This window comes from Cupressus sempervirens, chromosome 11 (assembly GCF_028749045.1).
Source record: "Cupressus sempervirens isolate cs-2001-9-10 chromosome 11, ASM2874904v1, whole genome shotgun sequence".
Taxonomy (NCBI): domain Eukaryota; kingdom Viridiplantae; phylum Streptophyta; class Pinopsida; order Cupressales; family Cupressaceae; genus Cupressus; species Cupressus sempervirens.
Genome location: NC_143128.1, coordinates 812,648,970 through 812,721,058, shown reverse-complemented (window position 1 = coordinate 812,721,058; position 72,089 = coordinate 812,648,970). Strand labels below are relative to the sequence as shown.

General features: G+C 34.5%; 2 protein-coding genes across 2 annotated transcripts; both read right to left on the bottom strand.

The window, feature by feature from the left end:
- Positions 1-37,529: 37,529 nt before the first annotated feature.
- Positions 37,530-39,378, bottom strand: LOC149532042 (putative fatty acyl-CoA reductase 4). Its single transcript, XM_089808417.1, has 4 exons — positions 39,278-39,378; positions 38,162-38,243; positions 37,775-38,044; positions 37,530-37,661 (listed from the first exon to the last, which is right to left on the bottom strand). The coding sequence occupies exons 1-4, from the start codon at positions 39,376-39,378 to the stop codon at positions 37,530-37,532; spliced, it is 585 nt and encodes a 194-aa protein (XP_089664543.1).
- Positions 39,379-42,308: 2,930 nt separating this feature from the next.
- On the bottom strand, positions 42,309-46,471 carry LOC149532041 (putative fatty acyl-CoA reductase 4). The gene is made up of 10 exons (XM_089810925.1): positions 46,302-46,471; positions 46,082-46,185; positions 45,295-45,497; positions 45,068-45,168; positions 44,453-44,654; positions 44,194-44,355; positions 43,989-44,070; positions 43,602-43,871; positions 43,363-43,490; positions 42,309-42,655 (listed from the first exon to the last, which is right to left on the bottom strand). Exons 1-10 carry the CDS (start codon positions 46,375-46,377, stop codon positions 42,505-42,507), a joined length of 1,479 nt encoding a protein of 492 aa, XP_089667051.1. The 5' UTR covers positions 46,378-46,471; the 3' UTR covers positions 42,309-42,504.
- Positions 46,472-72,089: the final 25,618 nt, after the last annotated feature.

Genomic DNA, 72,089 nt, shown 5'->3' with positions numbered 1-72,089 from the left:
GCCATTTTATTTTATAAAATTTTTGTATGCTAAATATATCTTTGGTCACAAATTTAACTATTAGAGAATGATACCAAACTAAGACATAAGCAGAGGCACTCCTTACGATTAGATCCCTACATTGTGTCCCATATTTTCCACATTGAACTCCATTGTTGAAAATATGAGGAAGCTTATAGTGCAACATAATGTTGTACCCTATTGGTGTGAGGCTATGCATGTTCAGTATGATGATGGGCTCGATTGCGATAGGGTTTAGGCCATAAATATATCTAAAAATGATATATGTAGCCTTTCTGTGAATCCAAAACCTATATTAAAAGTGGACTAGCCTAAAAAGACCAAGTTTTTAAAATCAATTGGTACACAAATGATGCAATATGTGACAACTTATGGGATCACTGGTGGATGATTTTTTATGGACCAAGGTCATAACAATCTCGAGGTCCCATTTTATTTTATAAAAAATTAGCATGCTAAATTTGTGCTTAATTAGTCACAAATTTAACTATTGGAGTATGAGACTGAACTAGGGCATAAGTAGAGGCTCCCTTCAGGATAGGCCATGGGCACACTAAGTAAAATCCCACACTTATGTTACCCTAATGACATTTCAGTCCTCCTCTAGTGCAATATCTTGATGTTATTACAAAGACCAACTCATAATCTATTAGTGTTAGATTGTGGTGACTGATCAAGAAAGTACTATACATACTTCATAATTATTGGGGTTCGAAGCATCAGCTCAATTTTTTTTTTGGGTACTATTCGCCATTTGTAGATTCGCCACTAAAGTTATGGCTAATTGTGGCCAACATGTTATAACCTTAAAGCAGTTTAATACTTGTATAAAAGGGTTTAGGGTTGGGTATTTTTCATTATGTTGTGATGCGAAATTGCTTCTTGCGACGGTATTGAGCTGTAAGGGATTATAGATTGTAATCAAGTTGTAATCACTAGATTGTAATAATATTGGACTTGTTGTTTGGTGGACGTAGCCCAGGGATTGGGTGAAACAGGTTAAATCTTGGTGCATTGTGTTCATTTCTGTGTGATCTATTATTTTCTATTATTGGTTATATTTGCATGTAGTTTTTATTTCTGTCTGTGGTTTATCCTAACAAGTGGTATCAGAGCAAGGTTGTCTTTCAGTTATCCTTTGTAAGAAAGTCTCACTATTAAGTGGGAGTCTCATGATTGAATGGGAGCGATGGCAGATGAGGGTAAGTTGAGGGTTGACAGGTTTAATGGGTAGAACTTCCAATTATGGAAGATGTAAATGGAAGACTAACTATATCAGAAGGATTTATGGAAGCCATTGGAAGGAAAAGCCAAGAATCAGGGAACTATGTCAAAGGGTGAATGGGATCTTTTGGATAGAAAGGTACTCGAAAGCATTCGGTTATGCTTGGCACCATCGGTGGCATTTAATATTACAAAAGCAAAGACGATAGAAGATTTGATGAAAACCCTAGTGACGCTGTATGAAAAGCCCTCCACTTCAAACAAGGTATTTCTCATGAAGTATTTATTTAATATGAAAATGGTAGAAGGTGGATTTGTTGCAGATCATTTAAATGATTTTAATACTATTACTATTTAGTTATCTTCTGTGGGTATCAATTTTGATGAAGAAATTAGGGCTCTCTTGATTTTGTGTTCTTTGCCTGAAAGCTGGAATGGCTTGGTAATGACGGTGAGTAATTCTGTTCCTAGATCTAGTACCCTAAAATATGATGATGTGATCGGTGTTTTTTTGAGTGAGGAAACTTGTAGGAAATCCTCAGGTGGATCTACATTAAGAAGTGCTTTGAATGCACAAAGTAGGGGTAGAACAACTGAGAGAGGAAATAACTTTGAAAATCATGGGAAATCAAGAGAAAAGTCAAAGGGGAGGAGGTCTCAATCGAGAGGACCAAATGATTGCTGGTACTGTGGGAAACCAGGGCACAAAAAGAAAGATTGTTGGAATCAAAAGAAAAATGAAGGAGATAAATCACATGGAGACAAGGAGGAAAATGTGGTAAGTAAAAAATCCAAAGAAGATGCTTTGCTTCTATCTTTAGAAAGTGTAGATGATTCATGGGTTCTAGATTCTGGTGCTTCATTTCATGCTACACCTCATAGAGGTTATTTCATTGATTATGTCCAAGGAGATTTTGGGCTTGTTTATTTGGGGGATAATGAACCCTGTCAAATTGTTGGAAAGGGAAAAATTAAGATTAAGTTGCAGAATGGGAATAATTGGCTACTACATGAGATAAGACATGTTCCAAGGCTAAGTAGGAATTTAATTTCAGCGGGGCAACTCGGTGATGAGGGTTGTGTAGTTACTTTTAATAATAAAAATTGGAAGGTTTCAAAATGTTCCCTTGTAGTAGCAAAAGGTGTGAAAGTAGGCACCTTATATCTTTGTACAGGTCATATTCTTCCTTCTACTTTGATTGTTTCGGAGAAAAATGAATGTTCAGAAACAATTGTTGTAGTTGAGCAGGGAGAACAAATAGTTGTTGTAGATTCTGATACAATGCTATGGCACAATAGACTTGGGCACATGACTGAGAAAGGTATGAAAGTACTTCATTTAAAGAAAGTTTTACCAAGTCTGAAATGTGTTAATATGGATTTTTGTGAAAGTTGTGTGTATGGAAAACAAGACAGAGTGAGTTTTGTAAAGACTAGGAAGGAACACAAAAAGGAGAAATTAGAGCTTGTGCATATAGACGTATGGGGACCAGCTCAGGTATCTTCCCTTGGTGGCTCTCATTATTATGTTACATTTATTGATGATGCAACTAGAAAAGTATGGGTTTATTTCCTTAGATAGAAATATGATGTATTTCAAACTTTTAAGAAATGGAAATGCTTGGTTGAAAATGAGACTGGTAAGAAATTAAAATGTCTTAGATCTGATAATGGTGGTGAGTATTGTAGTCATGAATTTGAATATTATTGCTCCACTAATGGTATTCGTAGACAGAAAACTATTTCAAGGACTCCATAGGAAAATGGAGTGGCTGAATGCATGAACATGACTATAATGGAGTGCGCAAGGAGCATGAGGTTGCATGTTGGGTTGCCCTTACACATGTGGGTGAAGGCTATCAATACTATAGTGTATTTGATTAATAGAGGTCCCTCTACTCCTTTGGGCTGTGGTATTCCAGAGGAGGCATGGACTGGTAAGAAGGTGAGTTATTCTTCTCTCAAGACCTTTAGTTGTGAAGCTTTTTCTCACATAGAATTTGAAAATAGAACCAAGCTAGAAGCAAAATCAAAGAAATTTTTCTTTGTTGGATATGGCATTAATGAATTTGGTTATAGGCTTTGAGATTTTGAAAATCATATAATTGTTAGAAGTCAGGATGTCATATTCAATGAGAAAGTGTTGTACAAAGATCTATTGCAGCAACATGAGAAGAAAGAAGATGATTATGTAGTGCTAGATGATACTCCAAAAGCTAATGTTCCAGCCATTCCTCATGATGTGCAACAACTGTAACAACAAATAACACACACACAAGTGAATGTTAGATGGTCAATGAGGCAAATTAGACCTCCACAAAGATTTTCTCCCTCTTTGTATTCTATTTTACTTACTGATGCTGGTGAACTTGAAAATTATGATGAAGCTGTGCAGGTGGATACTAAGATTCAGTGGGAGTCTGCAATGAAAGATGAAATGGACTCTTTGCTGAAGAATAAGACATGGGATTTGTGCAAGTTGCCTATAGGTAAAAAGGCTTTACAGAATAAGTGGGTTTACAGGTTGAAAGAAGAGGAAGGAGGTAAGAAAAGATTTAAGGCCAAGTTAGTTGCAAAAGGATTTTCACAGCAAAAGGGAATTGATTTTGATGAGATATTTTCTCCTATTGTTAAAATGACTTCTATCCGTACTGTTTTAAGTCTTGTGGCTACTGAAGATTTGCATTTCGAATAGTTGGATGTTAAAATAGCCTTTCTTCATGGTGATTTGGATGAAGAAATATTTATGGCTTAGCCATGGGGATTTGAGGTCAAAGGTAAGGAGAACATAGTGTGCAAATTGAAGAAAAGTTTATGTGGCTTGAGGGTCAATGCATTGACTTGTGGTGCCAAAAAGGTGACAAGTAGTTTTTTTTTTTCCTATTTTAAATAGCACGCATGCACTATAGCGCGTACGCACTATGACCAAAATAAAAAAAGTGTATATGATGGGCTCTAGACCCGTAGCCCACCATTTTCATCAATATTTTCTTCTACTCCTATAGCAAGCAACATGTACGCGAGTTGGAAACATAGCATTTTCACCACCATTTGCCAAAATGCCTCCTTGTCGTCGAAATCCAAGACCAAAAGCGCACCCACGACAACATTGTAAGTGATACAAACATAACTTTGCATTGTTTGATATGTTTTTCATATTGTTTTGTAAGTTTTTTATATTGTTTTGTAGGGTTTTTACAAATTTCATTTAGATTTGTTTATTTATTTGGATTTCAATTGATTTTTTATTAGGAAATGTCCATAATCAACTGAAAAATCCACAAGAACATCAAAACCCTCAAGAACCTCAAAACCAAAACCCTCCTCAAGAAGAAAACAAATTCCACAACTCGAACCAATCGCAAGACCTCCGCCAGGCACACAAGAAAATATAATAAATGAAATAGTGAGAGGCAAAATTGAATTAGAAAGACTCATTGCTTGGTTGAAAGAATCTAGACAAACCAATCCAATGAGGGCTCAATTGGCATCATCCCTTAAATCCATTAACACCCAAATAGCCTCAGTTAGTGGTCAGTTAGATATTTGGCGGGTTAAGAGGGATGAACAAAAAAGATTTTATGCAAATAAATTGTCATATGAAGATGTTAAAAAAAAAGAAATACAAAAAGGTAGTATATGTGCATTATTTAGAAAACCTGATGAACAAAATACTGTTATAGAGGGTACTAAATGATTCCCCATCTATTGGTGCATACACGATGCTATTAGAAATAATTTTTGGGAAAGATGGTGGATGGTATTTGATGACCCTCCTTGCAACAATCACGAGGTCCCCATGTATTTTTTGAAGAAATTATATTGTGAGTTTGTCCTTGGGGAGATCCCCAATCATTTTGATATATTAGACTCCCAGGGTAGAGGTGGGGGGTCATCATTTGAGAGTCCGGGAGCACGTCATGATCCTAATGTAGTTAGAGCACCTGTGGTCAAGCCATATCATGAGCATGTGACTATTCCTTTAGTTGTGAAGGAAAATGTAGAGGCCAACACTTTAGGAACCATTAATGCTTTGAAATAGACCCTCATCCATTCCATGAGCCCATTAGTTGAGGGGGAGCCTTCTGTGCATCGTGGTCACATGTGCACTTCATGTGGATCCCTATGCACATTTGGCACTCATGTTGGAGATGGTGCAGATGATGGGCTTGTCACTGATCAGTTCTTGAACGACACATTTGGCATTGACACACAGGTAAATTACAATTATAATTTACTATTTTGATCACATTTCATATGTATAGTGAATGATTAATTAATTAGCATCTATTGACATTGTTCAAAATTTAGGGTCAGAGTGTTGCTGGCCTAGCAGTGATCCTCCAAGCACATTTTTTGTCCCTTCCATGAGTCCTGAGGTATGTATCAATTTAATCATTTTAATTAATACATATATTTATTATGTAATCATATTAAGGATTGACAAAAAAAATTATGCATGTGCATCAGTTCTCCATAGGACCCTCAACCTTTACTATAGACTCAAAGCATAGACATCATACAAGCTTCACATAGGTACAATTATTTCATGTTAATTTAATTCATTTGATTATATTTATTTTATGTTTCATGTTAGATGTAACGTGTATTTTATGACATGCAGCTCATGATGTCGGACACACCTCCTCATCTGCGATAGTCTATTGATAGTGGAGTGGCTGCAGCTGTGGCTAGCTCACAGCCACTGACAGAGGTATGAAAGAATTTTCTTTGTTTTAGTTGTTGTTTATAATAGTTAATCTCAAAATTTCTAATGTTAACCTTTGTTTATATATTAATATAGCTTTTATGATTTTTACACAAGTAGTATGTATGTTAGGCCTACTGATACTCTTTTAATTATGGATCGAAACCTTGTTTTTGTTTTACTAAGTGGTAAGGGGTAGTTTTGTTTAATGGTTATCTACTGATAGTAGGTCAATTTTTTGTTAAAGGGTCAGCCCCCTAGTTTTGGCTACTTTTAATTCAAAAACTAGGAGTGAAGGTAGAAGTGATAGTGAAAGAATTAGATAAAGAAGAACTAGGAGCACATATTGAAGTTAGAAGTAGAGAAGTAGGAAAATCAAATAAAGGTATGAGGACTAAGAGTAGGAGATAATGAAATTAAAAGTAAAGATAGGAATAGAAAATTAGTTGTATTCCAAGTTGATTGCAACTAGGAGTAGGACCTACAAGATGGAAGTTATATGTTTTCTATAAATAATAGTCAAGTTTAAAGATATAATTGGTGATTAGATATACTCACCTTGGTCTAGTAGAGTCATAAGTGCAGGAGAATTTGTGTTTTAAACTAATATTATTCATAGGCCAAAGTCAAATGTTGAACTTGATAATAGAACTAGGCATATCCTTAGGATTCAAAGAAACTATAGTTTTTGGAATCAACATCATCAACTCTCCTTCACCATTTCTTTGGGATGAATGGAACTAACATAACAAAATTCTACATTCTTTTATTCTCATCCTCCTCATCCTCTGATACAAAATAAACTTGGATAAGATAACTTACTAGAATTTTGGATTCATGGCCCTTCTCTCTTCTTTTCATACTCTTATAGCTATGCTAGTGGGATAAATCATTGAGTATTTTCTTATCTTTTATTTTTTCTCTTTCTTTTCTCAAGTGACCACTTGAGCTTTTGCTATAGCTTTTTCAACACGATGCTTGAGATTGAGACATTTTCTTGAGTGAGGTCTCTTCAACTAGTTGACTTGGAATCTTAGTAAGCTTTAGGATTTTGTTGTTCTTTTATGTATATTTGAAAATGAATGTAATAGTTAATATTCTTGGTTTGGGAGCTTTTTTCCTTCAGCTTGGTGATATTTAATCTCCTTGTAGTTTTCCCAAAATCTTTACCTCTTTCTCTTTTTTTTCTTCTACTTTATTGTGTGCATGAGGTGGACACATGCTTCCAATAAAGTGGGGACTACATGTATCATTTGAAGATGTAAGAACACTTATTTGGTATTAATTTTAGCCCCATTTTAATATACATTATGGGTTCCTACATTGATTTCACACTCTCCTAACACTCATTGGACCTTCAAATTATTATTTAAGTCCTATATTGATTCATTTTCTTTAAAAACTCAAGGTTACCTTTATCTATAAGTGTGCTTCTCTATTTCAACTTCAATCAACTAATTCCTTTCATTTATTGGACGTTATCTTACCATTTATGACATGTATTTTCTCTCTAAACCCAAAAATAAGTTGTTAGATCAAATTTCACATGCTCTAAATATCTTGGACTCACAATCAAAACTTGGGTTGGAATTGGTGGGTATAAGATGACTTTGGTGATATTTACTTGGGTACAATATTTTTGTTGGTGATATGTGTATTTATAAGTGATTATATTTATTGAATTGTTGTAGGGTCTTGTCACGCCTAATCATCCACGAGCATTTGAGGTGAACTTACAGAGTGACTATTTGTTGGCGGTAAGAAAATAATTGATTTTGTGTGTACATATATTTGATTTCAACGTATAATAAATATTGATTCATATCTACTTTCTTTGTATCAGTGGAGAAGAGCCTCAACAAGAGGTCGAGTGAGCGTGTCAAGAGGGCCCATCATCTCCACCGTCTCGCTCCACACGACGACAAAGGACGTCGAGAGACTTGTTTCCTTCCCCTCATGGGAAGGAAAAGATGTAGTTGATCTAGATATGTATATATATAGGCATCAATGGACATATTTGATACACATTTGATGTATATGACATTCTATATTTGATGTATGACATTATTTGACTTATGACATTATTGGTTAATATATGATATGTTTGTTCATATATGACATATGATATGATATGTTTGTTCATCTATGACATTAAATTAGATATGTTTGTGTATGAAATTAAATTAGATATGTGCATGTATGAAATTAAATTCAATACCTAATCTATTAAAAACTTTGATAGAATATTGATTAACAATAAACTTTATCATTTTTTAAGCATAAGTTAATCATTTGCAATATGTCATCGTCATATAATTTATGATCTTGTTCATGTTTAAAGTTTTCCTTCTCTATCATTTGTTTATCAAGTTTAATTCAATAACTAATTAGTTTGAATTTTTGATACAATATTGATTGGCAATAGACTTTATCAGGCAATATTCGTGGACCTCCTAGCAATTGGTCACCTAAATGAGAACCTTGAGATTTATTAGGAACTCCATTAAAGAAATCAGTAGTTTGAAATTACTCTATCCAACAAAATAGTGGTCTACAAATATTAGAGAGATAGACTTAATATTTACCAAGTGGCCATCCAATGCCAAGTGTTGTGGATGTATCTCCATTCAAAGTTCAATCACATGTTAAATAATAGACATTTTAGGAGTAAGAATAAGTTATCTAACCTTATTAAAATTCTTTTTTATGAGTTCCAAGTAAGGTATCAAGAGTGCTTGAAATTCAAGACTTTGTCTTCTCATCTTGTCCATGTCTTTACTTAAATCAACTTTGATTAACTAAGGTACCTTAGTTAACTTAGAAACACTATTCTTTAAATCCTCATCAATATTTTTCAACTTTCTTTAAAATATATTGTGTCAAATGTAGTACATCACATAACTATTGGAGTAGGTGGATTATCTCCTTAAGAATATTTTCTAGCTCGGTTGTAATACCACCAAGTTCAACTTGTTGAGCAGTAATGGACTCATTTAGTTTCTCCATAATCTTCTTCTCTATTCTTTTCTCTTCTAATTGTATCAAATTTTCATTAACATCAACATCAGGTGCATTTACCTATTTTACAAGTAAACTTAATTGATCAATCATTGGAGGTTTGTCATTGGCTAGTGCATCTAGAACAATTTGTAATAAGATTTCCTTTACATCTTATAATACTTGTTTGTACTTCACTTCGTATCTTTCTCTTTTGCATTTTACCCCTTCACAATTTTCCATAATTTATCATAGCATCAGAATCCAATTTTGTATGATCATAGATTGAAAGTATGATAGCTTCATCTAATATTACCTAATCTCTTCTACTCTTTTTCATCTTTTTCTTGTCTTGTAATGTGATTGATCTTGTACTTGGTGATATAATTGGTTGTACTAAAGCCATCTCCTCCTTAGATTTCTTATTTTTCTCATCAATTAAAGGTTTGTCTTACTTTACCCAATTTTTGTTGTGCAAATATTAGGCTATTTAGCTAGTGTCCCTATAACAACATTTGAAACAACAATTTTGTTTAGTTTTGGCTATGTGTATACAACAGTGTTCATTATTATTTAAGAGAATAGTGATAGTTACTAATCCATGTAACCCCAATAATGTTTCCTTTTATTCATTATAGTCCTATAATAGTTGATAATTTCTATAAGGATTTAACTAATTCTAACTTGGTTGTGCATAAGGTGCCTATTAGTAAGTCATATTTTGCGAATAAGGACTCTAAGAAGAATTTTGATCTTTTGCAAAGCTATTCTCCACATCAAACTCCCATGCCTGATTCAATTCAAGTGTCTACTTGTAAGAGACAACAAAGAAAACCTAATGCTTAAAAGATTAAGTAGAAAATTAACCTTGGTATTCAAGCTACTCTAGATAAAAATTTGATAGATCACAAAAGGAAAAGGAGTGCAAAAGGAACTCCTTAGAAGAATGAGGGACCTTTCATGAAATATCAAACAAAAGATCTACTCTCTAATCTAACTTGATGCGGGTGGTGCTGATGTAATTTTGCTTCAAAATTATTTTTTGTCTCAATAATCATATTCTTCTATTTTTGCAAAGTAGACTAAGTGGAACTCATTTCATGTTCATGTTGCACGTGCTTCGGGTGGTTCATGTATTCTTTGGAACCATAAATCTTGCACTGCTATATATTCAATCTTTTCCTAACTAGTGGCAAATAGTTGTTACTAATTTTGGTATGTCATTCATAGTGCTCAATATATATGGCCCTACTTCTACATGTGATGATAAGACAAAACTTTTGGATTCCTATTCTTAGGCTATTTCTAGCATTGAAGGTGATAAATTTATTGTGCCTGGGGATTTCAATGGCATTCTATCTCGGGATGAGAAAATTGAAGGTATATTCCCCCTTTGATTGTTTCTAAATAGAAGGGGGTTTATTTTTGGAAGAGAAACTACGGATGGTGCATTAGTTTTTCATGAAGTATTGCATTCCATTAAAAAAAACTACCTTCCCTCATGTGTCATTAACCTGACTATGATGAAAGCTTATGATAGGCTTCATAGGGATTTCTTGCACAAAGTTATGATAAAATTTGGTTTCGTTAAAAAATGATGTAAATGGAATATGTCTTTTTTAGAGGGTGCAAGATTTTTTGTAATTATCAATGGTTCAATTGGTGATCATTTTCATGCAACAAAAGACATTCGACAAGTCATTAGAGAGATAGACTTAATAGTGGTCTACAAATATTTTTTTAATAGGTTGAGGATAGGGTTTACCTGGCCACCTGAAGTGAACAAAGAAGACAGTTCGATCCCATGATGAAAGGTGAGAGAGATTTGGCAGTTGGCAACTTTGTACTAGCCAACATTGCAAGTTTCAACATCACCCGAGATGGCGTTGTAAAATGAAAAAAAAAATGTGATCTCCAAAAAGAGAGAGAGGTTATTGTAGGTCTCTGCAATATGGTCTTGTAGGAACTAGAATTGCATCCATACCTCACACGAGCTCTGAGATATGCCCCGTCAAAGATCACAGTCCTGTGGGATTTAGTAACCCTTGGGGACATTTCGGTTCGGCATGCCCAAGAATGTTTGAGCACTGAAGGGGACATGATGAGGTTGAGGATAGAGTTTACCCAGCCACACAAGGCTAATGGAGCATACAGTTCGATCCCATGACGAAAGGTGAGAGAGATTTGGTAGTTGGCAACTTTGTACTAGCCAACACTGCAAGTTTTAGCATCACCCAAGATGGCATTGTAAAATAAAAATAGAATGTGATCTCTAAAAAGAGAGATAGGTTCTTGTAGGTCTTTGCAACATGGTCCTATAGGAACTAGAATTGCGTCCATACCTCACACGAGGTCCGAGATATGCCCCATCAAAGATTGCAGCCCTGTGGGATTTAGTGACCCTTGGGGACATTTTGGTTCAACGTGCCCGAGAATGTTCGAGCGCTAAAGGGGACATGATGAGGTTGAGGATAGGGTTTAACCAACCATCCAGAGCTAACAGAGTAGATAGTTCAATCCCACGATGAAAGGTGAGAGAGATTTGGCAGTTGGCAACTTTGTACTAGCCAACGCTGCAAGTTTTAGCATCACCCAAGATGGCGTTGTAAAATGAAAATGAAATGTGATCTCCAAAAAGAGAGAGAGATTATTGTAGGTCTTTGCAACATGATCTTGTAGGAACTAGAATCACATCCATACCTCACACGAGCTTCGAGATATGCCTCATCAAAGATCACAACCCTGTGGGATTTAGTGACCCTTGGGGACATTTCGGTTCGGTGTGCCCGAGAATGTTTGAGCAGTGAAGGGGATATGACGAGGTTGAGGATAGGGTTTACCCAGCCACCCAGAGCTAACAAAACAAATAGTTTGATCCCACAATGAAAGGTGAGAGAGATTTGGCAGTTGGCAACTTTGTACTAGCCAACACTGCAAGTTTTAGCATCACCCGAGATGGCGTTGTAAAATGAAAACAAAATGTGATCTCCAAAAAGTGAGAGAGATTATTGTAGGTATCTACAACATGGTATTTTAGGAACTAGAATTGCATCCATACCTGACACGAGCTCTGAGATATGCCCCGTCAAAGATCGTAGCCTTGTGGGATTTAGTAACCCTTAGGGACATTCTGGTTCGACATGCCCGAGAATGTTTGAGCATTGAAGGGGACATGACAAGGTTGAGGATAGGGTTTACCTGGCCACCCAAAGCTAACAGAGTAGACAGTTTGATCCCACGATGAAAGGTGAGAGAGATTTGACAATCGACAACTTTGTACTAGCCAACACTACAAGTTTCAGCATCACCCAAGATGGCGTTGTAAAATGAAAAAGAAATTTGATCTCCAAAAAGTGAGAGAGGTTATTGTAGGTCTCTACAACACGATCCTGTAGGAACTATAATCACATCCATATATACCTCACACAAGCTCTGAGATATGCCCCATCAAAGATCGCAACCCCGTGGGATTTAGTGACCCTTGGGGACATTCTAGTTCAGCGTGCCCGAGAATGTTTGAGCGCTGAAGGGGACATGATGAGGTTGAGGATAGGGTTTAACCAGCCACCTGGAGCTAACAGAGTAGACAGTTTGATCCCATGATGAAAGATGAGAGAGATTTGGCAATTGGCAACTTTGTACTAGCCAACACTGCAAGTTTCAGCATCACCCGAGATGGCATTGTAAAATAAAGATCTCCAAAAAGAAAGAGAGGTTATTGTAGGTCTCTTTAAAATGGTCTTGTAGGAACTAGAATCACATCCATACCTCACACGAGCTTTGAGATATGCCTCATCAATGATCGCAGCACTGTGGGATTTAGTGACCCTTGGGGACATTTTGGTTCGGCGTGCCCGAGAATGTTCGAGCACAGAAGGGGACATGAAAAGGTTGAGGATAGGGTTTAACCAGCCACCCAGAGCTAATAGAGTAGAAAGTTCAATCCCACGACGAAAGGTGAGAGAGATTTGGCAGTTGGCAACTTTGTACTAGCCAACACTGCAAGTTTTAGCATCACCCGAGATGGCATTGTAAAATGAAAATAAAATGTGATCTCCAAAAAGTGAGAGAGGTTATTGTAGGTCTCTACAAAATGGTCTTGTAGGAACTAGAATCACATCCGTACCTCACACGAGCTCCGAGATATGCCCCGTCAAAGATTGCAGCCCTGTGGGATTTAGTGACCCTTGGGGACATTCCGGTTCGGCGTGCCCGAGAATGTTCGAGCACTGAAGGGGACATGATGAGGTTGAGGATAGGGTTTACCCAGCCACTCGAAGCTAACAGAGAAAACAGTTCGATCCCACGACCTTTTTTCCACTAAGTTGTAAATTTGAGCAACTTTTACAACTTTCAACAATGCAACTTTGCACAAAAAGTGCAATTTTTTCATTTTTCACTTGATTCCAATTCTATGACTTAGAAAAGGTTTGGAAAAAGTAAAACCTCAAAGGAATATAGGAATATAGAAATTTTATGGTTATTTCCTAAAAGTTGTTAAATTGTTACAAAAGTTGCTAATGCAACTTTGCCATTTTTGCATTGACAACATTTGGGTGAATTATGCATTTTGGCTTGGAGGGTATGGAAATTGAAAGGTGTTGATGGGAACATGCTAGATAGGGTAGAAAAAACATATTAAAGCCTAAAAACATGTTAGAGTTGACTGTTTGTAGGATTTGCCCATCAAGACCTAGAAGGGTCACTTGACACATTGTTACAAATTTGCTCATTTTGGGTTGTTACTTGGGTCCATCACTCTATCCTCTGCATCAGGATTGATCCTAGGTTAGGGGTAGATAAAAACACCTATAAAGGTATTAAATAATTTAATAAGGCTATCGAAGCCTCTAAAAGATGTAAAAGGCACTAAAAGTGCAATATTTTGTAAAATTGCCAACATTGGCAATATAAGCCAAAATGGGCTTAATCAAGTCATGTAAAGGGTCCAAAGGGAGGTTTCATTTGGTTTTAAGAGTCTAAATGAGTTTAAAACCTCATTCCCACATGTGGGAGACAAGTTTGGGTAGTTGAAATTGATTGCTCCAAAGGTGGATTTAGTGTTTTCTCTAAACAAGAGTTTCATTTTACATTGGAAGTCGTCTAATATAACCAAAGTGAAGGTGTTTGAACCATTTTGGGATTCTAGAGACATTGTAAAGTAAGATTTCTAGAAAGCCATAGGGTAAAGGGGCTAGAAAGGAGGGTTTTGTAAAAACCATTGTAAAGTTGATCATGAGACCAAAAAAATAAAAGAATCCTTGCATTTGAGTCATCTCTTAAGACTGTTTTGGGTCATCGGAGTTCTAAAAGTCAAGGGATTGTGAGTTGCTTTGTAAATGGCCTTAAATTAGGCCTAGTTGGCAGACTGAAATAGCCAATTTTGAGTCTTTATAATAGTTGGTATGTACTAGGTGCATGGTGCATGGTAATCTAGCCTTCTAGTGTTGTCAGTTTTGATTGTTCTAGAAAATCAGTTTTAGTTTGGTATTGGAAATAGTTTGGAGTTGGAGGACAAATGATCTTGAATAAGGTTCTAGCCTCAACTACTACAACTCACTCCAGGCTTTCTCCTAGCCTCTTAGGGTATTTCTCCTATACCCTATTCCAAGGGAATCTTCTCTTTATTCCCTTATTACACTAATCCTCACCAATCAACTCAAAACTCTATTTCACCATGGGGTCTCCTTAGTGCTCTCATTGCATTGTTCTTCACAACTAGCTTCCAAGAGTGCATTATTGGCTATATTCTATGCTCCTTTCAAACACTTATTTTCTGATTTCATTGCCTAGCCAAGTATGCAAACTCGTCTAGGGCCTCATGGAAAAAAAAAAAAAAAACCTCTGGAAAACAAGACCAAAATACATATTTACATTGTTTATACAATATATTACTTGATTCCAAAAGGCCATCATGGTTCCACCATTGGAATTCAAGTTATAGAGGTTTCTTTGCTGATTGCTTTGTACAGACCAGCGAATTGACAACTTTAAAAAGATTTTTCAAACTAGTAAAGAAACTGATAAAAAAAACTCCTAATGTTTACCAAAGCATCTAAATTCCATACACTATCAAACGAAATGAAAAAAACAACGCTATCAATCCATTAAAGGTGTGGATGAAGGGTGAAATCAGAAAATTATCATCAAAATGCTTAGTTTGCTCTTCATTCCAATGCCAAAATTCATACAAAAGCATGTGCCAACCCTAAAAATGACTTGGATTGGTCTTAAATACCTATTACCCATGTGAATCAATAGATCTCATAGGTTTCCAACTGATTCTTGAAGCCCTTATAAAGATTTAGCACTTTTTGTTAATGTTGTCAAGCAACTTTGAAAACTTGCAAAGTTGCCAAGTGCAACTTTTGCACTATTGTGCATTTAATGGCTTCATGACCTCAAACATGGTTAAATGAACCTATTTCCATGTAATTAAAAATTTTAACATTTTTTCCATCTTTCGCATCCTCCTGGGGTCTTGGTTAATGTTTGACCATTCTAGGCTCTAACAAGCAATTTAAGCAATTTTGCCAACATAGAAGCAACTTGGGAACTCAAACACAACAAAAACTTATTTACAAACAAAACTCACACACTTGGGGATTTATCACATAGCCCTTATTCATGTGGTCTGACCAAGACCACTACAAGAAAAAAATGATTTAGGAAACTTGGCATATTTCCTAGGTGCTCTTGCACCGACAAAGCTCAAAGCCAATGGGTAGAAGTCAATAGTAGGAAGAAGAAGTTCTCAACTACTAGCCCCTTTTTAACATGGTTACTAAGAGAAAGCACAAACCTAATGTGGAGGGTAAGAATTATTGTTTGGGTAGGAAGAATAATAAAGAAATAAGAGAATTGGCAAGTAAAGTTGATATAGTAAATGAGAGATAATTCACCATCTAGGAGAGTTGTAACAAAAGTTATAAAGGAATATCATATCATAGAATATTAGAGGATTGAATGCTCCTCATAAGAAGGATATTTTGTGGAATGTAATTTGGTAGCATAAATAGGATTTGATTTTGGTGCAAGAAACTAAGATGACTAGAGATAAAGGAGAAATGCTTTCTTTCTTCAAAATGAAAATTGTTGGTTTGTGAGTGATATTTTCCTTTATAATATGACATGTAAGGTGAAGTAACCTTTTTTTGAATTTGGAAGTGGTTGGAGAAGGCACTTTGAGAAAGCCCTAGTTTTGAGGGCATAAGATTGAGGGTTTGGTAGTTAGCCTATCGAATGCCCATGGCTAGGTAGATGGGTGTGAAAATATGTTGTTTTAGATCATGATAGAATATTACCATAGCCCGTATAGGGCCTTGGGTTAGAAATATTAAGAGTTTCTTTGTAAGTGAAGGGTAATTAGGCCTATTTTGTTGAATCCATAGTGTTGGATCAAATAGTTGGTCCAAAGGAACTAAAAATGAGATTGCTATATGTTGTCATACTCTAATAGTAGTATTTGTAACTATAATTTACTTGTATGGGGTTTGGGAGAAATCGGTGAAAATAAGGAATTACTTGATTCATAGCGATACTAAGATCAAGCCTAGATAATGTCCAGGTAAGGGGTTTTGAATAAACCTATTAAAGATATGCATTTAGACTATTGGAAAAACCTAATTGAGATATTTGAATACCTTAGAAAGACTTGGGACAAGCCAATAAATTTGGTAACCCAATTTGAACATTGGGAGGGACCCTTGTGGAGAAGGGTAGGTATTTAGTTTAATGGTTTGAATCTATTCTTGAAAAAAGTCATTTGTTGAATGTTTATTACTTCTTGGGGACCTAGTTTGACTCCTCAAATCATTGGTATCAAATCTAGTAGATCTATTCAGGGGTGCAAAATTAGTTACTTGTGTTGTAGATTGTTATATTGAGAAGATGCCTCCAAAAAAAAAATATAGAAGGAGATACAAGAGCTGATATAAGCTACTAAAATAATGGATAGAGAGTTGAGGAAAAAAAGAGACTAAGATTCAATAAGGTAAAGAGAACTGAGACAAGTAAGCAAGTAAAATGCAACCATCTTGGAAATCTCAGAAGCTTTGGAAAGGATTCCTATGAGGGATGTGCATGAAGAACAAGAAAGTGATGCTTAAGCACTTGAGAATCCACATGGAGAGGATGGAGGGGACTTAGATCTTGAAGAAATATGGATGATAAGGTTGTTGAAGATATTTAAATGTGGTAGAAGAAAGACAATAATTGATTTCCATATCTATCATGGCAAGATAGATAGTGAAGAGGTTTTGGGGTTGATAGATTCCCAAGAGAACTATTATAATTACGGAGATATAAGTGAAGTAAAATAAGGTAAAGTTATACAAAACATAGCTAAGGGGGACAACATTGACATGGTGGAGTAGTGTAATGGAAAAGAGGTTTTGTAAGGGTGGAACAAACATGACCAAATGGTGAAGGATGTGCCTCTTCCATCAAATAATACAATCCAAAAATAGAGGATAAGGAATAACTTGAAAGAAAAGGAGATGGGTTTGATGACCTACATAGAGGAATTTCACAAGTTGAGCATAAGAGGTGGATTAGAGCATAAAGATGAAAATGTTGCAAGGTATAGATTAATGGGCTCATATAAAACTTGCAAAATGGGATTACCTTGATTTTTCCTAAGATGCTTAGAGATAGTTTCCAATTGGCTATAAGTGCATAAGATATGGTCAATAGGAAGAAAGAGAGACAAGAAGGTGGTAGAGGAAATGCAAATAGAGGAAGGGGAAGAAAAACCAATAATATAGGAATAGGACAAGGAAGAAATGATAAGGGTAATGAACCTTTTTTTCTTATCAAAGAGGAGGCTATAGAGTTGGAGGAAGATTTTTTTTAGGTAGAGGAACATGGATGTTTATAGGAAGGGTAGGGAACACATCAATTAAGTGTCAATTAAATGATCAAGGTGAAAGTAAGATTAAGAAGAGGGTCAAGAAGTTAGAGCACATAGCTCGGTTCAGATCCTTATGTTTAACTAATTTTAGAGACTAAAGGATAAATGTTGATTTTTATAAGGGGAAAACAAAAAAAGTGAAACCAAAGCTATTAATTTTTAGAGCACAATATAAGAGTCAAGATAAGTTGTGAATGAAAAGAATTCATCTAGGTTCCAATGATAGTTTAGTTTCATATGAAATGGTGAACAATTTATATTTGGAATGGTCACCACACAATAGGCCGTATAGAGCATCACATGTAAGTAGTGATGATTTTCTTAAAAGATAGATGACTATGAGGTGACTATCCTGAATTGAATGACATCGGTAGGAATTGATTGGAATCTAGTTCTATATGATTGTGCTCTAATTTAAACAAATGGAATTTCTGAGCATTGTAAATCTATTTCAAGTTATTAGAACGTGACTTCCTAGAAGTATGTACTTATAACTATTTTAAACTATGTCAAACTCTTCATGAAAGCTATGACCAAAATGCATCACCATTGTGTTGAATCTTCTAATATACACCTCCATTAAAATATGTTTGCTAGTGTAAACCTATGAGGAATTGTTGGTCCCAATTTAGTTGTGTGTCAATATTAGGAATGTGACCAATTAATGCTACAAACTGTTAGGAATAAGGTGTCTCAACCTTGTATAATTCCTATTCTTATTATTGTTTGTTTTGTAAAATGTATTTCTTGCAAAAAATGTTGATGTGTTGACATCTTCAATTGTGTGTAAGGAGATCATGACTAAAATGGTTATGACGGATTCTTATGACACGTAAGAGCTATGTTAGGAAGATTCAATGACAGGTGAAGACATGTGGCAACTAAGATATTTGAGTACTGTACACTCTACCCTAATAGTGGGGTTTGGGGCATCGCCCCAAAATTTTTTTTGGGATTCCTATTTTCTCAAAGAATGGTAAAATCCTAATACGGTTTACCTATGGGAGTAGCCCTAAAGTGAAGTGCATGTTATAAGCATTTTTAGGGTTGCAAAGAGATGTGATGCTAAAAAGGTATATTGTTGGTACTGCGAGTAGCTACTAGAGTCTTCTGTTGTTGATGTTGAACTTGCATTGCAAGTGTATTGTAACCTCGTGTTGAAGATAATACATTGTGCAGGTTCTGAAGGGGTGGGGTTGTTTTACCGAAAGGTTTTTCTCCACCGGCAAATCTTTGTATTATGTGTTTCTTTATCTGTCTATTTTCTATATGCATGGTTGGCCGCAATATTGTTGTTTACATGATATTGAATCTGTAAGTGTAGAATATTTTACTAGGATTTGCATCATACTTTCCTTATGAGATTAGTGTAGGAAGCTATTTTCGCACCTGAGTTTCCTTACACAAACCTTAGTATTGACATAATTTAACCATATTGCGGGTTGAATTCAATTGGGTTTGGAAATAAGTTATTATTAACATGTGTATGAACTACAGAGAAATTCTAAATATAGTAGATAATAGCCTTCCATGTTTGATATTGAGGGATAATGTATGCACATGCTATAACAAAACTAGAGGATCATATTATATGCAGATTGAAATTTCTATTTGTCATTCAAAGCATAGTAAAAAATTTATTCTAGGAAGTCTATGCTAAAAACTATAGTGTAAAAACAACCATTACTTCATAAATCACTTCAACTCAATCATTACATTGTACAAACAACCTCATTGAATATGTCACTTGAACAACCTATTTTCCTTCTTACTTTTTGATGATTGTGATCCTCTGTAATTCTAGGCATAAGATGATTAGCATACAATGGTACTTGAACAAAGAACACTAATAAATATTGAGGATGTGAATTGATAATACCATTTCGCAGATGATTTTGGCATCTCACCCTTTATCACTTGTGCATCAACTTTATTAGCCCTCTTCTTTGGTGACCTACAAATGAAGAATTAGCATAGTAAAAAATCTAAGATAAGATTAAAAAAATGGGTCCTATTAAAGAATCTAATATAAATTCAAATAATGTATCTAGATTCTAAACAAATAAAAACTAAATCTCATCACTTACACATCATAACAATACGGTCCACCTTAGTCATGTGATAGTCTTGGGGAAGAGGTTGTAACATTGTATTTGGATCCAATTGATCACTTTTTATCTCTCTCCCTCTCTCCCTATTCAATCTAATGAGCCAACTGGATCTGCTTGACATTTTAATGTCTTAAGTATTGCCTCATGGTCTGACTCGCAAACTTTCCAAAGAATCTTATTATGTGGTTTTCCACCATATTTTATCAAGTGGACATTTGATGTGACAACAAGGTTTGAATAATGAAGAATCTTCCTCTCTGTTTGCCAATCCTTGAATAACCACAAGTTAGGATTCTTCATAGGATATCGTCTAAGCCACGTGCCTGTTACAACCACCACACTGACATGGTACTCTAAACCTTCACCATCTATAACTGAGTGATCCAATTTTTGTTTGGCTTCAACACAATGACACAAATAATAATTTGTCCCTTCTTCATTGTCTTCAGGTGCAATAACAACAAAAACATGGCCTGTAGTGACAAATGTACAAAATGCGGTCATTAATTCAGAAAATACTTGGGTAAAAGTTATAAAGTTACATATTGAAATTACAAAGATATATATTACCAGGTTGCACTAGATATGACAAGTGGTCAAAGTCAATAGACGAATCCATCTCTACCATTTCTAGTGCTTGTGGGGGATGATAGGTGTCAATTGGATCCAACACCCGTATATCCCATTTGTCCACCCATTCAGTTGACTCACAATCATCCCAATTTTCTTCTGTACATGATGGACAATAGCATGCCATTTTTCGTGTGTGGATACTCCATGAACCTGCATCAGAGCTTCTAAAAGAGTGTAACTCACTAGATCCTGTTAGTGTGCAACAATCCTAATATAGTGCAATGTTAGTATTATCTATCAACAAAAAAAATCTACGAACTGTAGACTCACCTTCCTTACCTGGACCCATTGTAGCGTTACACCATTAGACGATGGATTTTGCATCTATCAATTTTGCTCCATCTTTGTACTTTAGTTCTTCACGAGCCAAGGCTCTTTTAATGCATGCACCTACACCATCGTGCTCTCCCTTACCATGACCAGCCTCTGTGAAATTTCACATATATTGAATTCTACACAACTTGTGCATCTTGCTCAACCAATAGAACATTCATGCATTCTTGAATTGAGATGCACAATTGTTTGACCAAATAATGTGTTGACGATATGATATGCCCCTGTTAGCCAAATCTTCATAAAATAATTGAAAACAACCATGTACGAACTCCATAGAATGTGATCGATCATCACTGATGTAAAAATGGTACTCCCTCAAAATCTTCCTATCATCTTCTGTACTTGTAGGTGAATGCATGAATGTTATGTGAACAAATATGGAAACTTGTTGAGATGTATAATACTTTGCTTACACCTCATTTTGTGGTTTTAGTGTGTAGTTCTCTGCAAAATATACAACCAAAATAATGGTATCCAATGGAAACATATGCTTTCACAACTTGAATTGCAAATCCAACCATCGAGCTCTATGGGTATGCCTTGCATACTCGTAAATAATATTTTCACGAAAAATCTTCATGAACTCATACACTAGAATCTTTTCAATGACTAGATCACATGTTTTACCATGTTTCCCATCTTTTAGAGCATATGTCACTGTCTTGATTTTTTTGTAATCTACTATTTCATTTCCAATTGCATGCGTACTATCCATATGTTGACAAGTTGATAAAAGTTGCAAAGAATCACAAAATAAACACGTACCATCCAAACATGATGTCTTGTAAAATTGTTGGCTATCCCCTATTTCACATAAAATGTTGGATATGAATTCTCTTGAAGATCTTGGTGGCTCTTTTATGTCACAATCCTGCAAAACAAACTGAGAATGCAAAACCATGCATATATGCCTAAAAACATCAAAATGGTTAGAAAATTCAATATGTATCCTACAATAAGAAGTTGTGCATGTGTGATTTATCTTCACATAAAAAGGTTTACCCATCTCAAAAAATCTTTGACTTATTCGAATTTGAGGATACATACCAATAAATTTTACAAAAAATTGTGTTTGAGTTGAGTCCAAAAAATGTTTCGCATGTGGCTCACGATTTCGGCTACCAATCCTCCTTCTTACAACATCTCTTTGATTAGGAGAAACACGTGTATTATTTTTCCTAAAATCTTCGATCAATGATTTCAAGGCTTCACTAATTTTTTAATCTTTTTGTGGTAGTCTACCGCTAAATGTCCATAACTCATTTTTTGTTGGATCTTCTAATCTCTCACGCCTTAGCATGGCTCTCCTTAGGGTACCTCTACCAATTTTAAATATTTTTCTTGTCTTTCTCATGAGTCGAGCTTTCTTCATTTGGCTACTTACTATTGTCGATGTGAGTACTCGTCTTGTGATATTACTATCTTTGGTGCGTGATTTAGAACCCACTTTTTCATAAGCACTCATTAAATTCTTTACAATATTTCTTTCATTTGAATCGTCCATCGTTCTTAGCCCAAGAATCTTCATGATAGGACTAAATTTCAAATTTCTCATCATTTCAACAAATAATTGGCATTGATCTATAATATTTAATTCTTCAAAAAATAATCTCCACATACTATTAACTTTTCTTTAACAAGTACGCTTGCTAATCTTGTCAGGCATTGATTTCAAAATGTTAGTATCAATATCAATCAAATATTTTGGTCTTCTAAAATGAATTTCAGAAGGTGTTCTAATCTCTTCAATTCTCTCAACATTTTGAACATTAATATAAGGTTGAGTGTATTGCGTACCTTGAACCAAAGATGATGTGCCTTGGCAATAAGATGTAAAAGATGGAATATCACCTACTTGATGTGTTGATGTTGTGCTTTAACCATGGCATGATGGAGTGTGTATATCGTTGGATGTACAATCAGTATCTCTTCTACATGAGAGGATGATATGCCCTCAACATTGGAAGATGGTGTAGCAGACGATATGACTCCAACATTGGAGGATGGTGTAGCTTTACAATTCAATTGTCTTCTTGAGCATAACAATCTCATTCGTTCTCTTTGTCTTTCTAATTCTTCCTCTTTGTTTGTTTGTATTGGTGGTTCTTGATCCTCTTCGAAAGTCAATTCTTCATTATTAATTTGTAATTTTTTTTTTCACGTAGTAATTTCATTTTATCTTTTTTAATTGCCAAATCTCTCTCCCTATCTTCATTTGTTTTAATCTTTGGTTTCTTCCTTGGCATGATGATGATTGCTACATGTCAAATTATTCAAACATCCAAATTACTTAAAATGTCTAAATTACAAATTATTCAATTACATATAAAAATTATAATTATTTGAATGAATATAGAATATATATCAAACGACTTGTCAAATTTCTAACCATTCCGAAATAACATTTCATTCAAACATACAATTTTCAATGAGTTCATTATATATTAAATAACATGTCAAATTATAATCAAATTTGTATCTATATATTGACAAACAATATTTAAAATGGATTGCACTAACCTTTTCTATACAAGGAATATTCAAAAAGTCTTCAAATCACATATCCAATGATTGAATTTGGTGTTTGCTAACTTCCAAAAGTGTTGAAATGGTGTTTGCTATGTTGAAACCTATAATTTCTGTCAGAATAATAGAGTGCATAACAAACCAAAAGCAAGAAATGGATGAAATGGGCACCAAGGTTGGTTTTTTACCGTTTTTAGGCGATTTGAGATAGTGCGTACACACTATAGCATGTAGGCACTATAAAGCGCATACGCACTATAGTGCATACGCACTATTTGAAATCACATCACTCCCCATCCTCCCTACTCTCTCTCCCCTCTCCCATCCTTTACTCTCTCTCACTCTCCCTCTCCCACCACCTGCTCTCTCACCCTCTCTCCTCTCCCATCCCTGACTCTTTAGATCTCTTACACACACTCTTATCCCCCCTATCTCTCTCCCTCTCCATCTCCTACCGCCTACTCTCTCTCTCCTCTCCCATCCCCTACTTTGTCTCTCTTACACACATTCCCATTCCCCCTATCTCTCTCCCTCTCCCTCTCCCTCTCCCTCTCTACTCTCTCTCTCTCTCTCTCCCATCTTGTACGAGCTCTCTCTACCACCACCTACTCACTCTCACACTCTCTCCCATTCCCTACATTGTCTCTCTTACACACACACTCCCATTCCCCCCCTCTCTCTCTCCCTCTCCCATCGCCTACTTTCTCTCCCCCATCCCCTGCTCTCTCTCTCCTCTCCCATCCCCTACTCTCTCACACTCACACTCTCTTCCATCCCCTACTCTATCTCTCTCTCACACACACTCCCATCCCCCCTCTCTCTCCCTCTCCCACAGCCTACTTTCTCTCCCCCATCCCCTGCTCTCTCTCTCTCTCCTCTCCCATCCCCTACTCTCTCACACTCACACTCTCTCCCATCCCCTACTTTTTCTCTCTCACACACACACATTCCCATCCCCCCTCTCTCTTTCCCTCTCCCACCACCTACTTTCTCTCTGCCATCATTGTACTCTCTCTCTCTGCCATCCCCCACTCTCACACTCTCTCCCATCCCCTACTCTCTCTCTTTCAGAGATACACACACTCTTATCCCCCCACTCTTCTTCTCTCCCATTCCCTACTCTCTACATTTGTCACACACACTCCCATCCCCTATGTCTCTCCCTCTCCCTCTCCCACTCCCTCTCCTACCGCCTACTATCTCTCTCTCTCTCTCTCAAGTTCTCTTTCTTCCTCTCTACTCTCTCTCTCTCTCTCTCTCTCCCCCATCCCTTACTATCACTCTCTCTCTCCAATCCCCTACTCTCTCTCATGCTCTCCCATCCCATAATCTCACTCTCTCTCTCTCCCATATGGTACGGGCTCTCTTTGCCACCACCTACTCTCTCTCTCACACTCTCTCTCCCATCCCCTACTCTGTCTCTCTTACATGCACACTCCCATCCTCCCTCCCTCTCTCCTCTCCCACTCCCTACTCTCTAGATTTGTCACACACTCCCATCCCCCCTCTCTCTCCCTCTCCCACTCCCTCTTGCACCACCTACTATCTCTCTCTCAAGTACTCTCTCTCCCTCTCTACTTTATCTCTCTAATCCCCTACTCTCACTCTCTCTCTCACACTCTCTCCCATCCCCTACTCTCTCTCTCTCTCTCTCTCTCTCTCTCTCTCTCTCTCTCTCTCGCCCCCATCCCATATGAGCTCTCTCTGCCACCTCCTACTTTCTCTCAAACTCTCACACTCTCTCCCATCCCTTACTCTATCTCTCTTATAAATAAGTACACATTCCCATTCCCCCCTCTCTCTCTCTCGCAGTCCCTGTCCCACTACCTACTCTCTCCTATCCCCTACTCTATCTCTCTTACACACTTCCATTCCACCTCTCTCTCCCTCCCACTCCCTCTCCCACCGCCTATTATCTCTCTCTCTCTCTCTCTCCCATCCCTCTGCCATTGCCTACTCTCTCTCTATCTGTCTCTCCCTTCTCTCATTCTCTACTCTCTCTCTTTCACAAACACACACACCCATCCCCCCTCTCTCCTCTTCCATCCCCTACTTTTTCTCTCACTCGTTCTCCCTCTCCCACTCCCTCTCCCACTGCCTACTCTCTCTCTCTCTCTCTCTCTCTCTCTCTCTCTCTCTCTTTCCCCCTCTCTACTCTCTCTTACATTTTCACTCTCTCTCATATCCCCTACTCTCTCTCTCTTTCTCTCTTACACACATTTCTATCCCCCCTTTCTCTCCCTCTCCCACTCCCTCTCCCATCGCCTACTCTCTCTTCCATCCCCTACTCTCTCTCTCTCTCGAGCTACTTTGTCTTCCCCCTCTCCCATTCCATACTCTCTCTCTTTCACACACATGCACTCCCATCCTCCTCTCTCTCACTCTTCCTCTCCCACTCCATCTCCCATCACCTACTCTCTCTCCCCCATCCCCTACTCTTAATATCTCTCTCCCAATCTTTACTCTCTCTCACACTTCCTCTCTCTCCCATCCCCTACTTTCAATCTCTTTCCCCCATCTTGCACTCTCTCTTTTCCACCCCTACTCTCTCTCCCATCCTATACTCTCCTTGCCACCCCCACTCTTTCTCACTTTCTCTCTCCCCTCTCCCATCCCCTACTTTCTCTCTATCTCTCTCTCACACACACATGGCCATTCCCTTATCCCCCCCACCTAGTTCTCTTATGAAATTTAGGTCTTAATAGTGTGTGTGCACTATAGCGCGCACACACTACTGAGAAATTATGTTTTAGATAGCACATATGCACTATAGAGTATGCACACTATAGGGCGCACGTTCTATAGAAAGCTTATTTAAACCCAAGCCTAAGGCTTTGTTTTGCCTTGGAGATCCAACCCAAAGGTTTGGAGTTTATGAACAGGTCTGAGATGTGTTTTCTAGAAAACATACCAAAAATGATTGGTTTTTCTTGTGTGCTCCCCTTCAAGATTCCTCATGGTTGGGTATCGATAAGATCAGGTTACATAGCATTATAGGTCTCTGTGTTAGCTATCTAACCATATAATTTATTTTTAATTTGAACTATTTCAAACCTTTCATCTATAATTTCTTTTGAATGTATGTTCATTTTTTGTCAAAAACCACCATGTACTAATTGGGCTATAGATTTTAGCTCGTTCATCGAATTTTGCAACAACTTAGTTTTTTAGAAACTAGACTCCATTCTACACACTTTGAAATTTTTTTTTTTGATTTTAGATTAGTTCTCAATTATTTCTAGGGGGAGCACACAGATATTTCACATTTTTGGGATGTGTCTAGTTAAAAAATTCATTAAAAAAAATATACACATTATAAAATTACCCAAAAAATCTGAGATAAACTACATAGTGTTGGATACAATTGTTAATTGTGTATTGTCTTTGATGTTACACAAATGTCATATCAGCCACCAGACAGAGTCTATCGAGCTTAGATGGTTAGCAAAGCAATTTATAGTGACTACCAAGCATTCCTGAACATTACACAATAAGTTAGCTTTTACCGAGCTCACTCGGTAAGAAAAGAAAAGTTAGCTTTTACCGAGCTCACTCGGTAAGCAAAGGAAAGTTAGCTTTTATCGAGCTCACTCGGTAAGCAAAGGAAAGTTAGCTTTTATCGAGCTCACTTGGTAAGAAAAGGAAAGTTAGTTTTTACCGAGCTCACTCGGTAAACAAAGGAAGGTTAGTATTTACCGAGTTAACTCAATCTCCGAAGGAAGTTGCAAGGTTTGCAGTATTTACCAAGCTCCATTTGGTTAACATTGGGGAAACCATTCTGAGCAGTGGTCACCGAGCTAGGTCGGGCAATGAAGAATTTTATTGTTCTAAAAAAAAATTAAGTTTAATTGTTTTATGCAGCCGACTGATTTATGTTTTTCAGTTGATTGAGCCGACTTGACAAATCTGTAAGGTATATATGAAAGGTCAAGTTGTGAATTCAAAGACAGAAGTGTGTGGATGCATAAAAGTGCGAATGTATGAATAAGAAAATATATGAGCAAATGTCGAGGAAGAATTAGATATCCCTATGAAGCTGCAAAGTTGCATTCGATCAGTGAGGATCTAGTGAAGAAGAACAGAGATCTGTATTTAGCAAAGATAAGTTGCATATATTTTAGATCACTTTATTGTTGCTTTCTAATCATTATAATAGTGATTCAAAATCTCTTAACAAAGTTGGTTTGACAGCCATTTTGTAAATCCTCTAACAAGGTGACAATTCAGTTGAATTGTTTTAAAGACCTCTGACAAGGCCACTTCTAACAAGGTGATCAAATCCTCTAACAGGGTCACACCTAATAGTGTGTTTTGTAACCTTTAATAGGGTTGGCTCCTAACAGGGCTCACTTCAGAAGAGTGAAAATTGGTAACTAGTTACTTGGTGGTTTTTTCCAAATTGGGTTTCCATGTTAAATTTGGTGTCTCTTGTGTTCATGTTATTTCTTTATGCATGCATGTTATCACTTTATAAGCTAAATAAGTTATCAGAACATCTATCAAGTTTTAGATTTATTTGTGAGATTGTCAGCAGCTATATTTTAAGACATCTAAGGATCTGTGAAATATTTTTATAGTAACTGATTCACCCCTCCCCTCTCAGTTACTCCATCTCTATTTCCAACAATTGGTATTAGAGCTTTTGGTGCTTGCAGGATAAGATTTCAAAGATCTAAGCCAAAGATCAGGATGTCTTACAAAAGGGAAATCCAAAGACTTAACAGAAATAACTTCTCAGCATGGCAAGGACTGATGAGACTTCACCTAACATCCATTGGTGATACAGGACTGAAGTACCTTGATGAAAAATATGCGGAACTAGCTGGTACACTATCTGTCAATGATATTGCTGAAAAGAAGACTCACAATATTATGATGATAGATATAGCATCTGCTTTGAGTTATGAAGAATTTGATGATATCAAGGACTGCAAATCTACCTTTGAAATGTGAGAAAAGCTAAAAGAGATCTATGGAGGAGATGATAATGTTAGAAGAGCCAAAGTAGAAAGTCTAAGAGGACAATTTGATCAAATGAGGATGAGAGAGGATGAAAACATTGCAAAACATGTTGAAAGAGTTAAAGCAAGTGTCAGTGTAATCAAAGCTTCTAGAGGAGATATCAATGAAGAGATAGTTATAAGTAAAGTTCTCAGAACTCTACTTCCCATTTATGCAATCAAAGTTTCTGCAATTCAGGAAAGAAGATGTGAAGCAAATCATAAGATAAATCTAGAGGCTATAGTTGGAAGATTGACTACATTTGAACTGGAAAATTTTGATAACTATATTCTAGCTTCCAAGAACATTGAATCAGCATTTGAAGCCAAACTTTCACTCAAGGAGAAAGGAAAAAAGAAATCTCAGTCAAAAAGTGAAGATGAATCAAACCAAAGTTCAGATAGTGATCTTGAAGTAATTGAATCCCTTCTAGCAAGGAAATATTCTAGAGGCAGAGGAAAATACAAAGGTAAAGTAACCCTAATCTATTTTTCATGTGAAGAAGTTGGTCATATTGCTGCTAGATGTCCAAACAAGTAGAATAAAGATGAAAAGAAAGATAAAAAATGGAATGGCAAGAAAGATTTCAAATCATTCAAGGACAAAGGTAAGAAAACATGTTTTATGGCTAAAGATTCTAATGATTCTAATGATGAAGAAGAAGATGAGATTATCTATATTGCTGTGAAAGATGAATTTGATAATGATGAAGAAATGGCACTCATTTCTCATATGAGCAAAAATGAGACATGGATCATAGATAGTGGTTGTTCTCATCACATGACTAGCGAAAAAACTAAGTTTGAATACTTTGAAGACTATGATGGTGGCAATGTAAGATTTGGTAACAATGAACCTTGTTGTATAAAAGGAAGAGGAAGAATCCCTCTAACCAAAGAACTTATATGTGATAATGCCTATTGGGTAGAAGGACTAAAGCATAATCTGTTAAGTGTGGCACAACTACTCAATAATGGAATCAAAGTAGAATTCATGCATGGTAAAACAAGACTGCTGGATGGGAAAGGAAAGCTGATTGGATCAGGCACTCAAACTAAAGGTAACTTGTTCTATCTTGAACTAGGTGAATGTTCATGTTTCATTGCTCAAGTTGAAGAAAGTTGGTTATGGCATAAAAGGTTGTGTCATGTAAACTTTGATAATCTGGTAAAGATAAGCAAATTCAGAAAAGTAAAAGGCATTCCCAACATAAAGAAACCTGAGGTCGGTCTATGCAAAAATTGTCAAATTAGAAAGATGGGAAAGACTAGTTTTAAAAGTAAAAACTATCAGTCTGAAGACATATTAGAAATTGTGCATACTGATTTATGTGGACCCATTGGAATTGAAAGCTATACTGGAGAAAAGTTCTTCATTCTTTTTGTTGATGATTACTCAAGAATGATGATAATCATGTACCTAAGAAATAAATCAGAAGCATTTGAAAAGTTCAAATGGTATTTGGCCAGAGTAGAAAAGGAAACAGGGAAAAGATTAAAATGCTTTAGGTCAGACAGAGGTGGAGAATTCATTTCACATGAATTCAATAACTTTTGCATTGAAAGAGGAATCAAAAGACAGGTATCAACACCTGGAACACCCCAACATAATGGAATAGCTGAAAGAAGAAATAGATCCATCATGGATTGTGCAAGAACATTAATGATTGAAAAGAGCATTGCTATCAAATATTGGAAGGAAGCAATCAGCACTGCAGTCTATACCTTGAATCGAGTACAGCTGAAGAAAGACTCATTCAAAACCCCCTATGAGTTATGGTATGGCTATAAACCTAATGTAAGTTATCTTAAAGTATTTGGAAGTAAATGTTACATTTTGAAAGAATCTAGAAAAGGAAAATTTGATGTAAAAGGTGATGAAGGTATATTCTTTGGATACTCATGCACAAGTAAGGCATATAGATGTTTGAACTTGTCTACTCACAAAGTCATAGAAAGTGCACATGTGAAAGTTGATGAGTTTGCAAAAAGGACCGAAGAAGAAAGCAAAAGGGAACCAGAAGATTATAAAAGGTTTGTCTTTAGTGAACCTGATACAGTGCCAGTTAGATCAGAGAATCAAAAAACTTCTACTCTCGAGTCATCTGTAACCGAGTTACAGGAAGTTCAAACCAAGCCACAACAAACCGAGTTAAATTTAGTATCTATCAAGCAATTATTTACCAAGAAAATATCTACCGAGCCAGAACAGACAGAGGCTAAAGTTGAAATGCAAAAAGATGATAATGAAATCCATTCAAAAGGCAAGGAACCTGTATTAGCTAAGTATGTCAGGAGACATCATTCAACAGATCAGATCATTGGAGATAAATCTGAAGGAACCATGACAAGAAATAAGTTGAAAGGTACTTGTTTACTTGTTGATTTTGAACCTAAGAATATCAAAGATGCATTAGAAAATGATAGCTGGATTGAAGCTATGAATGCAGAACTAAAACAAATAGAGAAAAACAAGACATGGACTCTTGTACCCAGACCTAAAGACAAAAATGTGATTGGAACTAAGTGGGTATTCAGAAACAAGTTGGATGAAGATGGTAAGGTATCAACAAAAAAAGCTAGACTAGTATGCAAAGGATATGTTCAAGAAGAAGGAATAGACTATGGAGAAACTTTTGCTCCTGTTGCAAGATTGGAAGGAGTCCGAACCTTACTAGCATATGCTACTCACAAGCGATTCAAAGTTTATCAGATGGATGTCAAATCAGCATTCCTCAATGGTATACTGGATGAAGAGGTTTACATTGAACAACCTGAAGGTTTTGTTAATCCATATAAGAAGAACATGGTCTGCAAATTACACAAGGCATTGTACGGTCTAAAACAAGCCCCTAGAGCATGGTATGAAAGATTGCATAAATATCTTATTCAGATTGGTTTTGAAAGAACTAATGATAACAGTAGCTTATATATTAAAGAAGGACCAGATAATAAGATTGTCTTGGCATAAATATTTGTAGATGATATTGTTTTCACAGGGAATGATGATCTGTGCAAAGAATTCTCAGAACAAATGAACAAGGAATTTGAAATGTCTATGTTTAGTGAGATCAAATTCTTTGTTGGTCTTCAAATTCAATAGAATAAAAATGGTATCTACATTGCTCAATCAAAGTACATCAAGGAGATATTGAATTTTTGAAATGGAAGATTGTAAAACAATTGGGACTCCTATGTGTACTAGATTAAAACTTACTAGGGAAGATGAATCAAAAGAAGTAGATCAAACATTGTATAGATCTTTGATTGGAAAGTTGCAGTATGTAGTTCATACTAGACCAGATATTGCCCTTGCAGTTGGTATTGTAGCAAGATTTTCAGCAAAACCAAGAGAAAACCACTTGATGGCAATCAAAAGAATAATGAGATATTTGAAAAGAACTGAAGAGTATGGTTTATGGTATAAGTTTGGAGGAAATTTGGATTTGAAAGTATTTACTGATGCTGATTGGGCAAGAAACCTTGATGCTGATTGGGCAAGAAACTTTGATGACAGAAAAAGTACAAGTGGAGGTGCATTCTTTCTTGGAAAAAGGTTGGTTTCTTGGACAAGCAAAAAGCAGAATTGTACATCTCAATCAACAACAGAGGCAGAGTATGTTGCTGCAGTAGTAAACTGTTCTAACATTGTTTGGTTTAAACAGTTGTTGGAAGGCATGAAGATGGAAATCAAAGAACCAGTTGTTATGTTCTGTGATAATACAAGTGCAATCAACATATCTAAGAATCCAATGATGCATTCCAAAACCAAGCATATTGCAATAAAATATCATTTTGTCAGAGAATTGGTGCAAGATAAGGAGATTAGATTGGAATATATTCATACGAAGGACCAAATTGCTGACATATTCACAAAACCATTACCTATGGATGCATTCTTGTATCTAAGAGGTAAGTTAGGGGTCACTCCCCTATCTGGAGTTCACTAAAATAAAGTTTTAGTGATGCATCAACTCATACCAGATTGAAGATCTATCAGTTGATGCAGCATAATCGGGAAACATTGCATATGAATCAGTACTAAAGGTACACTGAAATTCATTTGAGTTTGAGTTGTCTTTGGCATGTGTTGTCAAAGAGGGAGAGTTTACTACTATCATATCTCTCTGAAATTTGTTCAAAAGAGTTTTCTATGCAATTTCTTCACAGAAGGAGATTACTGTAAGAGGGAGAGTTTTCTATCTTAGAGGGAGAATTGTTATATTGACATGTTGTGTTTCCATACAAGTGAAAGACTTGTTTTCAAATTTCATTTCTGCTATGACATGTTGTGTTGCCATCAATGCCAAAGAGGGAGATTGTTGGATACAATTGTTAATTGTGTATTGTCTTTGATGTTACACAAATGTCATATCAGCCATCAGATAGAGTCTACCGAGCTTAGATGGTTAGCAAAGCAATTTATAGTGACTACCAAGAATTCCTGAACATTACACAATAAGTTAGCTTTTATCGAGCTCACTCGATAAGTGAAAAAAAATTAGCTTTTACTGAGCTCACTCGGTAAGTAAAGGAAAGTTAGCTTTTACCGAGCTCACTCGGTAAGTAAAAGAAAGTTAGCTTTTACCAAGCTTACTCAGTAAACAAAGGAAGGTTAGTATTTACCGAGTTAACTCAATCTCTGAAGGAAGTTGCAAGGTTTGTAGTATTTACCAAGCTCCATTTGGTTAACACTGGGGAAACCATTCTGAGCAGTGGTCACCGAGCTGGGTCGGGCAGTGAAGAATTTTATTGTTCTAAAAAAAAATTAAGTTTAATTATTTTATGCAACCGACTGATTTATGTTTTTCAGTTGATTGAGCCGACTTGACAAATCTGTAAGGTATATATGAAAGGTCAAGTTGTGAATTCAAAGACAGAAGTGTGTGGATGCATAACAGTGTGAATGTATGAATAAGCAAATATATGAGCGAATATTGAGGAAGAATTAGATATCCCTATGAAGCTACAAAGTTGCATTCAATCAGTGAGGATCTAGTGAAGCAGAACAGAGATCTGTATTCAACAAAGATAAGTTGTATATATTTCAGATCACTTCATTGTTGCTTTCTAATTATTGTAACAGTGATTCAAAATCTCTTAACAGAGTTGGTTTGACAACCATTTTGTAAGTCCTCTAACAAGGTGACAATTCAGTTGAATTGTTTTAAAGACCTCTGACAAGACCACTTCTAACAAGGTGATCAAATCCTCTAACAGGGTCACACCTAACAGTGTGTTTTGTAACCTTTAACAGGGTTGGCTCCTAACAGGGCTCACTTCAGAAGAGTGAAAATTGGTAACTAGTTACTTGGTGGTTTTTCCCAAATTGGGTTTCCACATTAAATCTGGTGTCTCTTGTGTTCATGTTATTTCTTTATGCATGCATATTATCACTTTAAATGATAAATAAGTTATCAGAACATCTATCAAGTTTTAGATTTATTTGTGAGATTGTCAGCAGCTATATTTTAAGACATCTAAGGATCTGTGAAATATTTTTGTAGTAACTGATTCACCCCTCCCCTCTCAATTACTCCATCTCTATTTCCAACACATAGTGTTAAGTAACTTTTGACCAGAGCGATTAAAGAATTTCAAAAAAAAAGTTAAAATTTTAGGGGGGCCACACTTTGTACTGTGTTATGTTTTTTTGGAATAAACAATACCACTTTTTGTGGCCCCCTTTTTTGAGGACCTAAAACTAAACCATTTTGAAAAAAAATTAGTAGTTTAGAAACTAGATTTAAAGGACTACGACTTTTATTTTTTTCATATTTTAAAATTTTGAGCATAACTATCTTCAAATTCTTGTTGAAGTTCAAAATTTGTAGATTTCAAGAAAAAGGTGTCCACTTATACACCCTTTTGGCACCACAACTTTGTGCACTTACCCTTGAAGCAAACACCTTGACAATGGTATCTGAAATTTGACAGGTTTATGCATGAGCATGGCTATAACAGGTGTCATTCAGATTATTATGTTTATTTTAAGAGGTTGGATGATGATAGCTATATTATTTTATGTTTATATATTGATGATATGCTTGTAGTTGGGTCTAACATGGATCATAGTAAGGGGCTGAAATGCCAGTTAGAACATGCATTTTCTATGAAGGATTTGGGGGCAGCAAAACAAATCCTTGGTATGAAGACTTGTAGAGATAGGAAGAACAAAACATTGACACTATCTTAGGCTGATTATGTTGAGAAGGTGTTGCAATGTTTCTCTATGGAGAATGCTAAAGCTGTCAGCACACCTTTACCTGGTCATTTGAAATTAACTATGGAGATGTGTCCTAAGACACAAGAAGAGGAGGATAAGATGTCCAAGGTACCCTATGCTTCAGCTGTAGGAAGCTTGATGTATACTATGGTATGCACTAGGCCAGATATTGCCCATGTAGTGGGAGTCATTAGCAGGTATATGAGTCATCCAGGATTTGAGCATTGGAATGTTGTCAAGTGGATTTTCAGATATTTGAGAGGAACATCCAATAAGTGTTTACACTTTGGGGGCTCTACTACTGATTTACACTGCTATGTTGACTCAGATTTGGCAGGGGATATTGATACCAGGTGGAGTACTATAGGTTATGTTTTTACTGTTGGTGGGGCAGCTGTGAGTTAGGTTTCTAGGTTACAGAATATTAATGCTCTATCCACTACAGAGGCAGAGTATGTTGCTGCTACAGAGGTAGCCAAGGAGATGATATGGCTTTAGTTCTTCTTGGAAGAATTGGGACATCCTCAGAAGGATAATTATTTGTTCACAGATAGTCAAAGTGCCATTCATCTTGCAAAGAATTCAGCTCTGCATTCTAAGACCAAACACATACAGTTGCGGTACCATTTCATTCGGTTAGTTTTGGAGGATGGACAGTTAAAGCTAGAGAAGATACATACCAATGACAATCTAGCAGATATGTTGACAAAGGTTGTAACAAGGGAGAAGCTGCATTCCTCTTCAACTTCGGTTGGTCTTTTAGACTGAACATGAATAAAAGAATAGTAGAGTCCAGGTTGATTTGATCTAGTGGGAGCCCCATGTGGTAGTGGTATTGCTACAGGATCAGTCTCCAAGTGGAAGATTGTTGTTTAGTGTGGAGCCTGATCAGTCCCCAAGTGGGAGATTGTTAGATTGTGATGACTGATAAGGAAAGTACTGTACATACTTCATAATTAGTGAGGTTCGGGGCATGTTATAACCCTAAAGTAGTTTAATATTTTTATAAAAGGGTTTAGGGTTGGGTATTTTTCATTATGTTGTGATGCAAAATTGCTTCTTGCAGTGGTATTGAGTTGTAAGGGATTATAGATTGTAATCAGGTTGTAATCATTGGATTGTAATAATATTGGACTTGCTGTTTGGTGGACCTAGCCCAGGGATTGGGTGAACCACATTAAATCTTGGTGCCTTGTGTTCATTTCTGTGTGATCTATTATTTTCTGTTATTGGTTATATTTTGCATGTAGTTTTTATTTCTATCTGTGGCTTATCCTAACAATTAGGGCCATTCACACCTTAAGCAATCTATTGGTTAGGCCCATTACATGACATTGTTTAATGTTAGAATAAAAAAATAGTTATGATGAAGAAATTTATTTACATTGATTATATAAAAAATGAATGAAAAATCCAATGATAACAAGTTTTTCATGTATTATTAGACCCAATATTATGATCCATCCATGAAACTCCAACTAAACATTAGAATGAAGACTATGCATTAATATTAGAAACTTTTCAAGGTATGATAATCGTTGAAGATGGTAATTATTTTATTGGATAAAGTACTAACAAATAGGCTAGATTATATTCTCATACGATACATTCTAGAAACATGACACATATAACTCTTATAATCATGGTTTATTACATTTGATGGTGTGTGGTGGTTATACAATTTAAGTATATAAAACTATGTGGACCTTTTTATCTTTTACTATATGTATAATATAACATGAAAATGACCTTAGCTCTATTAAAAATTATAGGACCTTGAATTTCATAAAAGTTTATTAATGACTTGTTAAATTTTTGTTTCATTTATAATATTTAGTTATTATTATTATTTTTAATTTAAAAAAATAAATGAGTAGCAAAAAATAATTGAAAATAATTATATAAAAAATGGTCATTATCAAATTTGAATTATTAAATTAAAAATGTTGCATTTTAATCTAGGATTAAGGGTACAATTATTATTAATAATAGATTTGTCTCACGAATACTATTTCTAATCTATATATATATATTGAGATGATATAAAATACAAAAATTACTTAGAATAAAACTTATTTCAATCCACGTCATAAATTTATTTTCTTACATTATTTGAAGACAACAAGGCCACCTCTTGAAAAACCTTAATTTCTCTCAAAAACTTGAAGAGATAGCTATTAAGGTCTAAGAGTACACAAGCTTTACACACTTGAATCCTTAGCTACATACTTCATCACTCTAGGAAGATGAATCTTATTCAAGTAATAAGACCATGAAATCTTTTTCACATCAAAGTTAAAGTTTTCACTATCAAAGTCGCTCAATCCCAAGAACATGTGTTCTGTATTGAAGTTATCAAACCTATTTCAAATAGATTTAAAAAATTAATAATATTGTCAAAATTTTACAACAAATATACAAAATACTTCTCACTATAATAATCTAATTTATAGCATTGACTACCACTTTATTGAAAATACATTATAATAAATGTGTGAACCATTCATTTGATATAAAAACTCATAAAATATTGAATTGAAAATTTTAACATGAAAAAGTGGTGCAACAAAACTAATTGTTAATATGAAAAAAAGTGTATTTTTCCAATTTCTAAATATATGGTAGCATTTGGTTGGAGTCTCACAACCAAATTTAAATAACACACTATAAGCTTCCATTTATTTAAGTGATTGATATAAAATTACATATTTTCAATTAAACCCACCTACTACTATAATATAAATGAATTATCTAAACTAAACAAAAACTAGAACATATTATTTAAAAAAATACAATCTAGAATTATCTCTAAACAAATAGAAATATGTTTCCCTTTTTACCTTCCTTGGAAGAAAGCATATGGCTTGTAGAGGTCGACCAAATACATGACGAAGTTGAACTTTCTGAGCTGCTCATTGTAGCGATCTGCGAAGGCTTGACAGAGCAAGTCATTGGCAACACCCATTATCTGTTTCCTTATAACACCCATTCCATTAAATGAGCTCCCAAACAATAATAAATAATAATTCATTCATGAAAAGTAGTAGTAAAGAAGTGAGAATAAGCAGTGGTGTAACATGCCTGAAGTGGTATCTCATAACGCAGTCTCATGTAGCGCACAAAGCCTTCCATGCTCTCCAACAGATGAATCTTGTCCACTTTTATCAATTTGCCGTCTTTTCCCACGCAAGGATTCTTCAAAAAGTATGGATATCCCACGTCTACCAGCACTGAGTAGCTCAGCGGATTTGCAGTGGATGAAGAGACGTTGTAAATTGACCGAGAATTGGAATCCAAAGCATGTTTCGCCATCGCTGCTATCATTGCATTCGCCACGAAATCAGCTGGAATCTGCACATGACATTAAGGGAAGTATTTCTAATATTTCGCTTCACTTTCATGTCCTTGAAGGTAATTATGTTCATAACATAATCTGAATGGGAATGTTTGCAGTGTGTTGTAGTGTACCACATCAAGGATGAGGTTGGGATTAGCCAAGAAAGATGTGAGCCTCCCTTTTGCATATCCTATTATGAGGGTGTCAATTGTCCTGAAACATACATCATCTCTTAAACATTTAATAGCATGTTCGACATCAAATGAATCATTGAGAAGAATGAAATAAGTAAAAGAAAGAGAGAAAGATTTCTATCTTGAAACAAATACCTCCTAACAACTTAAATTCTGATAGTAATATCACAATTTGATTTGTCGAAAATATCTCCTATTTATCAATTGATGAGCTTAAGGGACACTCAAGCTGGAGTGGTACTATGATGCGTGACCTCCGTGGTGCTTCACCTTTGTGAGCATCACCTAGATCCAATGAGTACTGAGTGTTCTATTTATTCTCATGAGAGATGAATTCATGTTAATCACAACTAATGAAATATGTGTCAACGAGTTTGAACCAAAAACCACATAGCTAAATCCTGATAACAATATCACAATTTGACTTCATGCTGTGGAAATTATCTCCTACTTATAAACTTAAATCACAATCTTCTTTGAGAAATCGAAATAATGACAATTATTTTTCATAAAGAGCATACTTGAAGTTTTGATTTATTTAGATTGCTCATCTTAAATCACAACTATAATGAATTCTATTGAAGAAGTATGTGTGATTCATGTCCAAACAAAAGACTTACTAAAACTTTGAATAGATCTTTTTAGAAAAAGTTGACGTATATAAATAAAACAATTTTCTAAGTTTTTCATTTGTTTAGATGTCCCATTTTTAATCAAAATTGTAGATAGATCAATTAAAAAATACATATAATGTCAAATGATTTACCTAAACAAATCAAAACTTAAAATGTGCTGTTTACATCTAACTCCTACAATCTATTATAATTAACAAGAATAAAACAATCAGAATTTTTTTATTTTATTTTATCAAATTCATCAAAAAGCTCAACTCACAATCCGTAAATTAGATATAACTTAAATGAATCACTCAAACACATTAAAAACTTTAAAATATATTCTTTCAATCTATTATGGTCAACAGGGATTGCAAAAGATAAGTTCTGGCACACACAAACATTCATTCTTTTTTCAAAAGGAAATAGATATAAATACCTGCTGCCCTCCATCCAACCGGGAAAAGGGTCAGCAAAAGTGCTCTCGATGATGCTTGGACGAATGATAACAACCGGAATATCTCCTCTCCTCTCTCCCATCGCTTTTGTGAGACTTACAATATAATGAGAAAAGTAGAATAAGCCCTTCATGAAAATATATTTAGTGACCTTTTTTTGATGTAAAATAGAAAATAGACTCTATCTACATAACATAAATGATTCAAAAGAATGAAATTATAACTATGAACTCTGGAATACTTACTTGCCATCGAGGGTGAATTGTTCCCTAAAATAAGTCACCACCTTCCTTCAGATAGGTTTAATTTACATGCTTGAGTAATGATATCCTTTTTTAACCAAATCACTTCTCTCCTCATCACTCTTCGGGAATTTGGCAACACATTCATCCACAACCTTCCTTTCCTTGAAGAAATTCATGCCCTCACAAGGGAGGCTAGAGATTTGCAAAAAAAAGACTAGGGTAAGAGGGAATGCAATATCATACATAGTATGCATATCACCTTTCCAACCTTTAAAATAATTCCAACATCACTTATTGTAAAATTATATTTTTATTATAATATATAATATTATTAAATTAAATTATATAATATTATAATATTATGTTATAATAATATTATATAATAGTATATAATAATATAATATTATATGATTAAAAACATACATTATATTTTTATAATGTGTTTAAATATGGAGTACCTACTATGCATCAGATACCTAAAAATATTGAGCATCCAATTTTTATTAGATATCCAATACCAATGAGTTAAATACACATACATCCTACCAAAAACCTAGTTTTGAAACCAAGATACATAATATAGCTTTTAGATATATGATTGCAATTGGGTATATAATTTGTTTTTTTTAAAATTTTACTCCAAACCATCACCTAAGGGTTAATTTTTAATATTTTTAATGTTTTTGAAATGCGATTCTATTTTTTTCTTCTTAAAATATGATTTTTATTGAATTAATTTATAATCTTTAAATTTGATCATAATTGTATATTTATTTCTCATGTAACTAGGTATGGTTGACTCAAGCCAACCACAAAACCTCCCTGACCAAATGATAAATTGAAAAGCAATCTGCACCCCCAAAACAATTTGCCACCACCTCAAATCAATCTTCCACCACTTCAAGACAATCACCTTGTTCGCTGACCATTGCTAAACCATCTACCTTTAGAGGAATACATGAAGAAAAATCTAGATCAACGGAGTGGCTTCAAGAGTGCACATTCCATTAGATCCCTACATTGTTCCCATGTTTTCCACATTGAACTCCATTGTTGAAAAAATGGAGAAGCTCACAAAGCAACATAGTGTTGCATACCATTGGTGAGAGGTTGTGCATGTTGAGTATGGTGATGGGCTTGATTGTAATAGTGTTCAAGCCCTAAATATATCTAATGTAGCCATTTTGTGAATCCAAAAATTGAATTAAAAGTGGACCCTAAAAATCCTAAGTTGTTTATCAAATGATGCACAAATAATGCACCACATGAGCACATTTGTGATTGTTGGTGGATATGTTTTGATAGACCACCCCATAACAATTTGGAGGTCCCATTTTATTCTATAAAAAACTTTGTACGCTAAATTTATGTTTTGTCACAAATTTAACTATTAAAGAATGAGACCAAACCAAGACATAAGTGGAGGGTTTCCTTATGATTAGATCCCTACATTGTGTCCCATTTTTTCCACATTGAGATCCATCGTTGAAAACATAAAGAAGCTAATTGTGCAACACAATGTTGTACCCTGTTGATGTGGGGCCATGCATGTTGAGTATGATGATGAGCTTGAGTGCAATAGGGTAAAGGCCCTAAATATATCTAAATATGATATATGTAGCCTTTTTGTGAATCTAAAACCTAAACTAAAAGTGGATTGGCCTAAAAAGACCAAGTTTTTTTTATCAAATGGTACATAAATGATTCAATATGTGAGAAATTTTGAAATTTTTGGTGGATGATTTTGATAGACAACCCACAATAATTTGGGGGTCCCATTTTATTTTATAAAAAACTTGTATGGTGAATTTGCGCTCAGTCATAAATTTAACTATTGGAGTATGAGACTGAACTAGGGCATAAGTAGAGGCTCCTTTCAAGATAGGCCATGGGTACACTAAGTAAAATCCCACACTTATGTTAGCCCAATGACGTTTCAGCCCTCCTCTAGTGCATCATCTTGATGTTATTACATAGGTCAACTCACAATCTATTAGGGCCATTCACACCTTGAGCGATCTGTTGGTTAGGTACACTGTGATGTTATTTAATGTTAGAATAAAAAATAAGTTATGATGAAGAAATTTATTTAGATTGACTATATAAAAAGTGAATGAAAAACACAAAGATAACACATTTTTCATACATTATTAAAGCCAATATTATGATCCATCCATGAAACTCCAACTAAACATTAGAATTAAGATTGTGTAATATTAGAAACTTTTCAAGTAGTATGATAATCGATGAAGATAGTGATTATTTCATTGGATAAAGTACTAAAAAATAGACTAGATTATATTCTCATACCATACATTATCTATAGAAGCACGACACATATAACTCTTATGATCATGGTTTATTAAATTTGATGATGTGCAGTGGTTATACAATTTAAATATATAAAACTACATGTACCTTTTTATCTTTTAGTAAATATATAATATAATATGAAAAGGGCCTTGATTCTATTAAAAAATTATAGGACCTTGAATTTCATAAAAGTTTAATGACTTGCTAAATTTTTGTTTCATTTTATAATATTTAGTTATTATTAATTATTATTTTTAAAAATAATAACCGAGTAGAAAAAAAAATTGAAAATTATTATATAAAAATGGTCATTATCAAGTTTGAATTACTAAATTAAAAATATTACATTTTAATCTAAGATTAAGAGTACAATTATTATTAATAATATATCTATCTCATGAATACTATTTCAATCTAAATATATATTAAGATGATATAAAATATTAAAAATTACTTAGAATAAAACTTATTTCAATCCACTTCATAAATTAATTTTCTTACATTATTTGAAGACAAGGCCACCTCTTGAAAAACCTTAATTTCTCTCAAAAATTTGAAGAGATAGATATTAAGGTCTAAGAGTACACAAACTTTAAACATATGTTTCTTCCATGAATAATGAATAATGAATAGGAAGGCATTGGAAAAATTCAATCCTCGGCCACATACTTCATCACTCCGGGAATATGAATCTTATTCAAGTAATAAGACCATGAAATCTTTTTCACGTCAAAGTTAAAATTTTCATGATCAAAGTCACTCAGTCCTATGAGCATGTGTTCTGTATTGAAGTTATCAAACCTGTTTCAAATAGATTTAAAATATTAGTAATCTTATCAAAATTTTACAAAAAATGCACAAAATACTTCTCAATATAACAAATCTAATTTATAGCATTGATTACGCTTTATTAAAAATACATTGCAATACATGTCTGGACCATTCATTTGATATAAAAATTGATAAAATATTGAATTGAAAATTTCAACCAAACAAATTTTTAACATGAAAAAGTGGTTCAACAAAACTAATTGTTGATATGAAAAAATGGTGTATTCTTCCAATTTCTAAGGTAGCATTTTGTTCCAGTCTCACAACCAAGTTTAAATAACACACTATAAGCTTCCATTTGTTTAAGTGATTCATATGAAATTACATGTTTTCAATTAACTTACTATAATATAAATGACTTATCTAAACGAATCAAAACTTAAAACATGTTATTTAACCAAATACCATCTCACCATATTAAAGAATTCTCTCTAAACATTTTTTAAAAGAATATTATCATCTCCGAACTTTTATTTGTTTAAGAGACATTTTCAATAAAATGCCTGTCCGTATGATCTTATTAAAGAACCTATACAAATTAAAACTTAAGATATATACATTAACTAAAGCCAATCTTATTCCATCGTATTAAAGACTCTCACTTCTATTCATTCGAGTGCTTCTGCCATATGACAATATTTAAATCAATATATAGAAAAATATGTTTTCCTTTTTACCTTCCTTGGAAGAAAGCATATGGCTTGTAGAGGTCGGCCAAATACATGACGAAGTTGAACTTTCTGAGCTGCTGATTGTAGCGATCTGCGAAGGCTTGACAGAGCAAGTCATTGGCAAAACCCATTATCTGTTTCCTTATGACCCACTCCATTAAGTTAGCTCCCAAACAATAATAAATAATAATTCATTCATGAAAAGTAGTAGCAAAGAAGTGAGAATAAATAGTGATGTAACATGCCTGAAGTGGTATCTCATAACGCAGTCTCATGTAGCGCACAAAGCTTTCCATGCTCTCCAACAGATGAATCTTGTGCACTTTTATCAATTTGCCGTCTTTTCCCACGCAAGGATTCTTCAAAAAGTATTGATATCCCACGTCTACCAGCACTGAGTAGCTCAGCGGATTTGCAGTGGATGAAGAGACGTTGTAAATTGACAGAGAGTTGGAATACAAAGCATGTTTCGCCATCGCTGCTATCATTGCATTCGCCACGAAGTCAGCTGGAATCTACACATGACATCAAGCAAGCTTTTTGTTTCAATTTTTCACTTCTCTTTCATGTCCTTGAAGGAAATTATGTTCATAACATAATCTGAATCAGAAGCTTTGTGTATCGTAGCGTACCACATCTAGTATGAGGTTGGGATTAGCCAAGAAAGATGTGAGCCTCCCTTTTGCATATCCTATTATGATGGTGTCAATTGTCCTGAAACATACAATTATCTGTTTAACATTTAATAGCATGTGCGAAATCAAATGAATCATTGAGAAGAATAAAACATCTACACAAACATTCATTGTTTCTTGAAAAGGAAATAGATATACATACCTGCTGCCCTCCATCCAACCGGGAAAAGGGTCAGCAAAGGTGCTCTCGATGATGCTTGGACGAATGACAACAACCGGAATATCTCCTCTCCGCTCTCCCAAAATCATCTCTCCCATCGCTTTTGTGAACGTGTACGTGTTTGGCCACCCATACTTCCTTGCTCTAGTGTCAAATATACACTTTTTCTTATTAATGCCTCTCCTCCCCTCAAACCTCATCTACTACACATATTTTATATATTTATATACATTAAAAATACCTTTCAAGGCCAAGCTGCTTCATCTGCTTGGTTGATTGTTTCTGGGTTAGAGTGAAGCTATTTTCTATCCCATCCAGACACTTCTTTGCTATGTTCAACTCAGTTTGTATGTCCAGTGTTAGGTGGGTGTCATCTACTAGAGTTTCTCCCATTTGCAGAGGTTTTTCTGGTATGACTCCACTCTTTTCCCCCGAGACGAAAGCTTAATTGCATGCGAAAGAGATCATTCAATATATAGTGGATTCAATAGTGTGAGATTTTTGAATCAACATTTGAAATTATATTCAGTGATCTATAGTCATATGATAGAGTGTTCAATTAGAAGAAAAGGATTAATTGAACACTTTAACATCTTGACAATAGATGAGAGTGTGATTGGATAAAAATAAAAAAAAACTTACATACAATAGATTCTAAAACTCAATATTAAATCTAATACCCTTAAGAGATCATTAAACTAAAAATAAAAATAAAATTGTGATTGGATACAAAAAAAAACTTACATACAATAGATTCTAAAACTCAATATTAAATCTAATACTCTTAAGAGATCATTAAACTAAAAATAAAAATAAAATTTTTGTAACGTAAGAGAATCTTACTTTTTTCCCTTACCTGTGGAAACATGGAGGAGAAGTTGAAGTTTTCTGCACCTTTTGCCAAATTCCAGAAAGTTGTTTACACCCATGGTGTTCACAGCCAGAGCAATGTCATATCTGTGTCACAACTAAACATGATTAAAAGAGATACTCCCTCCAACTTACTATTATTAGTTATATACGATCAGATGATCATTAAAATTAAAAGAGTGAGAAGAAAAGAATTAAATGTGAGATTCATACCTCTCATCAAAATTGGTGGTGGCAGCTGTATTTACAATAACATCGAGTTTTTCCCAGAGATGTTCTCTTACAGACCCCTCGCTTATTCCCAAGTTATGGAGAGAGGTGTCACCAACAACAGGGACAAGCTTCTTCAACATAAACCCATTGTACTCCTGCCCATGCTGCTCCCTTAACACTCTGAACAACTCCTTGTCAATAATCTGCAAGTTACCCCACGCTTTGAATAGAGTTACTTCTTTTGTGAACAACCCCTTTATAGCAATGGTATATACTCAAAAATTAGGGAAACATATATCCGTTTTAGAGATCCCCTACCATTTATGTGTATATTAACCTTAGCAATTAATTCCCTCTTTGACTTTATGATACTTCGGTCTCATCGATCCCTACAGTTTTAGATAAGTAGTAGGTTCATGAATAAGGGTTTGTTGGATAACCCTATTTATTTTATCCACTACTGATAAGAAATTCTGTCTTTTCTAATTAAAGCAACTATTTTGAGCTTAGTGATCTTTGGGTTAGTTGATTCAGTTTCTAACTGTTGTTATGTAGTTCAAGTCGTGGATTCAACTGTTCTGAGGTAGTTCAAGTGGTTGGGTTCAACTCTTGGTTTGCTTTAGAGGTGAATAATCCTTCATTAAATTAAAAATGGCATCCTATATAGTTGGACTAACCGTTTTAAACATCTCATCTCCTATTACATTAGAGCTGTCAAGCTCCTTCACATCTATAATCAATAGTATTGTGAAAAACTAGCAATAACAAAATGGACTAGTTTCCTCACCTCTCTGTGAAGTCTTTCTTTGGCTGATGAAACATCTGGAGCCCTGATAAGCAGGAACAAAGTACCCACAGATGGTTGTACTCGTAATATCTTCTCTATAAACACTTTAAGAAAGAAACCCATCAAAAAAACCAATTCAGTTTGCATGCAATGGAGAAGATAATACAAAACTCAAGGCCAATCTACTTAACAAGTAAATTAGCAAGAAATAAGAGAATACCCTTTGCAAGAAAACCTGTGGATCCGGTAATCAGAATATTTTTATGCTTCAGAAATTCCACAATGTTTGATGCCATTTTGTTGTTGTTGCAGTAGCTGATGTCCAACAAAGTAAAGCTTAGATCTCTGCAATCTTATTGAAGAGCACAGTGATAACACCTATATTTATGGGTGTCGCAAGAAGTCAAAGATTCTATATTTAATTCTATATAGTTGCTCCTGTTTAAACGACTCTTCCAAAAGAAGCAGGAACCTGGAGTGCACGAAACAAAAATATTTGGTTAACAAGAAACGAAATTAACATAAAAGAATTTTGACAGGCACCAATTCGACTTCTATTTCCAAAAATACCACAAATCAGATGATAAACAAATCCTAACATTCAATAATATTTCTTTGTTTTTTTTATTTTGACTGTTTCACATTGTTTGTTTACTCAAACATTCTCACGCCAACTTGAGACGTGATGAACAACATAGTTTGCATTTTAACTTGGTTTATATACAATTGGTTATTCAAACAACCACTCTTTTCAATAAATCAACCATGATGCTGTACGAAAGCTTGATTCCTGAATTGCTTATATTCATTGCAAAGAAATGAAGGTGCGACAGACATGTATGCTGAAGAAAAAGTCTTTAACAGAGCCTTCTAAGATAATTTTTTTAACAATGGGCCTAAATATCTTTTGAAGAAGGTAGGTGCCAAAGACAATTAAAATAAAATTTATTATTAATATATTTGTTTTTAATCTATTCAGGTTTTGAGATGAAGGGTGTCATTGTTAACACTCCACAAAAGGCAACAACTAAATTAAAAAAATAATTATTGAGATTAGAGGTGTCATCGATAGGGTTTTGGACAGCTAATTAGTCTCAAAAGGTCTGTATCAGCAGGAACTATAATGGCTTCTAAATGGGCCTTTTCTAATTTATTTTACCAGTTTGTTAACCAATGACTGGCCATTTTTCAATTCAATGATTCTAAATTTTTATATAGGTTTAATACAGGTGCTGCCAGGTTTATGGCCAGAACTTTTGCAGTTAAAATGGTCACCTAATATTCCACCTAAAAAGACTGGAAAATCAGGTTGCATAGGTCAAAAGGTTTTCTATATTGGTGTAATAAGATGTGCTGTAAGCCTTCGAGCTGAGTTTGATTCTATAGCATTTATAAAACAATAACAATTAAAAGGATATGTGCTAGTCAAACACAATCTCCAGTTTGTTGTTGAAGCTGGGCTGAATGCATGTCACCGTAGTTGCAAATATATAAGTTAATAAAGGATATTAGGTTTTTATATAATTTATAAAGTTTTATGTTGTCATTTCTGTGTTTTCTCATCCATGTTCCATGTTTCAGATTATGTGATTCACCATTAATATCTTGGAGATCTTTATCTAGTCTATATATAGTAAGTCTAAAGTTATGGTGGCTTTAATTTTTAAATCATATGCATTTTTGTCAATTTTTAAATTAAAGTCTTTCCTTTCTACTTATCATATATTAATAATATAGGGCACACCAATAAGAAGACAAAAAAATATTAGATGTTAGTATTTTTATTTGTAATTGTGAGTTTTGATTTTTATAATATTAATATGGTAGATTATGAGCTTTATACAAGAATATGACAAGTGTAAAAAAACATATAGAAAAAATGTCTCATAAAGTAATACTTTTAACAATAAATTTTTTTCTATTAAATTTTTTTTTTTTTTTTATATTTAAATAATGTACTTAAAAAAAATATAAGATGATTAAAAAAAGTTATAATATATGTTAGTATTTTTATTTTTAATTGTAAATTCTGATTTTTCTAATATTTTTATATTAGATTTATACTTTTTGAAATCATAAAAACTATTTTTACCTTTAAGATTTCTTTTTTACAAACCTAGATACTTGGAACATATAGAGAAAATGTCTATTAAATTAAATTATATTAAATATTATCACTACAATTTATTCTCTTATAAGTATTGAAATTTAATCTTTAGTAGTGTACTTAATTAAACTATTGCAACTTACCGTAAATACAAGCCACTATGTGGCACTTGTTAACTATGAAATTATTTTTGAAGATAGCTTTACATATTGTGAGGTGGTGAATTGGAGGTTGTGCTTTTGTGCCCATAAGACTCAAACTCTAGTTAGGCTATTGTTACCATTATAGGGTACTAAAGCTTCCCTACCCAACTTAAATTATTGGCAGAGGTAGATTGGAATTTGATTTTAAAATTGATTTAGGTTAATGGTATGGGTTAAATTTAGTTTAGTGTTAGTGCACATTTTTCTTTTAAGTAAGGCTTCAACTTGTTCTACCATTTAGTGTTAGTGTATAATTTGGTGGATAATATTTAAGTATTAATGTTAAGGTTTCTAAGTTTCATCTATAATTATTGTTAGAATAAATGTGGTTAATTTTTGTTTAATATCAGGGTTAGAGTTAAACTTTTCTTATATACGACTTAATTAGGTTTATGGTTTAGGTACAATTTGGACTATTGTTGAATTACATTTAAATTTGATTTGGTGTGGATTAGGGTTTATTTAGGTTTATGTTTTAGTTTAATTTTCATTATGAGGGTTTAATTGACTTTCATTTTGAGGATTCATTTTTTTGTTGAGGAGTGAATCAAGTTTTAGCTTAAGATTATGATGTTGTGCAAGGTTGGAGAATCCCCAAAGAAGATGTTCTAGCCCCCAAAAAATAACTACATAGTAGAAGAATATTAATAACACTAAGATTTTGATCCAAAACAATGCCAATTCTCATAATAGAATCATAATATTTACATCCAACATGCTCGTTTGTAAAGCCTTTTGTGTTATGAACAAAAGAAAGCAATTACAATAGCAATTTTGAAAGATCTCGTAAGATTCAACCTTTAGCTAGCCTAGATCCATAAACTAGTAGAAAACCCCAAGAAAAATATAGACTTGTGCTTGCAAGCCACTAAGCAACCTTCTTGTTTTCCAAGCCCACACTTACCTACTAGCTCTGGTAAACTTCACTCCTCTCACCTACTCCATGTTGAACTAAATGACTCTAGACATCACAAGACTCTCTACTTATACTGAACCAATCCATAAGTTAGCCTAACAAGTACATTAAATAAACACTCACATAAAATACACCCTCAAACCACAAGTTGACCTAACAGACTAAATTAAATAAATACTTAGGACAAGCCCCAAGTTTACAAAGCATAACTAACTCAAATGACAACATGAAAGTATGCGCCCTTAGGCATAGGTCTATGTGTTATCTAACTATCCAAATCTAAGAGAGCATGAGCCAATTCCCACAGATCAAAGTTTGCAAAAATAATCTCCAAAGTATGTCTGAGAGATTAGGAACATGCTTTAGGAACCACTAAAATGGCTCTAACTCCAACATTATGACTCCAATAGTTATGTGCACTTAGGACAAGGTTCCCCAATATTCCTCAAAAACATCCCCAATTGTGCAAACCATAAGTCCACAAATCTAAGCTCGATTCTCTTGCATACATGATTGCTAACTACCCTAAGATGTTCATGCATCAGGCATCATAGGGCTCAACCCATAAACCTCAAATTGGTTCTTCACATACATGTCCTCCAAGTTATTAACTTGTATACTCTTGCCTTTATTCCATTTGAGAAAATCTTTTGCTATAGTTTCTATCCTCATATATGTCTTCGGTGTACCATAGGTATGTTTCCCATGCTGATCTCTAATCTCTTGAGAACCCCTCAACTCAATTCACCTACCAAATCTTAGGTTCTCCCTACCAAGTTCTTCATTTTACAAAGGAATTATTGAAAACTTCCAATCGCCCTTCTCGATAATAAACACATTCTTGATACAATCATGCATTGCCTTACAATCATACTACCAAGGTCTAGAAAGTAATATGTGATGACTACTCAAGTCCAATATCACACAACACTTGATCAACATACTGTCGAATCTAAAAATTAACAAGATATTGCAGCTTCAATTCCAAAGCATGTTTTTCTTGCAACTAATTGATCCTATAAGGACAAGGACATCTCACCCTCTTCAAACCAAGTTCTTGAACTATCTCCTTAGCAACTTAGAAACTATGTTATCCACACTACCACCATACACAATCACATTCTAGCATTTACCTCCAAACTTACAACAAGTCTTGAAAAAATTCCTTCTCTACAAAGATTCCAACATCTTCTTACTTTGCAACACTCTCCAAACCAAGAAGTTCTACTCCTCATACTTAAGTTCCATTCATCGAGTTGAGATTCTTATTTTTCGCAACAACTCTTTTATCTCTATCCTTCTTGGAGAATTCAAAAGATCTATGTGACGGATACAATTGATTAGTTGTGTGTTATCTTTGATGTTACACAAATGTCATAATCATCATAAGTTAGTATATGTTGAACTCACTTAGGTAGTGAAGATAGTTCTCAGTGTCTACCGAGTGTTCTTGTGTTTTCTTAGTTCAGAAGGTAGTGTTTACCAAGTTCCCTTGGGCATCGAAGGAAAAGTTGTAGAAAGCAAGTGTTAACTGAGCTCACTCAGGTAACAAAGGAAAGTTGGAGTGCTAACCGAGCTCACTTGGTTGCCTAAGGATTTTCATAAGTTTGGAATATTAACCAAGCTTCTGTTGGTTAGTAAAGGAAATCATTTCAGAGTTAGTTTCTACTGAGTAGGGTCAGCTAATGAAGGATTTTCTTATTTTGTTGTATTAAGCTTAATTAACTTATCTGTTGATTCCAGCCAACTAAGGTGATGAATATTGGTTATTGTAAGTTGTATTTGAGTCAAATTGACAAAGTGGAAGGTACAAGTATAAGGTCAAGTTGTGATTTCAAAGTGTATGAAAAAAGTGTAAGAGAATGTGCAAATTATGATGATGTGATTGAAGATCTATTGATGAGCAGAGGAAGTGAATCTGAAGGATAAGTAGAATATCCTTGTAGTGCAGCAAAGCCATATTCGATTAGAAAGGATCAAGTACAAGCTAGAATAGAGATCTAAAATTGAAAAATTAGTTACAATCAAATCAGGTCATCACAAATTGTTACTCTTTAACCATTGTAGCAGTGATCTAAATCTCCTAATAGAGTTGGCTTAACAACTATTTGCAAATCCTCTAACAAGGTGGAAATTCCATTGAATTTTTCTCAAGACCTCTAACCAAGCCGCTCCTAACAGGGTGATTAAATCCTTTAACAAGATCACACCTAACAATGTGTTTTGTAACCTTTAATAGGGTTAGCTCCTAACAGGGCTCACTTCAGAAGAGTGAAAATCAGTAACTAGTTGCTATTGGTGGTTTTTCTCAAAATGGATTTTCACGTTAAATCTTGGTGTCAAAAGAGTTCATGCTATTTTATTTTATGTGTTTGCAACTTATTTAAAGTAATGGTAATCATAGATAACATCTAAAGTTCATATATTAAGCATTTATTGAGCTCATTCAGTTATTACTAAGTTATAGCATTTTGTATGTGTTTACCGAGCTTCAGCAATATTTACTTATTTGTTTGCATTTTGTATTGACATCTAAGGGATCTAGAATTTATTTTAGTAGTAACTAATTCATCCCTCTCCTCTCAGTTGCTCTTCTTATATTTCCAAAAATTGGTATCAGAGCTTTTGGTGCTTACAGAGAAGGTTTCAAGGACCTAAGCTAAAGATCAGAATGTCTTACCAAAGACAATTTTGCAGCATGGCAAGGAATTATTAGATTACATCTAGCTACCATCAGTGATTTAGGTTGCAAGTATCTTGATGCTAAATATAAGACTCCCATTGGAACATTATCAGTTGAAGACATTGTTGAAAAGAAGAATCATAATATCATGATGATTGATATTGCATCTGCTCTTAGTTATGCTAAATTTGATGAGATAAAAGATTGCAAAATTGCTTTTGAAATGTGGAACAAATTGAAAGATATCTATGGAAGAGATGAAAATGTAAGAAGAGCCAAAGCAGAAAGCCTTAGAGGACAATTTGATCAAATGAAAATGAGAGAAGATGAAAACATTAAAAAATATGTGGAAAGGATCAAGGCCAGTGTAAGTGCAATCAAAGCATTTGGAGGAGACACCAAGGAGGAAACTATTGTAAGTAAAGTACTCAAAACTCTTCTTCCCATTTATGCAATTAGAGTATCTGTTATTCAAGAAATGAGATGTGATCCAAATAATAAGATAGGTTTGGATGCTCTAGTTGGAAGATTAATAGCTTTTGAGTTAGAAAATTATAATAACTATGTTCCTACTTCAAAGAATATTGAATTTGCATTTAAGGCTAAGATTTCACTCAAAGGAAAAGGTAAAAAGTCAAAATCCAGTCAATCAAGAAGTGAAGAAGATGGATCATCAAAAGAAAGTTCAGATAGTGATCTTGAAGTTGTTGAAGCCCTACTTGCCAGGAAGTATTCCAAAGGAAGAGGAAAGCACAAAGGTAAAGTTCCTCTGATATATTTTTCTTGTGAAGAAATTGGTCATATTGCTGCTAGGTGTCCAAACAAGGAAATTAAGGATGAGAAGAAAAGCAATAAGCATAAAGGCAAGAAGGACTCCAAGAACTACAAGAGCTTCAAAGAAAAAGGTAAGAAATCTTGTTTCATAGCTAAAGATTCTGATAATAGTGAAGATGAAATGGTATATATTGATGTGAAAGATGAATCTAATGATGAAGGAGATAAGATGGCACTTATCTGTCATATCAGCAAAAATGATATATGGATTATTGACAGTGGCTGCTCACATCATATGACTAGTGATAGAACAAAATTTGAGCATATGGAATATTATGATGGAGGTAGTGTAAGATTTGGAAACAATGAACCTTGTAACATAAAATTAGGAAAAGGATGTATAACTTGTGTGTGATAATGCTTATTGGGTCAAAGGACTAAAGCATAATCTACTAAGTGTGGTGCACCTGAATAACATTGGATTCAAGGTAGAATTCATGAATGGATAGGCTAAACTGCTAGATGGGAAAGAAAATTTAGTTGGTTCTGGAAAGCAAACAAAAGGTAATCTATTTTGTCTTGATCTTAGTGATTGTTCATGTTTTATTGCTCAAGTAGAGAAGAGTTGGTTATGGCACAAAAGGCTATGTCATGTGAACTTTGATAATCTGGTTAAGATAAGAAAACATAGAAGAGTAAGAGGTATTCCTAGTTTGAAGAAACTTGACATGGGTCTATGCAAGAATTGCCAAATTGGTAAGATGGGAAAGACAAGCTTCAAGAGCAAAGACTATCAGTCAGTTCATATAGACTTATGTGGAGCTATTGGAATAGAAAGTTACAGTGGATACAAATTTTTTCATTCTTTTTGTTGATGACTACTCTAGAATGATGACAGTAATGTATCTAAAAGAAAAATCAGAAGCCTTTCAAAAATTCAAGTGGTATTTGGCAAGAGTAGAAAAGGAAATTGGAAAAAGGTTGAAATGCTTGAGATTAGATAGAGGTGGTGAATTCATCTCCCATGAATTCAACAATTTCTGCATTGAAAGAGGAATCAAAAGATAAGTATCAGCCCCTAATACACCACAACAGAATGGTATAGTAGAAATAAGAAATAGATTTATCATGGATTGTGCAAGATTGAAAAGAACATTTCTCTCAAACACTGGAAGGAAACTATCAGCATTGTAGTTCATACCTTGAACAGAGTTCAATTGAAGAAAGATTCAAATAAGACACCTTATCAGTTATGGTATGACTACAAACCTAATGTAAGTTAGTTGAAAGTATTTGGTAGCAAATGTTACATATTGAAAGAATCTAGAAAAGGAAAATTTGATGTAAAAAGTGATGAAGGCATATTTCTAGGATACTTCTATAGAAGTAAAGCATACATATGTTTTAATTTATCTACTCACAAAATTATAGAAAGTGCACATGTCATAATTGATGAATTTGTAGAAAAGAGTGAAGAAGAAAGAAGTAATGAACCTAAAGACTACAAAAGTTTTGTTTATTATGAACCTAATACTCTGCCAAATCTATCTGAAAGAAAAGAAGCTTCAAGTCCCGAGTCCCCAGAAACTCCAATAGTTACTGAGTTGCAGGCACTGCAACCCAAGCTGCAAGGGCCTGAGTCACAGTCAGAAGCTACCAAGTTGATTCAAACTAAGCCTGATATGTGAGTCACATACAAAAGGACCTGAGTTTGAAAATGGAATTCAAGAAGTAGATGGTGGAATTCATTCAAAGAACAAGGAGTTTGTGTTAGCAAGATATGTCAGAAGACGTCATGCAAGATCATTAGAGACAAATTAGATGGAACAATGACAAGAAGCAAATTAAAAGGTACATGTTTACTTGCTAAATTTTAAGCTAGAATTGTTAAAGATGCTCTGGAAACGAAAGTTGGATTGAACTAATGAATGAAGAGATAGAATAGATAGAAAAGAACAAAATTGGGACTCTTGTTCCTAGACCCAAGGATAAAAATGTAATTGGTACAAAATGGGTATTTAGAAATAAACTAAATGAAGATGGAAATGTATCAAGAAACAAAGCAAGATTGGTATGCAAAGGTTATTCTCAAGAAGGAGGTATTGACTATGGTGATACTTTTTCTTCTATAGCAAGACTTGAAGGTGTTAGAACTTTACTAGGATATGCATCACATAGAGGATTTAAAGTATATCAATTGGATGTTAAATCTACATTTTTGAATAGAATTCTCGATGAGGAAGTCTACATTGAACAACTAGAAGGCTTTGTAGATCCTAACAAAGGAGACATGGTTTGTAAACTATACAAAGAATTATATGGTCTCAAACAAGTTCTCGGAGCTTGGTATGAAAGACTCCATAATTACTTGGTACATATTGGTTTTCAAAGGGCTAATGATAATAGTAGTCCATATATCAAGGAAGGACTAGATAAGAAGATTATGTTAGCATAAATATTTGTTGATGATACTCTATTTATAGGAAATGATGATTTATGCAAAGCATTATTAGAAGAAATGAGTAAAGAATTTGAGATGTTCATGTTTGGTGAAATAATGTTTTTGTTGGATTGAAAATACAATAGAACAAGAATGGTATCTACATCACTCAATCTAAGTATATCAAGGAGATACTAAAGAAATTTGGAATGGAAGATTCAAAACTAGTCAGAACACCTATGTCTACTGGACATAAGCTTTCCAAAAATGATGATTCCAAAAAAGTAGATAAGACCACTTATAGATCAATGATTGGAAAATTATAGTATGTAGTTCACACAAGGCCTAATATTGCTCTAGTAGTTGGAATAGTGGCAAGATCCTTAACAAATATCAAGGAAAATCACACGATGGCAATCAAAAGAATCATGAGGTATTTGACAGGTACTAAAGACTATGGTTTATGGTACAAACTTGGAGGCAATCTAGACTTGAAAGTATTTACTGATGCTGATTGGGCATGGAGTCTTTATGATAGAAAAAGTACTAGTGGTGGAGCATTCTTTCTTGGTAAAAGATTAGTATCTTGTACAAGCAAGAAGCAAAATTGTACATCTCAATCCACAATAGAGGCAGAATATGTAGTAGCAGCAAAAAATTTCTCTAACATTGTTTGGTTCAAACAACTATTGGAAGGAATGAAGGTAGAAATCAAAGATCCAGTTGTCATATATTGTGATAACACCAGTGCAATCAACATATCAAAGAATCTAGTAATGCATTCCAAAACAAATCATATTTCTATAAAGTATCACTTCTTAAGAGAGTTGGTGCAAGATAAAGAAGTTAGATTGAAATATGTGAATACAAAGGAACAAATTGTAGACATATTCACCAAGCCATTACCTAAGGATGCATTTTTATATCTAAGAGTTAAGCTAGGGGTCATTACCCTATCTGAAATTCACTATATGAAGTTTAGTGAATGCATCAAGCAAAACCTATTGAAGATCAATCAGTTGGTACAAGAATTGGCAAGGGCATATTGCAAATGAATCAATACTTAAGGTACATTGGTATTTACAGAGTTATTATCTTTGGCATGTGTTGTCAAAGAGGGAGAATTTTATTCTCATATCTCTGAGAAATTTTTGAAACCAAAATAAAGTTATAAACTAGAGAGGGAGAAGTCTTCTAAAGAAGAAGTATGCTAAAAGAGGGAGGATGTTCTGAATGAACTTGGTAATAGCCACTACAGATACAATTCAGTGAAAGGAAGAACTCATATTGACAGAGGGAGTTCTCAAATCTAAAATCTAAAATTTTATTGTGCTATGACATGTTGTGTTGCCATCAATGCCAAAAAGGGAGATTGTTGGATACAATTGATTAATTGTGTATTGTCTTTGATGTTACACAAATGTCATAATCATTATTAGTTAGCATATGTCAAGCTCACTTGGGTAGTGAAGATAATTCTCAGTGTCTACTGAGCATTCCTATGTTTACCTAGTTCAGAAGGTAGTGTCTACCAAGTTCACTTGGGCATCGAAGGAAAAGTTGTAGAAAGAAAGTGTTAATTGAGCTCATTCGGGTAACAAAGGAAAGTTGGAGTGCTAACTGAGCTTACTCAGTTGCCAAAGGATTTTTGTAAGTTTGCAATATTAACCAAGGTTCTATTGGTTAACAAAGGAAATCAAATTTTAGAGTTAGTTTCTACTGAGAAGGGTTGGCTAACAAAGGATTTTCTTATTTTGTTGTATTAAGCTTAATTGACTTATCTATTGATTCCAACCGAATAAGGTGATGAATATTAATTATTGTAAGTTGTATTTGAGCCAACTTGACAAAGTGGAAGGTATAAGTATAAGGTCAAGTTGTGATTTCAAAGTGTGTGAAAAAAAAGTGCAAGAGAATGTGTGAATTATGATGATGTGATTGAAGATCTATTGATGAGCAGAGGAAGCAAATTTGAAGGATAAGCAGAATATCCTTGTGGTGCAGCAAAGCCATATTCGGTCAGAAAGGATCAAGTACAAGCCAGAATAGAGATCTAAAATTAGAAAATTACTTATAATCAAATTAGGTCATCTCATTATTACTCTCTAACCATTGTAGCAATGATCTAAATCTCCTAATAGAGTTCGCTTAATAGCTATTTGCAAATCCTCTAACAAGGTGGCAATTCCATTGAATTGTTCTCAAGACCTCTAACCAAGCCACTCCTAATAGGGTGATTAAATCCTTTAACATGTCACACCTAACAGTGTGTTTTTTAACCTTTAATAGGGTTGGCTCCTAACAGGGCTCACTTTAGAAGAGTGAAAATCAGTAACTAGTTGCTATTGGTGGTTTTTCCCAAAATGGGTTTCCACGTTAAATCTTGGTGTCAAAAGTGTTCATGCTATTTTCTTTCATATGTTTGCAACTAGTTTAAATTAATAGTAATCACATATAACATCTAAAATTCATATATTAAGCATTTATCGAGCTCATTCAGTTATTACTGAGTTACAACATTCTATATGTGTTTACTGAGCTTCAACAGTATTCAGTTATCTATTTGCATTTTGTACTGACATCTAAGGGATCTAGGATTTATTTTAGTAGTAACTAATTCATCCCTCCCCTCTTAGTTACTCCTCTTATATTTCCAACACTATGACCTTCCTCACCACATCTAAAACAAGTACCCTTAAATGCACCTCTATCTATTCTCTTCTTTTGTTCAATAAGTTTTGGTTCATTTTCAACAACCTATTTATCCTTCGCCTGAATCTCCTTCCCTTAAGAATAACCTTGATGTCTTCTCTTGAATTTATCTTCTTCTGTTAGAGCATACTGATAATAATCCTTAACTAAATCAATCTTCAACATTTTAATCTCATCCTAAATATTGAATCTCATGCCATTAATATATCTAGGCACCTTTTCCTTAGAAAGTTCTCTATGTCCAAACCAAATAATAACTTGTAGAACTCCTCTGTATAATCCTTCAAATTTATATCAGTTCATAGTCAGTAGGAATGAACTTAGCCTTTAGTCTTGTCACCATCAATATCCATCTAGCGATCTTCATTTCACCTTCCTTTTCCCTATCTCTTTGCAATTATTTCCACCATAAATAAACATGTCCTTTCAACTTAGTTTGTGTCAACTTGTAATATCCTCCCCTGATTTGAAACTTTGACTTGTAGAAATTTAACTTAAGGAATATTGTCAAACACTTTGTATGCAAACTCATAAAGCTGATTTCCTCAATAAATTGCTTTCCAATGAGTAGATTTATGAACAACTATGAAGTGACATTAAAATGCATAATACCCATCATAACATTTTCACAAACACTTGGCACACATTCAATAGTATATGAAAAATCTGGAAACTCTTTCAATCTGCTGATAAAAGGGTGATTTTTAAATGTAGATGTGCACTTATAGCTGCCTTAAAGGCTGCAACAACTATTCAGACTTGTATTCAACAATTATTATGCAAAGTATCAAAATTTGACAGAAGAAACCTAGAATTAGTTGCCGTAGTATTTTGCAGATGTAGTCGACAGCCTTCCAAACTTCAAATCAACTAGAAAAAACAAGTAAACTTGATACCAACATCGTTCACGCCGTACTGTAGCAAAATACTGTTCATGCCGACTGTAGCAACATACTGTTCATGCGGCACTATAGCAATAACTAACTTCAAATCTGCACCTCAAACCCTTGTAAATTTCTTTATGCGAATGCCCCAAATGAAACTTAGTGTATTTCCTGAAGTGAAAACACCATTGATCCTCTTGACTGTGTCTTCCAACAACGAAGAGAATGCTAGCAAAGAGGGATTCCATCCTCCAAGCCTGATAATCAGATATCCAGCAACATAACATTAATCTTCATCCAAGCATACAAAAAAAAAGCTCTTCCATTTCTTTTATAGTGTTCTCACAAGAGCTCAATCCTTCGTTTTCTCAATGTGGGATAAAACATAACTCCCTTTATGTACCTTATGTCTCCAATGTGTTATAAAAATAAAGGGAACTCTTTTAATTTAAATATTTCCCACAAACTATAGTCTATGCATTAATAAAGTTAAATATTTAAATTTAACTTTATAAAATGGCTTTATCAATGCATAACAAATCTTATCAATGATAAATAAGTTTTCTTGTCGATTTTAAACAATTACTATCGACATACCACTATGACTGAATGTCTGGCCATGTCCAAGATGACTTACTATAAATAGTAAGTATGCCCAAAGTTGCCTCAAAACCCCTCAGAAAGACCTGCAACTGAAATTGTCTAGGTCAAATGGCCTCTAAGCCCCTTTAATGTCCTAGTTAGCCTACGGGACTGTGGGGAAATAGGCTAACAACAACATCATGCTATGAATGCTAGAAAGGGGACATTACACAACCTTACTCTAAGTGGATCTCTAATATCCTCTAACTCAAAGTAGTCTTTCAATTCACCAATCCAATCAATTATGTCTTTAGGATTCAAAGTGCCTAAGAAATTAGAAACATCCATCTTGTGCTTCAACTTCAACTAAGCGTCAAATTTATCCAATTGATTAGCTTTGTCTTCCATATATCTCTCCATTTGATCAACTTTGTCTTCACCACTAGATCTAGTAGCCTCAAAGTCTTTACTAACTTTCTCATAATCATCTTCTATACCCACATTCCTTGGTACAACATCAATATCTCTCATGATATCAGTGATCATTTCATTCTTCATCAACTCAATCTCAAATCTGAAATTTGCCTTAACCTTCTTTGAAATCTTAGTCTCCACAACATAATAGAAATCTATAATCTCCACAGGGTCTAATATTCTTGGAGGCATCTTCCAAGATTTTTGCAAACCCAAATCCACAAATCCAAAAGAACAACCAATTTTTATGCCACTTGATGTAGTGCAAGGTAGGAGAATCCTTAAAGGAGATGTCCTAGCCCCAAAAAAAAACCACATTGTTGATGTAAATAATTATTCACTATTTACAATTATTTAAGTTTACTTAGGTTAATGCATTATTTTAATATTTACTTATTAGTCACCTAGGAGTATGTGTACTCTTGTGAGTTGTCATGTTGAAAACACAAGAGTTAGCACACTAATTAAGCACATCGTGTCTACAACATCTCCACTTGAGATAGACCTCATCATCCTTATCTTATCATCCAGAATGATGGATAAGACATGTGCTTAGTTTTCATGATTATCGTATTGGCTCTTTCTAGAGACATTTTAGGTGCTTCTTGAGAGGCCTTTATATATAGGCACTCCTAGTGTGTACAATCATCACATACAATACCGAGCAATGTATTAGGACATACTCTGATATATTGAACATACTCCTTTTTGGTCTATAGTTATGCTTGCGTTCAAGTTCTTCAATCTTGGGTGAATTTTTCCCAAGGAAAATTCTTACATGGTATGAGAGCTATACCAAATTCTTACATGGTATCAAAGCTCTTGGAGAATCTCTCTTCACATAGCCGTTTGAGATCATCTTCTTGCTTTAGCACCTCAGCCCAAATTTGAAGTATTGCAGTCATTGGGAGCATCTAGAGCTAGATTTGACCTTGCCATTGCGTCCAAAACATTGATTCGGTACAAATCAGCTATAAAGTTGCCTACTCTAGGCCAAAGTTGATTGTGAGGTAAAAAATTTTTTGCAAACCAACATTCAAAGGACCAATTTGTAGAATTGGTATGATCATTTTAGATCTGTTCATTTAATTTTTAGATCTACATTTTTTCATTTGCATCTCTGCTATTTTTTTTGGATTTGCATTATTTTCTAGAAAGTTTTTAGCCATCGGGCCATAGGAGAGATTTTTTGTAGGTGAAGATTGGTTCTTGCTGGTGCAAATCAAATATTTGCATCACATTTAGAAGGTCAAAAAACTCCAAAATTGGATTTTGTTTCATCCAAATCGGACATCTGAGGCAAAATCTAGAGCTATTTGATTTTTGGAGGCACAACAACAGTGATTCAGAAAAAATAACAACAATAGCAATTTTCAAATAACTATATCTCCCTCATACTGACTCCTTTTTGTGAGCAATTATTTTTGTTTTGGGGTAGAATTTTGTGATCTACACATTGGTGCAGGTGGTTTGAGATCTCTGTTCCTAAATTTTTCTGAAACTTGCAAATCCCAATTTTTGCCACTTAAAATGCATAGTATGGGCTCATCTTGACTCCAAATTAGGTTTCTTTTTTTTGAAAGTCCATTATTTTTGTCTAATTTCTAGATCTATAATCATATTATAGGTTTTGTGGATAGAAATATTTCTTTTAGAAATATGCCCTAAATTGGCAGGCGGTTGCCAAGTGCCTAAATCATACATTGGGGGGGTGTTCTTTGATTTCTTTTACATTTTGGGGGTTCATTGATTGATCTCATGGAGTCTTGTTAGATTTTTTAGTCTGGCATTAGACCATAGTTGTCAACAAGGAACTATCATGAATGAAATGCTTTGATACTTGATCATCTAAGAGACCATCAAGAATTGCTTCCTTATCTCTATTCATTGCCACCACATTTTAATTGGACATATCTTTTGCAACTTCATCGCTTGTTGTATCATAGTTTGGGAAAGAAATATTTTTCTCCTCTTAGAATGGCAAGAATGACAAGTTTTTCTCATGATCCTTGGATGGCTCTTTGGGAAGCATATGGAGATCCATGTGTTCCTTCATTTCTAGAGGACATTCTACATCCAATCACTCTAGTTATGGTTTCTTGAACTCCAGATAAGATCACACCTCTAGATGCTCTTGTTGCTCATACTGATCCTATTTCAGCCACAAATGCTTTGAATTCAGTACAATAGGACCATTTATGTCTTCATACTTTACCTTCATGAGATGACTTCCTAGCTGCCCTTGCAAGCCTGTTCATGGAGTCTCACATTGAAGATGTGGGAGACATCCTCAATGACTTTTGTCTTCTATTTGAGGCAAATTCTTCATTTATTGCCACAGTGACCAATTCATGTACTTCAACACAATAGGATACACTTTGTCTTCTAGGTGATGACTTCTTGATTGACATTTTAGGTTTGTTTGTGGAGTCACACACAATAGATTTGGAGGACTCTTTGATGATCTATCACTTCTCTTTGCTAAGGAAAATACTTCAACAATTGTTGCGAGGGCCCAATCTGATCCTCATGTCCATTCTCTACATGATCAATCTTTACAGGTTGGCATGATTGTGGATCCTTATGTATAGCAGTTGTCGGAGGTCTCTCTATCACTTGAGGAGTTTGTTGGTTCTTTGAAATAGGTTCTACAACAATCGTTTCTAGATCTGCACTTCTTCTTAGTAGTTTTGGAAGGAGCCATCATCAGTATTCATATAGTGACACTTGAACAAGTTTCAGAGACACCTTTCATCATCGAGATTCCTTCCACACATAGGGGAAGTGTCTCACCAATACCACTTCCATTGTTTCTTCCAAAGGGGAGGAACATCATTCAATGGTCATGGATCAGCTTTGACATTGGAGCATTTCTCGCTAGTCGACACCTTACTTTTAAGGGGGGGGGGGGGGGGGGGGGGGACTACCTTGTCTCCTTTTTCTCCTTTATGTGGGGGTTTTTCCTCCTTAGGGGTTTTGTCCTTCTCCCATTTCTCTTTTTTATATACTTGATGTATGTTGTAGTGGGGGCGTCTTGATTACTCCATCCATCCATGCATCCCTTTTCATCTCTCTTTTTGGGGGAGGGTTTTTTCCATGAGGTTTTCCCTCTTTCTCCACTTTATGAGAGATTGCATTTTCATTATGTATATGAGTACCTAACATGGCCTAGTAGTCAGGATCCATTATGAATTTCATCCTATTTCTTGTGAATTTAAGTGCATTCCCCTAAGTTGCACTTAAGGGGGGGTGTTGGTGTAAAAAAGTATTCACTATTTACACTTAAGTTTACTTAGGTTAATGCATTATTTTAATATTTATTTATTAGTCACCTAGGAGTATGTGTACTCTTGTGAGTTGCCATGTTGACAACACAAGTGTTCGCACCTCTTTTATGCACATGGTGTCTACAACATAGGAGTTAGCACACTAATTAAGCACATGGTGTCTACAACATATCCACTTCAGATATACCTCATCATCCCTATCCTATCATCTAGAATGATGGATAAGATGTGTGCTTAGTTGTCATGCTCATCTTATTTCTTGGCTCTTTCTAAAGGCATTCTAGGTGCTTCTTGAGAGGCCTTTATATACAAGCACTCCTAGTGTGTACAATCATCACATACAATACAAAGCAATGTATGAGGACATACTCTGATATATTGATCATATTCCTTTTTGGTCTACAGTTGTGCTTGTGTTTGAGTTCTTCGATCTTGGATGAATTTTTCCCTAAGGAAAATTCTTACATAGTATCAGAGCTATACCAAATTCTTACACACACAATGGAAGAATTACTATAACATGGATATTTTGATGCAAAATAATTCCAATTCTGATAATAGAATCATAAAATCTACATCCAACATACCCAATTGTAAGGCCTTCTAGGTTATGAAAAAGTACTAAGAAATTACAATAGAAGTTCTACAAGACCTCACAAAATCCAACCTTTAGCTAGCCAAAATCCAAAATCTGGTAGAAAACCCCAAGAAGAATCTATACTTGTGGTCACAAGACACTAAGAAACCTTTTTGTTTCCAAGCCCACACTTAGCTACTAGCTCTTCTGATCTTTTCTCCTCTCAAGTACTCTATGCTGAACTAAATGACTCTAGACATCACAAGATCATCTACTTTTACTAAACCAAGCTACTGGTTTATTGGAAAAATGTCCAATGCTCCTTTGAGATTCATGAAAAGTTCTTAACCAAATCATGTGTACTATAATTTGAATGGTTGTATCTAGCAATAATACATCGATCCTTTGGTGCAACAACAACCCCACCCTAACAAGTGGTATCAGAGCTTGGTCAGAGGTTTAAATCCTTAGACCCTTGGGTAACGCTGAGGAGGAGATTGTCAAAAAAAATTCATCTCTCCCCTTGCAATTTGTGAGGTCTTAACTACCTCCTATGTACTATAAGTTGAGTGGTCATATTGGCCACTAATAGATTTTTCTTTTAGTAAAACAATAACCCCACTCCAAAACTCTCTACCAATAATCTATCTGACCCAAAAAGGATAGGGTAATATTGAGTCACTATAACAATATATATATATATATATATATAAAGGCTATTGATGTTCCTCAAAGATAGACTTCAAAATGAGTAGATATTCCCATTCCTACACCTATAGTTAATTAAATTACTCGTGTTGCCATGCTCTTCACATGACAATATATGATCTTATGCATCTCAAGAAACATATGTGCCAACATGCACTAGCCCCATTAAAAGTGAGTTGGATGATCTATCATCATCTGTAGCATCCAATCTCATCCACATACAAGCCCTACTTTCCTCTGCTTGGTATTAGATTGCCAGGTGATACTCATTGCCATATCTATGAACTAACTCATCCCATGGAATAGCCCTGTCCATAATGATATCATCTAGGAATATCTCTTTGAGGGCATCCACTTGAGACCATGACTGCGAATCAAAATCTATATGAGGACCATGGAAGGGTATCTTTGAGATCCAATAAATATCCTTGGAAGTCACTTTCATCTGATCAAGGGGAAGGTGGAATGTGTTCATTTGACTATGGAAATGATCTACAAGTATTTTGAGAATATCATGATTTACCTAAATATCCAAGATTTATGCAATAAGCCCAAATTGTCAATATTATTGGAAATATAAGAGGAGTAACTAAGAGGGGAGGGGTGAATTAGTTACCACTAAAATAATTCCAAATCCCTTAGATGTCAATAAACTTCCTTGAAACTCACAACTCGATTAGAACTAGATATTCACTGTAACTTAGTTAACAAAGAAATCTAATATATTGATATGTATTAACCTTTAGTAACTTAGTTATAGAAAGATAAAGTAGTAAGAGAATATTATGAACACATGAGACACTAAGATTTAACATGGAAACTCAGTTTGGGAAAACTACCAATGCAACTAGTTACAACTTTTCACTCTTCTGAAGTGAGATATGTTAAGAGGAAACCCTATTGGTTACAAAACACATTGTCAGGTGTGACCTTGTTAAAGGATTTTAATCATGCTATTAGGAGTGGCCTTGTTAGAGGTCTTAAGACACTTCAATCTAGAAATGGCACCTGGTTAGAGGATTTACAAAAAATGACTATTAAGACGACCATGTTAAGAGATTTCTTCACTACTACAATTGTTAGAGAGTAACAATGATTGACCTGATTTATGAAGCAATTAGATTGTAGATTCATATCACTATTCTAGCTTATCCTCTAGATCCTCCTTGATTAGAATATTCTTTATAGCTCCTTGGATACTCTTTACTAAATTAGATATCCTTCTCTATTCGCATCTTATCTTCTTCTCTTCTTGCACACTATTCAATCCACATCTTGACCTTTCATATATATGAAATCCAATGTCAAGTTGGCTTGAATACCCTTACAAAAAAACAAATAACATCCACTAAGTCAGCTTTCATAAACTAACTAATGAATAAAATTAATCTATTGAAGGTTGGCTGAAACTAAAAAAGTTGGGTCACTCAGTTACCACTAAGTTCATAGGTAATCAACCTGACTTGGTTTACATTGAACTCCTTTGGTAAGTGACCTAACTTATTTTATAAAGGAATTATTGATTTTGGCTTCTTTTGAACTTGTGGTCAACAAATATTGGAGTCTTTTGAACTCACTTCCAACTGGCAGTGCTCGGGTAGAGTATAACATTTGTGTAACATCAATGAAAATATACAATTGAATAATTATTATCAATAATCTCCCACTTTGGCATTGATGGAAAAACACCATGTCATTATGCAAAGAAAAATTAGAGTAATCAAATGATATATAAGATTTTATAATATCCTCAATTTTATTCTGATTCTCTATCCATTCATGAGAACTCCCTTTGAGATTCTCCCTCTACCATCTTATCTTCAGAATCGATTAGATCAAGTTCTCCCTCTTGTAGATTACTACCTCTGATTCTTCTTTGATTACAACAATCTCTCTCAATGAATATATGATATGATTCTCTCCCTCTTTGACATCAAATCCCAAAGACTTGACACAGTGCGTTTACAATGTGCATGATGTACTAATTCATATGTAATGAGATCTTAATTCTTTGCATCAATTTGATAGTTCTTCAATGAAGCCTTCAATGAAGCTCAGTTGATACATCACTAATTTGTACTCTAGTGAGCATCAGATAGGGGAATGACCCCTATCTTTCCTCTTAGACACAAAATACATCCTTAGGTAATGGTTTGGTGAATATGTCAACAACTTGCTCCTTTTTGTTAACATATTTGAATCTAACCTCTTTATCTTGAACTAATGCTCTAAAAAAATGATACTTGATTGCAATGTGTTTTTTCTTGGTGTGCATCACTGGATTTTTAGATATATTGATTGCTCATGTGTTATCACAATAAATAACCACTAGATCCTTGATTTCTTCTTTCATTCTTGATAACAGTTGCTTGATCCACATTATGCTGGAGCAATTAGATGCTATAATAACATATTCTACTTTTGCTATAGACTAAGAGACGTAATTCTACTTTTTGTTTGTCCAAGATAATAACCTCTTTCCAAGAAAGAATGCTCCTCCGTTGGTGCTCTTCCTGTCATCAATGCTTCCATCCCAATCAACATTAGTAAAGGATTTCAACTCGAAGTTTCCTCCTTTCTTGTCCCATAGATCATAGTCTTGAGTACCTTTTAGATATCTCATAATTCTTTTGATTGCCATCATATGCTTTTCTCTAAGATTTGTAGAAAACCTTGCAACTATACCAACTACTAATGAAATATTAGGTCTTGTATGAACAACATACTAAATTTTTCCAATCATAGATCTATGGTTTTTTGATCTACCTCTTTTGAATCATCATTGTTGGATAACTTATGTTCCAACTGGTTTGGTATATTACATTCCAAAGCTCTTTAATATCTCCTTGATATATTTTGACTATGTAATGCAAATGCCATCCTTCATTTGATGAACTTGTAAATCAACAAAGAATTTTATTTCTCCAAACATTGACATTTAAAATTATTTCCTCATTTCTTCAAAGAATGACTTCCATAACTTCATCATAACCTATAAATAGGATATCATTCACAAATATTTCTGCTAACACAAATCTTGTTCTATAGTCCCTCTTTAATATATAGACTATTGTTATCATTAGATCTTTGAAAATTAATCTTTACCAAATATCCACGAAGTCTCTCATACCATGCTCTAGGATCTTGCTTCAAACCATATAAATCTTTGTGTAACTTACATACCATGTCTCTTTTGTTTGGATCAATGAAACCTTTAGGCTGATCAATGTAGACTTCTTCTTCTCAAATTCCATTCAAGAAAGCTGATTTTACATACATTTGATATACTTTGAATCCTTTAAATGCAACATATGCAAATAGTGTTCTGACTCCTTTAAGTCTAGCAACATGAGAAAATATTTCTCCATAGTCTATGCCTTCTTCTTGAGTGTATCCCTTACACACTAGCCTTTCCTTATTCCTTGATACTTCGCCATTTTCATTCAATTTGTTTTTGAATACCCACTTTATACTAATTACATTTTTATCCTTGGGTCTAGTTACAATAGTCCAAGTATTGTTTCTTTTAATTTTCTCAATCTCTTCATTCATTTCCTCTATCCAAATTTCATTTTTTAATGCATCATTAATTATTCTAGGTTTCAATAAGAAACCATGTACCTTTTAGTTTTTTCCTTGTCATTGTGCCTTTTTTCTGATCTCCAATTATTTTCTTAGGTGTATGATGCCTTCTGAAATATCTAGCAAGTACAAATATCTTACCTCTAGATTCTGGACTAGATTCACTTGGTTCACCATGTTCAAAGGTTCTATGAATTTCCAAATTCTTCTATATTTCTATTGTCTTAGACTTGGTTCCCACAGAATGTGACTCGGGTTCCTCTTTTCAAGACTTGGTTTTAAACTGTTTCCAACTTGGGTTGAACTAGATACAACTTAGTTGACACTAGATGTAACTCAATTGAAACTCCATACTTGGGTGACTTGGGTGGGGTATGCTGTAGTGGTAGATCAATTAGATTTTACATGAAATAATAGGGTTAAGTATGCTATAGGAAGTTAATGTAATGTTTTAAGTGTATATTCAATTTTTAATGTTTGTAATAAAATCCTATGTTGTGGTGGCATAAAGGGAGGTGTGATTAGATAAACTCTCCAATTATATCCACTTAAGACAAAGTGTGTTTAATTTGGATGTTGAGTTAGTTTTCTTTAAGTATGTTTTGTGTGTTTAATAATTAAGCCAACTAAATAATCAATAACTATAGGAAGTTGGTGGTAGATTAGGATTCCTCATGATTTGGAAAATGGCTCTTTGTTGTTGATTTTGGATCACATTTCATCTTCCTACACCAGAGATAGGAAAGTATTGAAAAGACAATATTTTTAATGTAATTGGGGATTAAATACAAAATAGAGAAATAGAAAGATTTTGAGTTTTTTGTTCGAATTTTTTGTGATTTTTGTTTGTGAATGTATTTTTCTTTCCTATATTTTCTCTAAAATTGAATCATAGAGATCAAAGAATATTCCCATGACATATTCTTAGTTGGACAAATTTATTGTTAAGTAAATAGTTGTCTGGTTTTAAATTTATTATAGAGAACCCAATTTTTTGAATCATGAATGTGAATACCTATTATTTTGAGGGTCACGACAATAGATGGAAGGTTTTTAAACTCCCCATGATTTGGTTTCTAGGATTGTGGAGGAGTTATGTATTATAGTGTTTTTTTGTCCTTTATTTTCATTGTCTCATTTTTTTCTGCTTGTACCTGCATAGAATCCAATCTTTGAATTCGGTGAATATGGTCCATGTACTCATCGATATGTTTAATCTCATAGTTATTATGAGATGGTGAGACGAATAGAACTGAACCATGAAATGATAGTTTTGATTCATGCTTGGAATGCCATGTTCGATAATTAGTTTGGGTTCGAGTTTTGTATTTTGCATGCAGACATATAATGTACATTTGAACATGATTTATTGTTAATTGTGAGCCAGTATGAATTTATTCAATTTTACTTTCAAAAGGAATCAAGTTTTTCATGTATCTTGATTTCAATGTGGAGGAGTCTGGTCGGTCTATGTTAAGTTGGTGCAGAAACAAATGTTGCTACAAGAGGTCAAGAAAGTTCCTATCACATGTCAATGTATGAGTTAGTATTAAGAGGATCAATTGGATAGCAATCTAAGATTGATTTAAAATTAATCCTAGAAGGTGTGTTTGCCCCTTGAAGAAACTTATTTGAGTGATTGATTTTCTCCTAAGTTTTCCAAGGTGAGGCTTTGCATCATTTTTGGTATCAAAGCTAAATGAATTAGATTGTGTGAAGTTACATATTGTACATTCATGAGAAAGAGTCTTCAGTAGGGTCAGGCATGATGGTGACCAATGTAGAGTTAGCTAAAAATATTGAGGAGCAAGAAGAAATCTATCAGAAAGAGAATTAGGAAGTGAAGGGGATATTGGCAGAATTAACCAATAAGTCAAAACACATGAAGAATGTGGTTGAGAATAAAGAAATGAAAGCAAAAGAAGAAGAGGAGGAAGAAGTCCTAGGTGATGATGAGGATGAAGTATCTGAAACTAAGAAACCATTTTTTAAAGCTTTGAAGGCTTTGGGAGGAAAACCCACTGAGTTACCTATGTTTATAGGAAACATGGATGTTGAATTAGTATTGGAATGGATTGAAGCTTTAGAGAATCACTTTGAATGTGAGAAGATTTTAGAATCACATCAAGTCAAGTTGGCTAAATCTAGAATGATAGGAGCAACCCTTACATGGTGAAATTTTATACAAGAAGAAAGAGTAAAGGAAGAGAAGAGGAACATTTTTTCATGGAAGAAGATAGTATCTATGATAAGAGAGACGTATCTCCTCGAAGATTATGAAATACAATTACATTAGAAAAGGAAAAATCTTAGACAAAGAGATATGGATATCTACACTTATATAAAGGAATTTTAGAAGTTGAGTCTAAGATCAAAATTTGTAGAACTTGAGAGTATCAAGGTAGCATGATACCTAAATGGTTTAAGAATGAATATACAATAGGAGTTACAGTTGTTGAGTCCAAACACAGTAGCTATGTGTTACCCAATAGCTTTGAAAGTGGAGGAGAAAATTAAGAGGAGACAAGAGAATAAAAACATAAGTAGAGGAAGAAAGTCATTCAGAGGAAGAGGCACATTTAGAGGAAGAAGTCCAATTTTTCAGCCACAAACAGAGACATATAATGAAGTAAACAAGTTTGATAATTTTAGAGAAAGCTTTAGAGGTAGAAGACAAAGTTTTAGAGGAAGATCACCAAGAAGAATGAATAGAACAATAAGATGTTACAATTGTAACCAAGATGGTCACATGGCACACAAATATCTAGCAAAGGAAAGCTCTAGTACTCATGGATAAAGGAGAATATGCCTTACATAAGAATCTAAGTTACAAGATGATTCAAAAACTTATGGTTATCTAGAAAGGGGAGAAGCACTTATGATGAGAAGAACACTATTGAAGATGTCTATAAAAGAAGAACCACCATAGAAGAAGTCTATTCTCATAACTACTTGTAATTTTAGAGGAAAGGTTTGCAAGGTATTAGTAGACTCTGGTTCTATAGAGAATTTTGTATCTCTTGAAATGGTGGAGACATTAAAGTTACCAAGAACACCACATTCGTATCCTTACAAAGTGTCTTAGTTGAATAAAGGACAACAAACTATAGTGAAAGAGCAAGCTTGGGTTGAATTTAAAATTGGAGCATACAAAGGCATATTATTGTCTGATATTGTTAATATGGATGCATGCCATTTACTTTTTGGCAGACCATGGAAATACAATCTCAAGGCACAACATGATGGAGTGAAGAATATATACACCATTACAAAGAATGGAAAGGTGATTGAATTAATATCTCTAACTGAACCAAGTCAAGAAGAATAAAAAGTTGCATAAGCTAAGATCATTGTAATGGGTAAGAAAGAATTTCTAAAAGAAGTATAAGGAAAGAAGTGTCCACTCTTTTGCATTAATTTCAATTTTCAAAGATAAATTGTAGAATGATGTTGAAGATTAGGTTGGGGAAGAAAAATTAGAAATGGAACATTCAAACTTGAAGGTGGAAGTGATAGAACAGAAGAAACAGAAGGTAGCATAAGAAGTTAAACCAATTCTAGAAAAGTACAAAGAAATCATAGCTGATGGAATACCAAGAAGTCTCCCACGTATGAGAGAAATTAGTCATTGGATTGATCTCATACCAAGTTCAACATTACCCAACAAGGATACATACAAGCTAACACCACAACAAAATGAAGAAATGGCAAGGCAAATTGAATAGTTATTTGAAATTGGTTTAATTGGAAAAAGTCTAAGCCCATGTGTAGTACCTATAGTCCTAGCATCAAAGAAAGAAGGAATATTGAGACTATGTACAAATTTGAGAGCATTGAACAAGATCACTATAAGGTACAAATTTCCAATGCCTAGAATAGAAGATTTACTTGATTGTTTGGGTAGGATAAGATATTTTTCAAATATTGATTGAAAAAGTGGATATCATCAAATAAGAATTAGGCTAGGAGATGAATGGAAAACAACATTCAAGACAAATCAGGGATTATATGAATGGAAGGTAATGCCATTTGGATTTTCTAACACTCCAAGTACACTTATGAGACTTATGAATGAAGTT

What these genes read in the sequence shown, in the direction of transcription:
- LOC149532041 (XM_089810925.1), bottom strand. Translation starts at nt 46,377, where the DNA reads ATGGCATCAAACATTGTGGAATTTCTGAAGCATAAAAATATTCTGATT. An exon ending in AAGCAGCTTGGCCTTGAAAG is followed by an intron (nt 44,356 to 44,452) that starts GTATTTTTAATG and finishes ATTTGACACTAG; the next exon opens with AGCAAGGAAGTATGGGTGGC. An exon ending in GGTTGGATGGAGGGCAGCAG is followed by an intron (nt 44,071 to 44,193) that starts GTATGTATATCT and finishes TGTATGTTTCAG; the next exon opens with GACAATTGACACCATCATAA.
- LOC149532042 (XM_089808417.1), bottom strand. Translation starts at nt 39,378, where the DNA reads ATGGGAGAGAGGAGAGGAGATATTCCGGTTGTTATCATTCGTCCAAGC. An exon ending in GGTTGGATGGAGGGCAGCAG is followed by an intron (nt 38,244 to 39,277) that starts GTATTTATATCT and finishes TGTATGTTTCAG; the next exon opens with GACAATTGACACCCTCATAA. An exon ending in GTTATGAGATACCACTTCAG is followed by an intron (nt 37,662 to 37,774) that starts GCATGTTACACC and finishes ATAAGGAAACAG; the next exon opens with ATAATGGGTGTTGCCAATGA.